Genomic DNA, 60,948 nt, shown 5'->3' with positions numbered 1-60,948 from the left:
TTTTCTTACATTATCTGCATTTTTTACGAAAAACTTAATCTTCTCTTATTATTATCTCGAAAAATAAATATGAACTTTTCCCTTTATTTTACTAGCTGCTTATTGACAACAATAGCATAGAAGAACTGCAGCTGTCATTACACTACACTTTCCCACATTTGCTAATACCAATTTTCACATACTGCATTGGCTTGAGACGGCCACTCCGTGCTCTGCCGCAATTCTACAAACTCGCGATAAAAATAAATTTCAATAATCGTTTGCTCGAATTTCAAAGTGAAGAATGCGTACCGTTTCGAGACCAGCAGATACTGAACCTTAACGCCAGTATTCTACAAGATTTCATATTTACTACCAATGAGTTACACATGCCGCGATATACAATTTTCATAACCGCATCCAAAACTATCCCTTCGCACTTCTTTTGATGCCTTCCGCTCCAAAACAAAATCTCCTTATGTAAAAACATATTCTCCAAATCAAAAAGTTAAATTCTGACATTTTCACTTTTAATCTGAACGTGCGCACTTTGACGTGTACTTTTAAAGACTTAGTGCCACACCTTCCATTAAACCGCAATACTACAAAATTCCACAAAAACTTAATTTCCAAGCCACCTTAGCGCTGGCTAAATCCGCTACTTATACTAACTGATCTAGTTCTTTAAACGGATATCGATCTGGGTTTCAACCCCTGTACTACGATTCGCTACTGATTTTAACTTTACTCGGAATCATGTTGCAATATTCAAATCCTTTTTATTCACTAATTCAAAAATTTACCGACATCTTTTGTGCAAAAACTATTTTGTGCATAAAAACTTAAATTTCTTTAACCGCCTTGTACTGGTTAGATCCATATTTGTACCAAATGGCTGATTCAAACGACAATATATGGAATTTCCTGCGTTTTAGCCATGACACTACGGCTAACCACACCTGCACTCAAAATCAGAATCATACTGCAAAATAGCATGTCCGCTATTTATGGAAAAACTATCCTACATTACTACTCATTTCGATATTTCACAAAAGGAAAGGATAAATCCTAAATTTTCATTTATCGCTGCTTTTCTTGAGAGGCCAACGCTATGTTCAACGGAAATCTGCCAAACACTCATTTCACTACGTTTTCTCGCAAAATTATAATTTTAAGTCGCCGAAGCGCCGACTTAATCTGCCATTCGAGTTTACTTGAGCTGTTAGAGCATTACTTGAATGAATTTGAAATGCTTATAACCATTTCACTGTATTTATTTTTTTTTTTTTCACCGTATTTACTCCTATTATTTGAAATCAACCGAATTATGCTGCTACGGTTTCATAAAAACTATGCCGTGATTCTAAAAATTTGTTTAAATTTGCAAATTCATACGCAAACAACCAGGATATTCTTTGTCCGTACTTTGCATCTATCACCGTCCACACTGGACCAATATACTACGAAATTTCAGTAAAAGAAGATTATCTTAGCCAGCCTGCTGCTGACCACTACCGTTCTTATGTTGCCTATAATGAGCACTCTGAACGACATGCAGTACTTCGTTAGCCTTTACGCTACAATTTCTCACAACACTGAATTCTGATTTCCATATACCGCGAATCAACAATACATTATACATCTTAGACTTCTTAATTTCTGATTAAAATATTACCCGTATGTCAGATACAAAAATATACGACATATTCGACAAAAATTATTTTTAAATTCATCATTGCTCTGACTTCATACAGCTCTATTAACCGTTAATTAAGCATAATGCTGACAACATTGTGGAAGTGCTCTTAAGCCATTGCACTACTGTTAACCACGCTTTCCCATAATAAAAATTTTCACACTGCTATACACTACATCGAATTTCTCCATTTTAAAGCACTGCCTACTGATTATACAACTATAGGCGCTTATAACAGGCGAATTGCAGCTCCTACGTACACGCCGCTTCACTACGTTATTTCCTGTCTACTGAGATTAACAACACTTATACTGCAATGTACAGTTTCCTCAACTCGTACCCCATTTTTGCTTAAAAATATGCCCAGGGAGTTTACTTTCAAACTTTTCAATTTCTTCTCTCATATTAGGCCAATAATATTTTTTAACTTCAAACAGACACTTGAATATTGTCATATCTGGACCGAATTCTTTCTCATAATTAACCCGTTTATTCGTAGCTAACATAAGCTTCTCGCGCCATTGAAAAGGAATAAAAATATGCGAATTATGCCGCTCACTACCTGGCGTTTTATGACGAACAAGTTCATTGTTTTCCACTAACAGCGAATTAATTTCCGCACGTACTGCCTCAGAATCTACATTCTTCGGATTCTTATAAAAATTACGCCATGACTGAATATCTACACACCTCTGTTGTTGTTCCAACCAAAAAGCTTTACTGTCCCATTCCGCATTAGACGGAAAGTAAAATTCATCACCGTCATTCGTCTTCGGTCTAGTCCATTTAGGCAAACTATTAGATTTTCCTGACCGCTTACTTTTCACTTTGGATTCGTCATTTTTAACAACTTCTATACACTGAGCTTCCGCTTTCTTAGATTCCTCTTGCGGTGTTACGTATTTACCACGCAACTCTACCGGTACTTCCACATAACCTGTTACATTTACTGGTACTACAGACTCTACCACTACTTTCTGTTGTGCTGCTACAGGACTAACTTCCGGTTCAACCCGCTTATGTGCGACCGTAGATTTCTCAACGGTACATGCATCAACATGCTGTACTTGACTGCCGCTACTAACTACTCCATCAAAAATAATTTCAGGACTGGCATTAACTGCAACTGCTTGCTTCGGCAAATAACAATAAAAATCCTCATTAGTTAATTTCCTAATATCATCCGCTACTTTATGTATTCCCTTACTATCTCTAACAATACAAACTGACTTCCCATTATTACAAAAAGCATTTGACGTCTTAATGCAAATACTATTAGCACCATTTCTTTCATTAAAAATATTAACTGCGTTACACTCACATGCCTGTAACTTTTTACAAACAACATCGTGAAAATCATCTTCATTATAGTTTTCGCCTTCTGAATAAATTTCTTCAACCGGAATAACATTTCCCAAATAAAAATTTTCAGATAAATCTACTGATTCGTCCGAATTATTCACAACAATTATACCGCAATAACCATTTTCATCAAACTTAACAATACCGTCACAAAACAATAATAGACCGCAATTTTTACCTTCATACTCGAAATTCTGCTCCAATAATCCGCCCTTAATTAATTCTGCTAATTCACTTCCGAATTTATTAATACGAGCACGTATAACTCCCCTATTTCTCGGCTGAATTTCAATCGGATATTGAGGTACTAACCCTAATTTACTAAAATCAGCTAACCGTTTCATAGTTGCCGTATTAATTTCTACTGCTTTCTGACTTTGAATTACCGGTACTGAAACAACTTCCTTAACTGCCTGTACTGCCGGGATCGGCACAGTTTCCACGACCTTTTGCTTTCCTAAAACTACTATATTTAGTTCTGATTCGGGTACACTCTCGAACATGCCTTCGATACTAATATCGACTTGCTGCGTACTGTTCTGAATTTCGGGAACACCACTAACCTTCTCTGTTTCCGAACTAACAACCTTCCTTGATTCCATAGTGGCTACCTGACACTCTCGCTTCGGTAAGTCTTTTATCCTATGCGATAATTTCCGCCAATCGTCAGTTAGACTTACTGACCCGTTACTCCTCTGAACAATAACCGCTGGAGTTCCAAAAGTAGAATCCGACACCAAATGCTTAGACTCGAGTTTACTGACCATTTCCTCCGTATCTCGGTCAATATTATCGACACCTACTTTCCTATTAACGAGTTTTTTCGCCCAACACTCGCAAGCTTTTGCAATAGTACAAACTGCGTCATGAAATTTATCGTTGAATTTATCCGAATCAACCGCATAAATTTCGTCAATAGGATCTAATTCACCTAGAAATAGATTACTGCCAATTTGCACAGTTTTATCCGACAGATTCATCACAGGAATACGCAGACATCCATTTTCATTAACATCAATCACACCGTCAAACAGAAGCAAATTGCCAAACCGTTTACCTTCATACTCAAAATTTTGCTCAACCAAACCGTTTCTCACCAATTCAGCAATTTCAGATTCAGACTTATTTATACGTGCACGAATCACTCCTTTAGACCGAGGTTTAATATCAACCGCAAATTGAGGAAAAACTTCCATAGTGCAAAAATCAACTGCCGGTTTATTCTGCTTCGTTGCCGCTTCATTCACAAGACGTGCCGTTTCACTGCTCACCGCAGGTACTTCTTTGTTCAACTCAAATATAGGCTCATTCCGAAAAGCAGACTCATTCCGAGGAACAGACCCATTCCGAAAATTTCTCTTCTCAACATTCGACTGTCTAACGTTTTGCTTAACATTCGACTGAACAGGTGGAACTGACCACTCATCATCATCTGCCGGTGCTATTCCTGAAAATGTCACTTTCTTACCGTTTTTCTTAGGCTTCGTCGGCTTATCGCTCTTCTTATATGCCGCATCTACTCTATTCCGCTTAATCGGATCCAACAGACTACTCGGTAACGGATCACGTATTACTCCTGGTCTATTTACCTGAATAGGACCGTCAAAATCCACTCGAGAAATAGCTCTCGCCATAGCACGCTGGTCTTCCGCTGAGACTGGTGCCTTACCAAGGTCAACATCGTAACTGCCTTCAGCCGGTACAAATTTTCCATTGACGAAATCTCCAGTTTCTCCTTGCAATACCGCGAACTTATTCGTGTATTTCGGATCGACCCAAGTTGCCACTTCATCTTTCGACAAATCTGACTGCAAGTACTCATTACTTGCCGGATCTGGATGTCTCGGAGGACGTGTATCCCGATGCTCAGGATAACAGAACTTGCAATTAGACTCGACATGATCAATTTCAACTAGCATATTCGGCCAATAGAATTTTTCAACCAAAAGACGATAAGTCGTAGTATCTTTCAAAATTTTCTCATGCTTAACCGCCGCATGTACTGCCAAAATTAGTTTGACACGCCAATGATACGGTACAAAAATACGTGGTTTAGCGCCTCGCGCCTCATTCTTATGACACAAAACTCCATCGTAAATCGTAAACCAATTAATCTCCTCCTTAATGAAATTTGTATCTGCCTTCTGAGGATTTAAATGCAAATGATACCAACACTTAGCGTCACCCTGCGCTCGCTGCTGTGCTCGCCAAAACGTGACCTTATTGAAATCCGCAAGACTCGGTTTCATCTCACGCGTTTCCGGATCAAGTCTCGGAATCATCCAACGTTTCCAATCAGAATCAACTTTATACTGTGCACTTTTAACAGGCACTCTCTTACCGTTATTCTGTTCAACTGGAACTACGTTCAATTTCTTACCCGCAATCGTCAAAGATTTACCATTATTAACCGCTTTATCGCCACTAACCGCTGGCTGATTAATACCTTTCTCCATCAAATGCTGATTACGTTTGACCATATTCGAATCAGGAAAAGTACGTCGCTGCACAATACTCTTATTCTGAGAATTATTCTGAAGGGTTTGGGCGGGTGGGACCGCATGAGTACGCACATTCTCAACATTACCGCGTACATTCTCACGCATACTTTCACCCCCGCAAACTTGCTTAATACTGCTATCGGCTGGGAAAGAATTACCCCCGCAAACTTGCTGAGACACACCCCCGCAAACTTGCTGTCCACCTGAGTTAGTAATACTGAAAACTTCTTCCTCAAAAATTCTGCCATTATTTTGTCCGCGAAAATTCTGATTACTCACGCTTACCGGTTCACCAAGTAATTTATCGTATCGCTTACGTACGTCCGCTAATTCTGCATCCCTTACACTACGATTTACTGCCGTATCGTTCGTAACTTCTCTCTGCTGGGCGGTGGATTGAGATACACCCCCGCAAACTTGCTTACCGCCACCTGCTTGCCGATTATTACTCAACTGAGATTCCGAATTATCTACATCTGCATAACAGATCGAATCTGACACTCTCGGCCATTTTCTCACCGCATAATCCATCTCCATCTGACAAATATCGACTGGTGCACCGATGTACACATTATGCGCTGTCTTATACGGAAGAAATTCTGCATACGGCGCGAAACCCAACATGTTTGCCTGCATTAAAGCCGGAATCGACTTACCATAATACGTATGCACTGGAGCTAACTCTACGAAATTATGCTCTCTGACAATCTCATCCATATCGCAAGTCTTCCTTAACGCATTCTCATGAAGTTTTGCTAACGAATTCTGACGAATCATACGCCAAGTCATAGAACTGAAGTCCAAAATAAAAGGCTTCGTGACGAAAAAGTCCATTCCCAAAATAATATGATCACGATCGCAATTTGTGCTTACCAAACACGTGTGCTCAAATGCCGTACCAAATTCATGAATAGTAATTAAAGTCGACAGAGGTTCAACTGCGTGCTGACCATTATGTGCCGTATTTACCAACACACTCTTAACATGACTCGGACATTGAAAAATATGCAAATCTAACTTCTTCGCTAACCGAAAGGGAATTATCGAAATACTCGAACCTGTATCGATCATGACCTTAACCTGTTTGTAATTCACGTCAATCGTACAATACCACGCCTGCGCGTCTAACGTCGGCTTATGAATTACCAATTCTGACGCTGGATACTTCGACATGTCAATAACTTCCGTCGTATTACACTGCGCTGGTTTCTTCTGCCATATATACTCAAATTCAATCACATTTACCTGCGCGCCATAACGTCGCAACATTTCTATGGTAGGTTCAATCAGACGAGGATACGCTAAGGGTCGCTGACATGCTGACGCCGCATGCAAATCATGACACTTATAGCAAATTTCCCTACCATTCGACAATCTCCACTTGTCTCTCTGAATTTGACTCTCATTAAACTGACCATTATTCTGCTGCTGATCATTTCGAATATCATTCGAAAAATTTCCGCCGTTATTTCCGAAATTACTACCACTGTTACCGAAATTATTATTACCGTTAAACCGAGGACGAAAATTTCCATTATTTCCATTAAAACCGCCGTGATTAAAATTATTACCATTCTGAAATCTCGGTCTAAAATTATTCTGTCCGCGAAAATTATTCATAGGCGCCATTTGCCTAAAATTACCCTGATTCTGAAAATTCTGTGAGTTCATCATATTCTGATTATTCTGCAAAGGCTGAAAATTCTGAACTGGCTGACCGCTATTTACCGGAGCCATCGCCATACTACCTGGCTGTTGCGCTATCTGAACAAAAGACTGCTGATCTGACATCTGCACTGGATTCGACATCTGAACTGGATTCGACATCTGTACTGGAGCATACACTGGTTGCTGTACTGAAGACGACACAGGCTGCTGCAAAACTACCGGATTCTGATAAACTGGTGGAACCATTTGAACAGGCTGACCACTCCAGTTACCGCCGTTACTGTTTCCAAAATTACCATACTGACGTGCATAATTTCCACGCCCTGAATACTGACCACGGAAGGAATTACCTCTCGCTAAATAATTAATTAGAATTTCTTTCTTATAAAAATTTTCCCAATCGCGGTTTGGTTTATCGCGAAGTAAACCTTGGAACCATAATACTGCGTTACCTTTCAATGCACCAACAACTTGTCTGCACGTATCATTATCACTCCATCCGTTCGACAATCGACACTGGTCAACTTGCGTGAGCCAATGTTCGATCGAACCTGACTTCCGCTTACCTTCATACGGTTGTAATTTCATCACATTACTCGGCTTACTGGAATTTGCATTCTTCATCGCCTCCGCCATAATTTTGATCACACCAAGCCAGTCTGGATTCGCATTCTGCTGTGCAGCCAAACCACCTGCCGGCGCTGCATTCACGTCTTCCATGTCGACATTACCGTCATCATCGATACCGTTATTTACCGGTATTTCAACATTAATTAAGGGAACATGCCCTACGTTAACCGCCTGCGTATGCCGCCTATCTTGCGACTGATGCCTAACACGAGACGCTGCCGAACGAGGCTGATCTGATCTCGGTTCGTTTAACTGACCACTGTCATTATGCGAAACTGAGGGAACTCGGAGAGAGTTTTCACCCCCGCAAACTTGATTGCTGCTGCTACCGCCTAAATTTCCTGCGTGAAACTGACTACTTTCGCTGCCGTGATTACTCACATTCGCGTTACTGCTCATTGGCACAAAACCCTGAGACTGACCTGACATCTGTGCAATATTACTGTAAGCCGGTGGCTGATTAAAAGCCAAATTACCCGTACCTACACGAACTTCAGGTTCAAAATTCCACTCTCTTTCGTGTGAAAACTGATTGCCTTTCAATTCTTCTGCTTCAACTCGCAATTTTTCCATACGCTGCATTAAATCAAGAATTTCGGAATCTTTACCGTGAATTCTGACACCAACTGAATGAATTAATTTCTCTTTCTCTTCAAGCGTTGCATTAAGCTTACGCTCTCTGCTCAGAGCTGACTTCAAATCTTTTTCCGCAACAATTTTCGCATTACATTCCAATTTACAATTAACTTTCAACTGCTCAATTTCCAAAAGCAATTTCTTCTCATTTTCTTTGAAAACAGCTAGAGCCTGCAAATTACTTGAACCAAGCGATTTTGACGCTTCTGCCTTCACTTTCTGCAAATGTTCATTTGCTGACCGCAACTGAGCACTAAGCTCCTGATTTTCCAAAATTAATTTCGATGACTGAGAATCTTCCTCCTCAAGATCGCGAATACGTTTTTCATTCACCTGACACTTACTCGAAAGTGCACGAACATTTTTCTCATGTTCTGCATTACTTGCCTGAACTGCCGTTAACTGCTGCCTTAAAGCCGAAATATCACCGTGTAATTTATTTTTCAGTTTATCGTCTTTAGACAAAATTTCATTCAACCGATTAATTTCATCGCTATTTTGCAATTGCCTAAGACACAATGCAACATAATTTTTCGTACACCGGATCATAGTACCCAATGAATCACGAGTGACTGCTAATGCCTCTTGCTCCGATTTTGAAGCTTTCAACTTAGCGTCAACCTCACTTACTTCTTGCGCAAATTCCTGATTTAAAGGATCAAAATCATTTTCAAAAATGAAATGCCGCAAATCTGACTGAAGGGGATGCAAAAGATTATTCACATTTTCATCGAAAGGAATATCTTCATCCAACAATAACTTTTCACAGTTAAACGCCGTATTATTTTCATCGTCTGAATTTTCAGAAAAAGGAGTTCCTTCTCTCATCGTAATATTACCAAGGAAATTACTGCCAACCGTATTATTATTCTGATCATTGCTCATAGTAAACACGCGTTCATCGCTTACTTGAGCCGCTGCACTACGTTCTCTCGCCATATTGGACGGAGTCACAAAATTCCCTACCACTGCTGAATTCAATTTTTCAACCGCATTTCCAACTACTTCTGCATTCTGCACACTTACTGACTGCCCTACTGAGTGTGGATTTACCAGTTGCGACATCACCGATCTCCTCGGATCCACCACTTGATCTGGATTTACCACTGACGGAGTTACCTGTTTCCCAGGATTAACCGTACCGACTGACTGACTTGAAATCAACTGCATACTGGACAGAGTCATGCCATTTTTCTGTGCACTCGAAGCCGAACTATCTTCCAAGTCCAACAACGACTCACTTACCGCATTCCCAGAATTTCAATAATTACCGAGGCGTTTAACTGCCCATCTGACATAACTATGGTATCCGAGATTTCTTACCAGTACCTGACTCCTTTCTTTGCTGCACTTCTTCGTACGCAGTGACATTCAAAGTCGCCCATTCTTTGCTGCTTTAAACTCTGCTTCTGACATATTCAAATAAGCTGACGGGATAGACCGTTCGTGCGAGAACCAAGTGCTATAGTAACTCGAGCTCTTACCAACGTTGAATTTTGTCTTCCCAGTCAACCCATTGTTGACTGCATACGCGCTCTTTTTCTCCGGAGGTTCTAACCCTACTGCCCTATACATTACAGGAACTTTCTTCGAAACTGAAACGAGTATCGAACCCGCTTTCAACCGCTTTCGGAAACTGAAATATCTGATTCAACTTTTCTCAAACCCGCTTTCAACCGCTTTCGACTGCAATCTATCTGATTCATCTTTTCTCAATGGCCAAAAGCCATCTCGTTTCACAGTTAAATCTGCTAATTCTGACATTTTGTTTGCAATGCAACCGCGACTAACCTTACCAATTACAACTGGATTCAGAAAGTGAAAGTTACACTGTTCCCGTTGATTGACGAATCAACCAACTCGTATGACCCACGGTTCTTGACAGAAATGCACGTACGCTACTCAAAGCTGTGACTCCTGACAACACCGTTTCGTTAGGACGACGCTGACTCAATACCAACCTCCGCGGTACTGAAACAACACGTCCGAAAATCTCGTTGTTACAGCACGCACTCAAGCATGCGTAACCAACTCGTATGAATCTCGTTGCTACAACACGCACTCAAGCATGTGTAAGCAACTCGTATTTACAGCTGACCTTTAAGGTTTCAACTGCGAATCGTATTTAACCGCTAGTTACAACACTGTGACTGATTTCCAGTTAACAGTGACACTGCGTTTCACAACAAGAGACAGCTATATCTGCTCTGTTGATTACCGAAAATTTTCAAAAATCGTAGTACGATGGCTACTCCGCTAACTCGGATACGCCATATTTACCAAAATTCGACATTTTTACGAAGATTCAATATTAAAGAACGGCTAAAAATACACTGCGAATTTTCGCACGTTTGACTTACAATTCCACTCAGCTAATCCTGCTGGTTCTGCCGTTCAAATTCACGTAGTCGTTCTGGCTTGCCCGGTTCAGAAAAGAAAAATAAAAAATGAAAGGAAATTTTGACCTCGAATGGTCTTACGGTGCTTTTTCAATCATAGACACGTAAAGTGCCGCATACACGAACAGTTTTCAAGTGCCTATACTGTTCTCAGTCCGTATTGTCACCCAAAATATATATCGCTAAGTGCGAATCAATCTATACATCAATCAAACCGGGGGACTCGGTTACCCTAGGTCAGAACTGGAACGCAGACCTCCTGCACCACACTAGTGGCTCCTAACGGACTTTCTTAAATGTGGGCTCTCTCGAGTTGACCACCAACCATCCTGCACCATCAATTTAATTGTACTATCAAATTAAATTAAACTTTCTGCTCCATCGGGAAAGTTTGAACCACGGTGGGCGCCATGTCGTGCAATAAGGAAAAAATAAAATAAAAGACGTGCGGTGGAAATATGCACTTCCCAGACCACGACCAGTCGGGGGAATAGAGCGACTCTTAATCTCAACTTCTTATGTATTTCATGGAGCGAAAGGTTAAGGATGTTGATGTACAAGTATGAGATGATATGCAGGGATGAAGAAGAGGATCCGGAACTCGAAAGCCTGCTGAAAGAGAAGACACGAAAGGGAACACAAGGGATGCGTGAAGTTATACGTTACCTGTCCGACGCTAGATGGTAGCTGAAGCGTATGAGTATGACAAATCCATCAACCTGGCGCTACAGGGCATGAAGATCGAAGGGACCGAAAGGTCACGGCAAACAAGTGGGATCAAGTGGGTAGCCTGTTACGTCACGAGACTATCCGAAGATGATAATGCACGTCGACGAAGTAGAGGAATGACCCCTGACAATAGGTGAAAGGTCACCCAGAGGTCAGTTTGAACAGCCTCACTTGGAAAGAGAAGACCAGAGCAAAAGCCTGAAGTTAATCAGATCGAGTAACAAGACTCTACTTTTGTTGGGATTACAACTCTTGACATTTGTGTGGGCGACGAGCGCCTTATATAGCCCTGGGCACCGCAAGTGCTGGCTCTTCGTACGCGCAGGTACGGGTCTGAGAACAATAGGGATTTACATCTAACCAATAAGAGACATCTGAGGACACGTGGACTAATCACACCGCTGCATCACTACACGTGGACTAATGAGAACATCAGGTCAACTAATACACTAGAACAATAGGTTGAGCTACGTCATCGAAGCGCGGTCACGTCGAAATGGCAAGTCGCGGTCAAAGTTCTCTGCTGGGGATTTCTGAGAAGTCGAAGTAGAGACTCGGGGTCAGGACTCGCGTAGAAGATGTAGTAAAGCCTAAGCCTTAGTTGTAAGGGTAGAAGTAGAAGTAGTAAAGTAGTACCGATGTGTACTAGTGTGAGGAGGACGCCAGTACACGTCAGGGCGGCTGCCAGGTGACAAATGCGCGTTTTTTACGGTTTTTGTCAGTTTTCTCAGCATATCCTTTTCTCTTCTATTTCTAGCCCTTCACGTTTGGGTTTCTAAATTCAGTATGATCTGTTAAAATATCAGAAAGCTTTAGAGGAGAAAGGAACTGAGAATATCTTTAAAAACGGATAAGAAAATCTGTGGGCCTGTGGTAAGCAATAGCACAGCAGTGCATTCTGTATGCGACAGTGATAACGTAGTCGACCGTTGCAGAGTCGCTTCCCAGTCCTTCTACCTATAGTAAGTTCTTGGTACAGTATATATTGATGCGAACTGCGAGAACAGGGAAGAGCTGCATTACCAGTTCATGCTAAACGTCCAGAGTGACCTTAGTACAAACTTCTAAGTATTTTGATTTCTTCGCTCAGCAACTCGGAACTGAGAGCAATTCAGATCGCCATTAAAAAAGTTATCGTAGAGGGACTTAAATTTAATCGGTAATCGGTAAATTTCGTAGTAATCGGTAAATGGAATACTACGCTAGCCCCGCCTCCAGTCTTCTGATTGGCTGCATATTTCCCACCTGACAGTGGATTACGCATAATGATTGGCTTACCGGGGAAACATGGCTACCAATCTGAATCTGCTTCCTCTGTACCTCTAGACTGTAGGTGCTTATGGTTAGCGTAACTGCTCTTCAGATATTCCACTTTTTCAGTGCCACAGTTCGTTTTGCGAACGAACAAATTATTCTTGCAGTTGAATCCAGTCAGAATTTTACCGAAGTTGTAGTACTTTCGTGACTTCCTGCTGTGCGTAATCCATTGTGTTCATCTGCCAGTTCGACGGTGAGTATTCTAACTACATGTCCGTTCACTTACACTTTTACTGCATTTCTGTTTCCTGGAGATTGGAGCTAATTTTAAATTCTGCAGTAATTCTCTGCCATGCCACTGTTACCCCCAACGAAGACCCCAGCAGTGAATCTGCTGTACAAGATCCCTACGGATCAGTTCGTCTGCGGAGCAATTAACACCAGCAAGCAGATACCGTATACGGCTGATATTAGCGTCGATGCGGATCCCACCTATCCCGATATCCCAGCATCCGTCTGGACAGTCACGATGTTGGTGACTGAAAACAGCGCAGCCGTTACTGCTACGGTGTGTCCCAAAGAGCCATCAGCAAATGTGAAGTCTTCCAACGCGATTTCGGTAGAATGCCGAGTACGGTGCGTTTGTAGAATTATGCCACTTGTCTCTCTACTCTGTACTTTATCTTCTGGGCTTTTGCTGGACAGATATTAACATACTTTTTATGGTTAGCCATATAGAAAGTTCGTACAGGTTACTTGAGTGTCCACTCAGTGTTTTGCTCCCCAGATGGTAAATTAAACCTATATCATCCATTTTTATGTAGATTAGGTCCTGCAATATTTGGTTGTTTAAAATAGGGCTTCCGCGGACGGACCATGTGACATACGCATCGAAGAAACTGGATGGCGCCTTCCTACTGCCTCAGGAACTAACCTAATGGAGCTCGTCACCTCCACGTACTCGAGCGGATATACCCACTATGCACTGAAGAGAGGAGTGGTGGTCTTTGTTAATCTTACGTTCTACGTGGCCAAAAAGGCTGAGGACGCTATCGCCCATAGACAGGATATGAAGCAGTTGCTGGATTCCCGTATGCTGACCGATTTCAAACTGGTTTGCGGGGGTAAAGATATCGCGGTGCATCGTGCCATCGTGGCCGCGCAGTCGCCGGTGTTTGCTGCCATGTTCCAGAACGATATGGAGGAGAAGAACACCGGACAGTGTGAGATCAACGATATCTCCCCGGATGTACTGGAGGCCATGATTCAGTTTGCATACACCCGCTCGCCGCTGGAAGCAAACGACATGCTGACCGATCTGTGGATGGCGGCGGAGAAGTACGATATGGTGGATTTGCGTGCGGAATGCGAGACGATGATGGCTGCTTCGCTGACGAAAGATAACGTTGTTCAGCGTCTGTGCTTTGCGGAAAACCATGATCTAAAGAAACTGCGAACCAGTGCCCTGGCGTTCATTGGTCGACATGTGGAGGAGATCGAGTAAATAGTTTGGCGTTTCATGGAATGGTTTCAGTTTACAGCAATCCTTACCTTTGTGTTGAGAAGACTGTTGTGCTGCTTATCGTTGGGATTTTTATTTTAAGTGGTGATTTTAGTCTTATGGTTTTCTGGGTAAACGCATCTACTAATTTTTTTGTGAATGATCGTTTGGAAAGTTGACCTGATTATCTTCCATATTTCCGTCTATTTCTTTTGAGAGTATGTCGCTCAATGCGTTTGACCACGGAAACCCTTGTCAGGTGTACTGTAGTTTACCTTGATCAGGTTTTACCGGCTGTTAATTGTAAGTGAAACCGTTGTTTAATTACAAAACAAAAAAAAATTTCTGTTGCGGGAACCACCATACTCTACTTACCAGTTAGTTTAAAGATATCTGCATGTGTACTTACAGCTTAGGACAAAATGGTCGCATACCCAACATCTCCACATTCAGTACGAATGCAGCGCAGTGCACTGTAGGACTGAGTTCAAAATATCCGTTTCGTACAAGTGCACTGCACCGCTTGCGTACAGAATGCTGGGTATGGGGCTATATATGCGACCATTTAGTCCTACATTGTACTATGTACTTACTTACCTTACCAGTTAGATCAAAATTGTGGGACATCTCACGTGTGATTGATTTGTGTGAGTACGTTTGGCTATTACTTACTCTACTTTAGCATTGGTACGAGCATACAGTACGATACTTCCGTTCATCTGACGTTTTAGTGCCAGAGTGTTATCATTGTCCGTTCCTTGTGAAAAGAAAGTTTAAGTAACCGGGATCGGCTGAGAGCTTCCGTTGATTTATGGGATTTGAAATTGTATTGTTGTACGTTTCAATCCACACTCAATTTACATACATTTAATGCATGTTCAACTTATTTCCTCAGCTGCCGGCAACTAATTTCGCACTTATTAAATCAATCTCAAATTCAATACGATGCTGCCTGTTTTATAAGTACTCGTAGTCGTACCGACTCGTACGTTACAGAATAAAATTCGAATCAAATTATTCCGTGCTCCAAGAATTTTGAAAATGCTGTCAGGAAAAACCTTCAGCAAGAAACACCAAATCCAATCAAATTCCGCTAATCAGATTACAGCAAAATCTTTGGACTAGCGCCACGAAAAACCCATCTGCTTAACTGCCTTAACAATTAAAGACATAAAAATGTCACAAGAAAGAAAAAACCGAACAAATTCGACTGTAAAAAGTATAAACCACTTTACAATGCACAGAGAATCATTTTTCTCCAGAAAAAAACTCCCTCATCGATGAGCATTATCCCTAGGCACGTTGGCGTAGTATCCCGCCTCCTCCGGATGTGCATAGCCCTCGAACCCCGAGAGACTCCCGTAATCCACATTCCCCGGCGGTCCATAACCACCGACATGCTCGCCGTTGAGGCGCGCTGTCTGCGGGGATGCGGCGTCGTCCGAGTCGCCGGAATCCATGTACTCATCGTCGAAATCATCGGCGCCGCCCATGCCCAGGTCCTCGTCGAAGGTGCCGTTGAGGTTCATCCGGTGCTCCACCGGGGAGTCGGCGTGCCCGTCGGATCCGCTGGGCAGATCGGGCGAATTCAGGCAGGTCTGGATGAGCGCCTTCCCGGCCTCGCTGGTGATCATCGGCTGCAGTTTGCGGGTGGCGAAGGTGTACACGTGGCCGGTCTCCGAGGCGACCAGCAGCATCACCTCCGTCCCGGTTAGTGTGGAGAGTTCATACGCCTGTACAATACGGTACGTTTACAGTTTAAATGAGGAAATTCCGTGCTGCGGATGAACATGCTGCACGAAAAATGCTAACAGCTATGGCGAAAATACCACTCTAGAAAAAGTAGCACCCCGTAATTCGTCTTGAATCCTGCACACGCAATTTTTGAAAAGGAAATACATATTACAAACTAACATTTTCACATGTAAAGAACAAAATTAACTGCATCTTAACTAAGTAATATCATATTGTACGGGCTAGTAAATCATACAGGCCCACCATAACAAGCCCACCAATACAAGATGGCATCAGTGGAGGCAACACACTACGAATATCTACGATCTGTGTACGAACTACGAAATAATACGCATTACGCAATATAAAAATAATTTAATTTTATGTACTGAGAAAATTAATTACTGCGCAGTTAACTTTAACGTAGCTTTTAAAAGAGCAAACCAAAACCGGCTACTCAAGGCGCACTATCCCTAATTCACTACTGCGAAGCTTGAATTTATGCAAGGAAGATTAAAAAAAGAATGTTATAACAATATAGATACTATAACATGCGCGCGATGTATGTAGTACTTACTAAGTACTAACTACAGTCTGTACTAATGTAAATAAGCACTTTTTAATTTTATTTTATCAGGTTAGCTCCTAACGCAAGAAGGCAGAAACAAGAAAGCACTGCTACAAGCGCTGGATTGGTAAAATCTTCTTCAATGGAAATCACAACACACACCACCTTCGCAATACTCTACCCAAGCCTAATCGAGCATTCCGATCATAAACCTACATCCGCAATCATAAAAAGCAGCGACCACGCAAACTCACCTTCTTCATCAGTCCCGCTTTCCGTTTACTGAACGTGGTATACCGCCGCAGTTTATTATCAATAAACTCCATCTTGATCTTCACCCGGCCCTTGGTCTTCTTCCCGTGCGCCGTCTTCAGTTTCCCCTGGGTGCTGCCTACCTGCAGCGTGGGGGCGGTGGACGCCGTCAGCTGGATCCCCGGCAGACCCTCCGGAATCCCCAGGCGCTCGAGGTGGGGGTTCGGCAGGGCGATGCCTGTGACGGAGGGCAGGGGCACCCGCATGAGGGAGCCCCCAGGGGCCGAGGGGAACGCGGCGGACCCCGCGGACGACACGGCGGCGCTGCTGTGGGTACCCGGGGCTTTATTAGAGGATTTCTTGGCCGGATGGGCCGGCGAGGAACTGGACATGGTGAGGCTGGGTGTGGAGATCAGACTGGCATTAAGGAGAACGCGGGGGGGAAATCGGCGGGGGTGGAGACGACCGTGCTGACGTTGAGTGCACTGGTTTGGCGCAGTGATTATGTTTCAACGATCGCACGGTGTGTTATACCGCCTCCGTGGTGTGGCACAGATCGAGCGCTCCAGATTGAAATAAATCTGTAAGATGGATTCATAATTTAGGGGAAGAGATCTAAAAAATCGCTTACGAGAAGAAGCGCCATCATGACTGACAAGTTGGTTTATCAGCGTTTATGCTAATCATTGCCAATGCGAATGACATCAATGAAATTCAACACGCGGATTAATTTTTCTGCATGTTGACAGGGGTAACAGGGAAATACGCCGTACGCGCCATGTGTTATCGCGCAGCCCGCATTTCGAATTCAGTTCAACCGTTCCTTATCGGGTTTAGTGCCGGAAACGGCAGTTAAGACAAACATTCCCATCCTGATAAGAAATATAAATTGTTGTGTTCTCATGACGATTTACCGTGCCGATTTATTTTTATAAACACTGCACCAAACTTGCGTATGTAAGCAAGGGTGGCTCACGTACATCGGCTATATACGTATATTATTATTTCCACAAATATACATAGACTCAAAACTTTCATAGTTTCGTTCCGGTAAATTAGCAACAAAACGAATTTTTATCATTATAAATTTGAGTTGAGCTATAATTGCACTACTTACAGCCCGAAAACGTCAGTTCTTGGTGCAGCAAAAATTCTCGACGAAAGGTGACCGAAAAAGTTTTTACCGTACCGACCGTACAAAATTTATAATTAGTCGTTGTTAAGTTACCAAAAACTGTATGCTTGAAGTTTTTATGATCAATGGGTTTTTAATTACTTAATTAGGAACGAATTCTTATTGGATTACGCATATATTTTCTTCTACCACGAGAAGAGTGAACGCATCGTTGACGCGTCTGCCGCCTCCGGAGACGAATATTAATGACATGGTAGTGTAGGAGATAAACACACTCACCGGCTGAAATGGTACAAAACGTCCCATTATAAAGTTACCAGTTTTCAAAAGCGCTATCAATATAATTTTATGACTCAAGTGGCGCGGGGCCACAAGGCTGAATAGAAATGGGTTAACGATGAACTCGTCCGAGCTGACAATATAACAATTATTTCATTTATGGAATGGATATGAAAGTTTTCGGCAGACTGCCGATCGGCAGTGAACGGGTAATTTGTTATCTTGATAAGGATCAAGATGTGCCAAACTCTGCCAACCTGACTGCCTCATGGGCACGCGAACCGCGCTGTCAGGTTATTGGGTGAACTTCCTTGAATTCTTGAATTCGTGATAAAAAAATGTGCATTACGTTTCTACAAACTGTTAACAACAACCAGTGTTTCTACCATTAGACATTCGACAGTAATATTTCTGCTTAAATTATAAGGCTCCCAAAAACGAAACTCCTAATTTCTTCGGCCACTGCACTACCAATCTCCTATATACCCATAACTGTAACGCAATGTACGCGTCCTGCTTCTGATTTTATATGCTGCAACAACTATAAGTAGATAAATGTACGCAATATGCAATTATGCATAAGAAACTGGCAATATTAACGCAAAATGCGCCGGTTAATCAGATTGCTAGCACTGACGAATGCCACTACTCAGAATGCGCTGTCAGGGCTTCTGCTTTGTTGTCATGCATAATTTTTGGTTTTGCTATTGCGGAATGATTCACATGGCGCACAATGTACATCTGTCGTGTCAGTCTGGAATTACGGCGTTTCGAATTAATTACAGGAAAGTGGGAACCTATGAAGGCATAGTACTTAAACAGCCGTCTGTTAAACCTCGCATGTCACGTTATCTAGCATATCTAACAAAGGTCAAGCAAATGCAACGTTATTTTCTCTCAAATCCTCAGCGCTCAACAAAACAGCCCAGAACTGCACTTTCTCCACTCTTATTACGGATGACATTAAATGCTTGAGTTTTGTTAAAAATTGTATGACAGCTCGACAGCAATTAATTTACGAAAAAGGCACAAGCACTTGTGCAGACTACTGACATATTACCTGAGTTTTAACCAATTTTCTTTTTACAGTACATACTGTACAAAGAAAATTGGTAAAATGTGAATTCATTTGTCGAAAATTAAGCTCAGAGCCTAACCATAACCCTTAGATTTCGACTTTCACGACTGTAGAGCAGTAATCAAGTCAGTCAAAATCCTGGTGACCTTTTAAGTGTGGAAAGTAAATACACCCACATGTGTGCATCGTCAATATTGGCACAGACGTTTGTGATGCTAATCAAAATTAAGCTGTACACTTGCAAAAAAAACCGTCTCAAGTTCCCTAGAAATCGTACAGTAACTTAGAAAACAAAGTCAGTAGATTCGTAATACTTACAGAGTAGTCTTAAAAAGCAATATCAACTAGGTATCGGTCACGGGAGCAGTATTACTTACTTTTTACGAACAATAAGCAGTTTACTATTTGAAAAGCGAAAAGATACATTTGCCTCATTTCGCCCTTTACACTCTACAGCTTGTCAAAGACCATTCAACCAACATCAACGGAAAACAGTGGCAATTGTCCACACGGACAATCTCTGCGCAAACATGGCCACTACACGACAATGCGACAAGATAGCCTACCTTTTTGCCGCCGAACGCCGCTCAGCATGCCACACTCAATGCGCCAGCACGATACAGCAGACAAGCGACGCAAAAATCCCGTTCTACCTCTTTTATATCAGAATCATGTTTGCCCATCGGATGATAATCAAGAGTGGGCCGGATTAAATCAATTCGCAACAGGTTGCCAGAATGCGCCGAGTAAACACTTGCCGTGCTACGCCGGCTGAGTTAGGACTACTTCCTTTACGGCGAAGTGTGTATTCAGCAGCCCGAATGAGCAAAAATTATTTCAGATGGGCTCCGATCAAATAACACAAGGAACACAAAAACTCATTGGAAAAACTAACATTTTTCGGTAAGTAGGCAGTTTCGTTACGTTCGGATTGAATGGTGACAATCCGTACGTACAATGCCGCGCGGTAATACTGAATGGGCCAATGGGATTTCGAGTGGGTATTCGGTTGAATGCGATAAAAAGCGTTGTATCAACAGGGTGTTGATCCGTCTGCGCCTGATTAGTCTAGTGCGGCCACTTAGGCAGTCAATGGAGTGTGTTGATCCGCAAATTGACCAATCTGTTGACTGAAGTGCAATTGCTCACCGTTTTCAAATATGGGATTTTGGACGATTGTGGAGATAACACAGCAATGTTCGGTAATTTTCCCGGGTTGTCACGTTCTGTGGCCAAAGAAATATGCAAATAAGCACCGGTCCAGGGTCGATGCCGGAATACCGTCTACAAAAGAGACATGCTTTATCAGGATCTAGCAAACGTTGCAAAAATAATTTTAATACCGTTCTAATTAGTGTTGCAGTTTATCACTAATATCCAATATCCATTACCAAGAAAGATACCGTTTAAGAAATTTTCCAGCACTTTCTTAATGCAAGCATGCAGAAAACAAAATTATCAAAAGAAACTTTGTAGAAAAACCAGAAACAAGTTACAGACTGATAGTAAAATATTTTTTTCTGGTTTTGCCTTAATCTGAAAGCAACAACAAGTAAGTTAATAAGCTGTTATAGCTTGTAGTAACTCACTAGTAAGTACCGGTAGTACCTTGGTATCTCTACTTCAGTCTTCGGTTAAACGTTAAATCCACTCGAGTATCTTCTTAAAAACTTACATAAATGATTTAAGATATACAGTACCAAGATAATCCATAGGCAACCTTCTCATAAAAAACTTATACAGAGCTGCAAGATATTTCTACCAGTTTCGGATGAACAAAAACCCCCGCATTATTAGAAAAGCTGGTTTGCCCCAACTAGCAATTACAGCCAAAAATTTAGCAACAACCGAAGCAGGCAGAATATCAAATGCGATGCACTCTCATCTGAAACACATGAATCATCGAACGAATTCTGCTCACTTGTAATAATTAATTCTGCCGCCAGACCATTGTCATCGCTCCACAATGCGTCATGGTTTTAACCAGATAAATAATTTTGACCAAAACTGTTGCAAGAGTATTAAGATTTTTACCCTGTAAAAAGCGCCGACAAAATAAGCGGCGCACGCGCAAAACGAAAATCTCCAGCTTCCAATGACCAGCGCGGAATTCCGTTAGAAAATTAATGGAGAAGAATTCTCAATCAGGTTAGCCTTAGGTCAGAATGTTAAACAGCTGAAACTCTCAATTTGCAGTCAAAGGAATCGGTGGAAAAACGCTGCATCTTAATGATTCGACCATTCCACCGTGCATTTACGTACACACGTCCCAAATATGCCGCAGCGGAAAAACCAGCCGGAAATGGTGATTGGCTGCTTTATTTGGCATTGCATGCATATATAGCACTTAATACCATATAATTCATGTATGTGGCCACGTAGCCAGCTTTTTTTCGCTTTCCGTTAATACGACACTGTGGTTTGGCTTCTGTTTGAATTTAATTTTCCGCCTCACAAGACGCCGGTCCGCCGCGTGCACTGTGTGTATGATTAACGGCAGTTTAAGGGCGGGATTATAATTTCCAAATATGTCTTGTCCTTTTATGGAAGTTCCGTCATTAAAAACTTCTACCCTTACTGGAACGTGAACTGTCTTAACGCGGCAGCGCATAATGTACCGATATTAAATATAGCCGCTGGTATTACACATATGGTGCTAATTTGATCTGCTGCGCGGTTTATATATTCCTGCATGATGCTGGCAATCTCTCTTCAGCATCACACGGCGCGGCGATCGCGATCTGCAACCACGCTGGGAACTATTTTTACTGTTTGGCCTAATAAATTGTTGGACGCCTTCGCTTCCAATTTGCATCCTTAAATGCTTGAGCATGTGTTCGGTACAATGTAATGCTGCGTTATTACAGCTTCACGTCACAAGTGATTAACGCCTCGCGCAATAGCCGGTGACCTTTTGGAAATTTAAGTATAATGCTACTAAACCGCTGAGAAACATTTCACTTACATAAGTTTAGCAATAAAGTAAAATATTTTTATCTTGAAATGATAAATTCAGGCGACATATGCATGCTGTTACGAAAGATTGCTTGAAATAAAACATTTTATGCTCGATTTTATGACGTTTGAATTTACACATAAATATTGAAAGTACATACCCTTTATTGCTTAATGACTCCGCACTAAATCGGTTACATATTATGCGTTAGATTTTTTTGCAGCTTTGGTACAGTTAAGCACAAATTTGCTTCGTTATACATAACAGACAAAAATATTTTCGCGCATGATTTATATATGTGAAGACTGAAGTATACACCCACAGCCCCTATAATACCGGTTTAATTTATGCATGCGATATTATAAACCCAGTTGACAGTTATCGAGATTATAGCAATTCGACTTCTGCAGTTGGAAATAACACTATTTTTAATCTGACCCTTTCAGAAGGTGCACGGTTATGTGAAAAAAGCAATTATCGGCGTTTAGAATTATTATTAACTGCAACCGCGCCGAACAAAATAGTTCGGACGCCGTACGCGCGAAGAAATTCGGCAAAGCCTTTTATTACGGCACAAGAATAACAAGTAAATCACATATCCATCAAATTCAAGTAGGCAATGAAACCTGCTTCACTTTACCGGTTTCTGCGATATGAATTCTCTTTCATACACGGCAACACCACTCGCCATCCGTCCAGTTGTCCGAGTCAACAGCGTGTATTATATGCCGCCTCCTTTAATGATTACATTTTGCCTGCAATACCTAATCGCTTTTTCAATCTCAAACAGCGTTTGACATTTTTCTTTGATTAATATTCCAAGCTTTTAAGGCCTCCATTATTTTCCAAAATATACAACGTGACTGCTGTCAAGGCGCTCACCGGTCACTTTGCATCACGTCAACTGCAACGAATCGCCTGCCATGGTTTTTACGAACCGGAAATGGTGAGCCGGAGTAGTCGTTTATTGCGTTGCTTTGTAGTTTACATCTGCAACGGCATTGAAAAGATTCCGATTTGACAATAAAACCCACTATAACACACCGTAACCCTCAAAAATCAACAAGCATGAAACAATCATCCGCGGCAGATACACCCCAATCACAACAAGAAAAACTCTTCTATACTGTCCTGCTCGGGAATCGTGCCCATAACGCATATCGCATTCCCGCGCTGTATCTGTATAGACAAACGCTGCCGAAAAAACTCTTTGGCGCGTTTCTGGCCAGTGGCAGATATTAGGCAGCTTCCAACCTTGTCCACAAGTTTCTTAGTGCCACCGTCTACTGTGAATCTCAAACGCCGCCGCAACAAAATCGTATCGTGGCATCAGCCAGTTGTGCTTCGATAACTTTCGGCTTGCCCCTTTCGGCTTGCGGCTTTGTAGTTTGTGTTGCCTAAATTGCTCGGCAAACAGCGGAACTAACACAATCGTGCAAACAACTTTTACAAGCACAAAAATAAAAACCATAGAAGACTTTTAAAATACACCATAGAAGCACTTTTGTTTGCTAAATAATTCCGATCACGATGATAAGATAACAGTGATAATCCGTGCGGAAATCGCAGTCCATTCAATCTGCATATCCGAACAGAAAACTGTGCATCTGCGCTCGAATGCTACTACCGGAAATCGATAACAATGGTCGGAGCGCATGAAATATAAACTTCGCGCTAGGACGATACATGGCGGATAAGCTGTCCGGCCATTCTTAAATGACATTTTTCTGACTCACAACGCTTCGGTTCAGTGACACACACACGCCTGCAGCTAGCGTATTTGTTAAATTTGCAAAGTGCGCCTATCATCAACCATATCGTCAGCGATCATCTCCTCCATTTAAAAAAACCCCTTGCATGTTTCCTACACCGTCAGCATTCTGCCAACTCCTCCACTTTGTCCCGTGCGTAATCATTACCATTGCAGCGTGATATTTATCATCTGTCCAGAAATCCTCCCCTTGCACCGCGGCCATGGCGCAGAATAAGAAGAGCGCCCCGGAGGAGGTGCACAAGGTGATTATGGTGGGCGCTGGGGGTGTGGGGAAGTCGGCCATCACGCTGCAGTTTATGTACGATGAGGTGGGTACGGTTTGATTGCAATGTTATCCCTGATGTGTTGCTGATATTCTGCACTGGTGCGGCTAGTTCGTGGAGGACTATGAGCCGACCAAAGCGGACTCGTACCGCAAGAAGGTGGTGCTGGAGTCCAAGGAGGTCTCCGTGGATATTCTGGACACGGCGGGCCAGGAGGACTACGCGGCCATCCGGGATAATTACTTTCGCAGTGGGGAAGGGTTTATGTGTGTATTCGCCCTGACGGATACGGATTCATTCGCGGCGCTCGATGAATTAAAGTAAGTTGCGAGACTGTATAATCTTTGGTCTTTGCTCATTTGGCTGCGTGCAAGCTAGATTTCACTGATTTGACTGTTTTGCAACTTTGTTGTTTTTTCGGCGGAAGTATGTACCAAGCATGTAAAGCGATTTTTTAAATACGGAGCGTGTTAAGCTTTAATTGAGGAAAGTAGTTCGGAAGTCGTCGAAAGTCGCTTTCTTAAAATATTTTGCCCGTTTTTGACGACGATAAAATTAATGAATTGGTTATTTGGAATTTTTTTTGTAATCCATGTGCGAGTATGTATTTACAGTTTATCCCGTTAAAATTATATAATTGTTTTTACGTTTTTAATTTATTGGTTTCGTTGTCTGAATTCTGAGTTTTCGTCGAGTTTGTCAGAAATTTGTGCTTTTTTAAACGTAGGGTGGCTACAAAATTCCATAGAAGTACAGTACGAGTACCATTACTGTACAGTGCTACTGTAAAGTGTAAACATACATGATACGCACTCGTATTACGTAGATTGTTGGCATTTTTTTCTTTACATGTTGTAATTACTGTGCTTTGTGACGGCAGAGACCAGATTTTTCGCGTGAAAAACATGCCTAAAATCCCCATGATTCTCGTCGGGAATAAAGTGGATCTAGAAGCTCAGAGGAAGGTGTCCATAACGACACTGCAGGAGAAAGCGCGATTGTGGAATGTTCCTTACATTGAGACGTCAGCCAAAACCAAATTCAACGTCGATAAGGTAAGTTCTGGAATAATTTATTTTGGATTGTCTGTGTGATTGAAGTCCTTGGCCAGCAGGAATATACGTCTGTTTCTCTATGCTTTGTGAATAAGTTGTCATTTGATTATGTTTTGCCCAAAATTTGCAATTTTGTGATTGGTACCGGAAGTTGTCGTTATCAGTTGACTCTTATCTGAATGTTACATGCTGATCATTTAACGTTTTGTGCCGCCAGACAGTTTTGAACTTTGAATGTCCTTGAAATGGTATACTGTATTGCCTCATTGTTTTTGCAATTTTGAATCTATGGTTACGAGTAGTTTTTAGTTTTGATTTTCGGGTTTTTGACGCATGCTTGCGGTAATTTTGCAGTAATTTCCATCGCTACTAGCGCTTTTCTGCTGTGTACGAATTATGCCGTAATGGTTTTTCAGGAATTGCATCGGCTTACGCCAATCGAATTTTCTGTAAGATAAAACGTTTTGTAGGCGTTTTACGAGTTGCTGCGTGAAATAAAGCGATGGAAGGAAGGCGAGACGGCCACAACGAAGAAGCCAGACCGGAGAAAGAAGAAGAAATGTTGCATTTTGTAATTATATATTGTGCGCGGATTTATTCCTTATTTTTTATAGTGTCTTCGTTTTATTTCGTCGGGGTCAGTACGCGTATGCGGTTGTTTTTCTTTTTTTAACCAAATTGTCCTGTCGCAGTCGCTTGATGATCGTCGCTTCTCATCAGTAGTGGCCACTTAATCCCGATTTGCTCGGCTGCGTAGTTTTCCATAGAATTTAGAGGCGTTTCTCTGTGATTTGTTCCGCATAGTAATTGGACTGTACCTGAGCGCGTTCGGCATCTATGTATGTTATTATCTTGCTGCGCGATGCTCTTGCTTTCCGCTTGAAAACCTGACAGGTTTTTTGCGTAGTTTTCATCCAAGCTCGATGTTTTTTACCGATTTTTTAATAAATAATACGCTGTCAAATGTGCAGTAGCTTCATGTTTAATCGCTTTGATAGTCGATAGATTGAAAATATTAGTGCATACTGGGATTGGTTTACTTATTTATTCGCAGTAAAACAGGAAAGGAACGAAGAAAGTGAGAAGAAACTGCTGTGTTAGAACAGTTGAATGGCTCGAGCTACTGAATAATCTGGCTGCAGTTTATCTTAATGATACTTTTGTCGCTTAACTAACAAACGAGCATTTGCACGGGATAGTCATGCGAAGGCTTTTGCAATTGTTCCTCATTTCTAAGAGAAAACGGTAATAAATTCATCCGTTATTATCGCGTACCGCGAAAAAATTTTCGAGATTTATACACAGCATGAAAATGCCCTTAATAAATTAAGAATTCCATAGCTTTTTACCACCATGCCACCGCTAAAAGCCTAAACCCATCCTAAACCGACGTCGCTTTCGAAAATCACCACCGATATCACTCTTTTTCGTCACCGGAATCCGTAATAGTATGATACACACGACTGCCGAATATCTTGCTTCCCACGCGAACCTGAGAGCTGCCCATTTCGATGGCGTGTTCAAAATCCTCGGACATGCCCATGCTCAACTCCAGTTCACTGGGATCCACTCGTAAATGTTCACACAGCGCCTGATGACACGCAAAGAGGCTCTGAAACAGAAACTTTTATACCACACAGCACGCATACACATGCATAATACACAATATAGATATGAGATACATTAATAATCATCAGAATAGTTAAATCTAAGCATACGAGAAATACATTAAATTTTGGTAAAATATTATTAACAAGTAAAAGTAATCGATTTATGTACAAGATGTAATTTTTCAGAAATTTTGCTTCCAGCATCGCCAACCAACAGCCACAAATACGAATTAAATAAAAAAACGAATTAACTGCTGTAAATGCAGAAGGGTCTGCAACTATTCGATTCTGCAAATCAGTGATTTGCGCTTTAACCACAAAAAGACAAAAAAAACGCAAAAATACGACTGACCAAATCATGCACTTATTGGTCGAAAGCGGCACTATTAATCATTTTCGCCCTGGTACAGACTGCAACAAACGTAAGGGAATCGTGTACCGAGCATACGTACAACAAAATCGGGATTGGGTCGGATGTTGGTGCTATGCTCGATTGCACCGATCGTCATAAGGCCTTTTAACTTCAAGCCGGGACAGCGGGCATTTATGTGATCAGCAATGGAAACAACCTGATCAGGATGGATACCATGCTTATCTGGAAATTGGAATAACACACAATACAATTAGAATTTATCGTTAGAAGCACCTAAGCACTTGTAAACGATGTAACGGGATGATATTCCAAGGAAAAACTATGGAAAAGATAGGTAAAAGAATTACACTAATTTTGTATTCGTTTATCAATGCTATTGTTTTTAATTCTCAGTGGTAGGATTATCAGAGGCTGAAAGCACTACTGAGAACAGAAGCCATCACACGTAGCAAACGTCTGGAAGACTGGAATACACTGCAGGCAGCGGATTTGCAAATTTACATAGTTCCATTAATGATGAAGATTGTAATACTTGAACTTTACGGTGCTCACTTGGTTCTTTGCTGGTATTAATTTCCAACATGACATCCAGTTTCCGGTCTAACTGCCGTTTTTCCCAGCCACTATTAAGAGCATCGGCAAGTTTCACGCTGTCGACTGTATCTACTACGGTCAGACTGGGAGCACCTGGAAAAAACGCATACTCGTAGTAATCAATAAGCAAAACATCAACAACAATACAATTATACAAATATACAATCTGTTATTCTTTCAACAGCATACGCCACCACCAGTATAATACGGCGGCACATTAGAATTTACATGTTTAGTTATTTACTACAGTCAACTTTCACGAGTAGGCAGAAAAGTACTGTCCTCATAATATTTTGTCACGCTACAGTGCAGCCGTATGCGGGTACATGCAAAATTATTAATAAAATTAAATAGTGAGTTCGTTGATATTTCGCACAGATGTAATAAAACGTAGAGTAAAGGCATGTACATGATGTACTGGTATGTAGCCGCTACCGCTGTACGGTTGTACCGTTTAGTAAACTGTTAAACAGCATCTCCAGACGCCGTCACGTAGACTGATTCAAATTATAATAATTTTTAAAAATTCCCGAACCACAAAAGATTTTTTTTTTCAAAACTGATTTTCTATCGAAGTATCAGTATGCTTATCTGTATTCGGTCTCTTACCTATTAACTTTGTGACTTTGTTTCTCTGTAAATGACCAATAAAATGCCATCGTATATCGGGACATTTGGAAAGGATCTATAAAAACAAGCAGTCATACAGTGAAAACCCCACCGAAGAAAGTTATAATTCGACAACTAAACACTGTTACGCTATAAAAAATCAAAAACCACGTCTCCAATATGCGCCGGAAATTCAACTGTGAAATACAGTAAATGATTCAAATTAATCGTAAACCGTTCCAATTCCGATTCCTAACCTGCTCATCGGAGGCCTTCTGTATCAGCTCCTGGACCTGTTACGAAAACGCGAAATTTTCGACAGTGCTTAAAATGAACGATGAATTCGAAAAGTGCTAAAACATCACAAATCGCAAAAAGCAAACTGCCGAACATAATACGGCTCAACTTGTTACTACAGGCAAGCAAACTTTTGACTTTTAAAGTACAGAGTATTAGAGTAGACTCTTACTGCTTACATAGTTTTCTCCGAAGTCTTTTTGTCCTGCCTGGTATGCTTCCACAATCATTTCCACGGGTTTGGTTTTGCTAACAGCAATGAGCAGCGGCTCTTTAAATCCCTGCAATGCCGCAGAGGTGCCTTATAGAGAATAAGAAACGCGACGATGAAATCGTTGTTGTACGGCGTACCTGCTTTCTGGTGGCACATGCATTCTTCATCAACTGCCGGATATTATTCAACGACGCAACGATATCCACTGTCTCCGTCGCCATTCTCCGCAGCATGAATGCAGTATGAAATCACCAAAAACATCTGCAACGCAGCATATAGTGGCGACAGTCGGAATGCAATGAATTTCCAGATTTTAAAACTACAAAATTATCTTTAGAACATAGAATTTTAAAAGCGAAATGCTTGAGTCGATTGATCAGCTGTAAAACTGCTTACCATTTCCGCTAACCATTTCCATTACCAAACGGATTGGTATTTGGATTCTGGAACCGCTTCTAAACAGGCTTTTTCCGTGAATAAGTAACTTGCAGTATAATCAAAAATTATTAGATGAAAAAATTAATTTTCTGACTAATTTTTGCTTTTTAATGCGTTTTAAAATTTTTCTTAATTTAATTTCTCAACATTCCGTCATTCCAATTTCCATGCAGGTCTTGTCAAATGGACTTGGAACTAGATGCTCTCGTTTTCCACCGGAAATGGCATCACTTCTCACGATGAAAGCTGCAAAGCAGCAGACGATTTCTGCCCGTCCGCTGCACTTGGATGAAAAATCCATCAAAATCAAAGCAGCAATTTGTAATTGGAGTATGATTGGCACACCAGCCCAAACAGACCAAGCCACTGCTGCGTATGATCGATCCACCTTCATCTTTGGCATAGAAAGTGTCAGATTATCCCTTAAAGGAGCGAGAAAATGAATCCATCCGTGGCATTGACGACAGGCAGCCTGCATCCTTCTAACAGCTTCCACAACACGCAGGCCTTCGCGTCTCCCGTATGTTATCAAATTATTGCTTATCGTGGCTGCGTGCTGTGCGACAAATTGCCACTGTCCCGTGTTTACTCTAGTCCTTGATCCTTATCCGTAATGGCACTGTCTTGACCGTGATATTGTGTGTTTGAAGATGACGGAGGAGACCATTGAGAAGACATCACAGCGCATTCAGTCCAGTATTCGCGATGTCGGAATTATCGCGCGGGAACTGCTCAAGGGATCGCGCTCGGAGGAGGTAAACATAAAACAGGAAACGGGTCACAGACCGTTAAAGTTGTGGGTGTCGGTGGCATTGCGCAGTTCCAGTTCTGTTTCATGTGACCGTGCCAGTACGACTGACGAAGTTGCAATAATTATTTATTATAAATTTCGCCTGTTTGGCGCTTGCAGCATATCATATGAATTTTCAATTCCTGCTTTATATCATGCATTCATGCTTGCATTTAGGTAGTAAGCAAGTTACGTATTTAGCCATTCTGTTCTTGTAGCAATGTAGTTGTAGTCTTGTAGATACCAGTGTATGTTTGATTAACTTGTAAGTTGTTTTAATTTTCAGTATTTGATACCGTATCAGGTTATTTTCATGAATAGCTATCTATGAGAAAAAGTTTTGAAAACCGTGAAAAAATCTGGGTAATTGCCTGATTTTTTTAAAATGTGCTTTAAACGTTTTCGGTTATAATTTTTCGACGGTGTCTGGTTAATAATTTTAGCAATGCCCGTTATCTGTGGGTAGTTTGTGTGAACATGTTACCGGGGTTTTGTTTTGTAAATTGAACCACGGTTTTGATCGTGAATTATTGTAGCAATTTTCGTTTCATACATAATGTCAGCAGGATTTGCCAGTCGTTGGATTAATTTTCCGCTGTTTTATGGGTGCTTGTGAAGATTCTCTGTCGTATCTTCGGCAGTGTTAGTGCATTTTAATTAGGACAAAGTACTTATTCATTTGAACCAAATATGTACATTTTACACTTGTACCAATCCCTAGAATTACCGCCTCCTTTTCTATTTAAAACTTTATCAATCCAACTATAAAACTAATAAAAGGGATACTTTTCAAGTTCATGGTTATATATGCTGAGGATTTTGTTTCTTTGCAGGTGCTGATGACGACAGCCAAACAGTTCGCCGGTATGGAACAAAATATTGAAAGTTGTGCTCTGGTACGTAATTTTAAACTACATTAAGTTAGTACTAGTTTTCTTGTTAGTAGGTGTTAATTGTTTGAAACTTCAGCAGAATCGTAATTCATAACCATAGTATCGAATTTCACGCAAAGAGATATCTTTCTTGTATGTATTGGCATTTGGCGGTGTATTGCACACGTAAATGTATTGTACATATTTGATATTCCTCTATTTTGCAAGGGATACTTCTAGAGAAGATGCTGGAGTTTGTCTTTGCATAACTATTGTGCATTTGTGCAAGATCATTACATGTATCAAGTTGCTCAGGTGATCCGTTGTTTTTTAGAGTGTCTCAAAAATTGAGCTGATCTCCCAGCAGCTGGCGCTTCAGTAAGTCATATGCTACGGAAAATATAGATATAAAAAATCTCAGACTGTTTCGTTTCTAACGATCTAACATTTCTAACGATTGTTTACTTTTGCAGTCAGGAATGTATTGAACAAGCGTAAGTGTGGAGTTTCCATGTTAGATTACATTGCGGCGACTAGGCTTCAGTGGCTTTCGAAGATTTTATGAAGCATTTAGCACTGGGTTGATGCAGTGGTTGTGTCAACCGGCTATTGAATCAGGCTGTTTATTTGCTGTGTAGATTAGCTAACGTGGAAGATGTGGAATGGAAATTGTCCAACATTATCGGCGCTCCGTCGGCGAACATTCCCTCCGCCTCGTCGTCGGCCACAGAATCCGTGATCGCACCTGCGACTGATCCCAATACATCCTTCGATAGCGGCTCCACCATCACCGAGATCTCAGAACGGACGGCACCGTTAGAGTAGCGACATTTTTGATTGCTCAATCACTGTTTTTTTAAATTCCAACTCACTGTGTCAGCTTCGGAAAATTTGTTCGTTCTTTTTATGTTTTGGATGTGCAAGCTGCTTTGTCCGATTATGGGCATTCGGCGTAGTGTTGTGATTTTTATGTTTATTCTTACCTGCACAGTGAACACTGCGCAGTAATGTATTATGCATGTGTAACCGAACAGTTAAGTCTGTGTTAAATATGTTTTGCTGCAGCGTAATCATAAAGTATTCAGTCAAATTCTGGTTTTGTTAACTTCCGTCTGTCCAGCAGTAGGGAATATATGGCGCACTGTTTAGTAAGTTGCTGTTCATACGTACAGAGTCAAACACCGCCTTCAAAGAATCCTTTCGGACATTCTGGCTGACGGCGGTTGTGATACGGTTTCCGCATCAATAAAATACGGTAAATTGTAATTTGTAGAATATCTGCTTATGACTCTTTAGTTCAGAGCGTGACGCTTACATTTACCGATAACTTTTACATTGTTACTGAATTTTGTATTTACAGAATTATAAACATAGAAATTCTCGACTCCTTGTTAAGCTGTTAGCAAATGTGTTTATCTGTAGAGACGGCCGTGTCACTTTTCTATATGTGCTCCTTTTCATTTATTATTGTCCAATGCGTTGTACAAGGCGGTTCTCCCGCTGCAAAGGTCATTATTATTACCTTATTATTTATTTACCTCTCCAGAAAAACGCAGTCATTATGAACTCTACTGCAGCAACCAATTAGAACGATAAACCATTAAGATACACATATACATACTAGGAAAATGCACCGAACTGTGCATTGGTAGACCGGAGCGCAGCTCTTATTAGGGTTAAAGACTGAAAGTGTCTGTAACGGCTAATTTTGGAAAAGTTTGTTTTTGAATGTGCAGAACAGAAAATAACATAGCAGATTTAGTGTGGTAGCATGTCCGAATGTGCATGTGTTACCGACCAAAACTTTCGGACGTCAAAGACATCCGGTGGACGTTTAGTCGGTAAACCGACAAAAACGTATGTGGCCAAAAGCACGTCACCCAAAAGTGGTCCGTAACTGGCAGAGGGTATAGAATTTTGCTCCGTGCCCTGAATGTCACACAATGCTGGAACCCGTTAGCCAAAATACCTACCAGGTTAGAGCATGGAAAGCATGATTTCTGGGCAATCCACCCATCCAATTTCTGAACTTTTAAAACCACAGCAAGCGTGTGGCTAGCGTTGCACCTGAAATTCAGCTCAAAGGCAGAAAGAGATATTTAGAGTGGGAGCGTTGAAATTTTGGCTGATAAGGGAGGCGTGATCTCGAGTGTTAGAATAGGCGTCCGGTATGAGGGCGGTTGTGCACCCCAATCTATCGACGTACTGTACATATGTTTTCTATACAGGCTGCCGTTCAATTTACTAATGCAGTTAGGTCACCATTGTCGGATAGGTAGTTACCATTACACTTCGACAATTATTTGGCTCAGATAGACAATTCCCTTGTACATCCCGGTAATAAATTCCCTCATATCAAAGCTTAAGCTAAATCGGCCAAACTTTTTCATATTATGTTCTTGTAATTTAGCTTGTTACCGCCTCGGTAACACCAATACACTGACGGCATTTAGAAAGCCGCAGATTAACCTGAAAAATCAGCTTACTATCTGAAATGTGCCGGATCTGGGTATCACCATTAGGGCCAAGGGTTGCCAGTGCCACTTTGGTGTTGTTGGCATGGGGTATACAGCAGCAAAACATTTTTCCGAGACAGGGAATGGGAGTGCGATTTTTGCCGGTCACATGCATACACACGGGCATGCCGCGAGGCAAATGCTTGCAGCGAGGCGCAGAGGCCGTTGTGCGGTTGTTCACTTTTTCAGCCGACCGCATTTTGGAGAAAAATTGCAGAATTTCGACTGTATGCAAAAATCAGGTACTGGTGTTGCGAAGGCCTTGGCAGGCTGGCGGCAGTCTTTGGTAGTTTTAGAAAACATTGGGGACGGATCTGTGGTTGCAGTAGCTAAAATATGCTGTGATGGATTGCCAGTAGCCACTCGATCATCACAGCAGACATGTCCGCTTTTGGGTTTAAAAAAGCTTTGTTTTTACGCATTCGTTTTCGTCGTATTCATGACCTATGGCGTAGTTCGATGCTTCTCAATACAACAGTGTATATACATAAACAGCGTACATCCACTCTTAATCCGTATTCGCCAGGGACATCATCAAGCAAAACTATTACGTCATTTTTTATTTCCGCGTATGACGTCATCGTTACTTCTGTAACAAACAGACAGACAGACACGTTTTCATTTCGCCTGAATTAGAGGACCTTCGCTGCGCTCCGATCGATGATCGGCTTAATTTGAATATTTTCATTCACAATCAATTATAACAGTTCCCTGTGTAAATTTACGCAAAACTGTCGAACCGCTGACATACGAGTACATACTTAGGTTCCATATTTACCACATGTGCAGTTTTGCCACACTTGGCTGAGCCTCAACCGAATCGGCACTGGTCCAAGATGTTTTCATACACTGCACATCTTTTGGCGTTTCCGGTGCGGTATCATGTATTACCCTTTTCTGTCGGTGCAGCAGATGGCGCCTCCCCGGGAAACTACCATCCGCCATTAACAAAAGTCGGCCAAAATCGTTCGTCCGGTATTCCCCACGCTTTTACCGTCGCATCGGTAAGGTGCTCGGGGAACGCTTTTAACCAGCGAATTGCGTCCATTTTTTGACGTATAGTCCACTTTGGCCACTTAGTTGGCACCGAATTCGGTAGACGGCGAAAACTCCTATATTTCTCTGGGTACGGTGCAAACCATTGAAACGGCTTAGCTTCGTCCATTCTGTCATGCGATTTCGCATCCCTCGGTTTTGCCTCGACTGAAATGGCATTCGTCCATGATGTTTCCACACGCTGCGCATCTTTTGGGGTTCCAGACGCGATATTATCTTTTCTTTTGGTTCAGCAGATGGCGCCTGCCCAGGCATCTGCCAAATGCCATTAACAAAAACCGGCCAAAATCTTTCGTCCGGCATTTCCCACGCTTTGACCTCATTATCCGTCAACTGCTCGGGAAACGCTTTTAACCAGCGAACCGCTTCTACTTTCATCCTCATATTCCAGTTTGGCCATGCAGTTGTAGGCGATAGACGGCGAAAATTCTTATACTGTTCTGGGTGCGGTTAACACCATTGAAAAGGCTTCACTTCCTTCAACCAGTCTAGCTTGTTTCGCTTCCTCTGTCTCTTCTTTCGCCTTTTAGAAACTACTGGAGTATCACTTGGTCCGTGTTGCAGTGCGCTCACAGTTTCCTTATGCTACAAAAGAAAGCTACGGTATATCACTCTGAGGCATCAGGTCAGTGCAACAACACTTTTAGAATATAAAGATGACCGGCCTAATTAACTTTCTCAACAGCAAAATGTCCCCTCACGCAAACTAAACTGGAAAACTGATACCTGCAGTACACGCCGAACTGCTTAAATAATAAATAGGCGCAATTTTTCATCCTACCTGAAATTCGTCAATTTCCTGATTTGCAGCGGTGTCAGATGATGTGGCATCATTCCAAGTTGATCTTACACCGTTTGCAGCTCTCAGAGCTTCATACGCAGGTTTATTTTCTCGTGCCGGTTGAACAGATTGCGGCTGCCGGGGACACTGCCGAATTCCATCAATAAACATCTGCCAAAACTGTTCGTCCGGCATTGCCCATTCTTTGAGCGTTTCTTCCGTAAAGTGTTCCGGGTATGCTTTCAACCAGCGAACTGCATCTACTTTCTCTTTAATTTGCCACTCTTTCCATGTTGCTCTTGGCCGGTTAAGACGTTGACAGATTTCCGGGTATTTAAACTGCCCAGGGTAAAACTCAAACTCCTCATTAACTGACTTTCCGCGATTCTTTTTTCTTTTCTTAGGAACCCCCATTATTTGTTGGCAGAATTCGATCTCGCTAATCTTTTCGGGCAGATCTTGACTGGGCATTTCGGTGTCATTTAGTTCACAATTGAGCGTCTCGGCGTGCAATGTGTGTGCCCCTTCCTGGACATCGGCATCGTTAGCGAAACCATCTGCTGACATTTGGTCCCCATCAAGTTCAGAATCGCATAGATTCTTTATGACGAGAAGTTCGTTAAACTGGTGAGAACCGTCCTTCTCTAAATCCCTTCCCGGTTGTCGGTCCTTGAGGAGCCTGCTAAAAAATGTTGTTCTGTTATGTACAGGAAGACTGGTTTCCAGGCTTTGCTTTTCGGAAACTAAGAAAGGTCGACTTGCGTTTTGCCCCACTTCCGGCATCCATTTTGGTTCTGGCTTGCATTCCGGCTTTGGAAAATAGGAATTTTCTTGTGTCGCTTCTTGCTGCGGATCCCGATTAGTAGTCACATTCTCCCATCCAAATCGAGGACACCAAGGTGACGTTTCTCTCTTGAGCTGCTCTTGGGTACACAAGCCCGTTCCATCCGCGTAGTTCTGGCTTTCAGATCCTCCACTTTGTGGTATTCTCTCCGCGACAGACTGTGGTGCAGAAGAAACACCCGCTTCGGCTAGCTCTGAATAGTTGGGCGGTGTGCAAGCTTGGAACATCATAATATATTATTATCTTGCATTTCCTGATCACCGCTCCTGACGCACTATTTACTAGTAATAGATACAATTAAAATTTCAGACCTAAACTTATAAAAGTTATGCACACTGCACACAAAGCAGTAGTGCTACGGCGAACTAGGTACATCACGCAAAAAAGTGCGCCTCATGTGCTCTAGCGACTGAGTCTACCCGTATTAGCGTCAAGAGCCTGCAGCTGTACTCGTGCAGTAATACTACGGTAGTAATACTTGTATAAAATAATTATCATATTGTAGGAGTAATGAGAATCAATTGCAATTTGTGTTTCAGCAGCGTTGTCACATACATGGTGCAGATCAGGTTTTCAAACTTGTCTTTGAGTAGATTGAATGAGGTTCACGTCGTCGATTAAGATGAGTGAAATGTGCGCGATCGCAGGGTGCTTATGAAAGTTCTAGAAGTATTGTATATACAGTAATTATATGAGAATACGTAATCAAGAAAAGAGCGAATGCAACCGTCGAAACCTTACGGTTGCCAATGTTGTGCATAACAACAGAACTGTCCAGCTGCAAATTCCCGTTCCGGCAGCACCGTCCGCGAGGAATTCGAATTCCGATCACTGTATTGTATTATAACACATAAAAGATGGGTACGAGTAGACTTTTTTTGGAAAAGTCGGTGGTGTTGCCGGCTTAACGGCAGCCTGTCGGGCTGATAGTCGATCCGTTGTTGCCGGTTGCATGGGAAATGTGTATTTTTGTTCCACAGAACTTAATGTACATGTTTCGTGTTTCTGTACAATTTGTAAATTGTACAGCACCATGTCTCCGCTGCAACATTGCAACATGGTATACAATGATACTTTAAAAAGTGTGACCTTCATCATCGACATCTGTTAATCCAGAACGCTAGCTGCGAAGGCACACAAAAGACTTTATAGCGAAGAGAACAGCGAGAACTTTACATGCGAAGTATATGTTACAACCGGTGACGAATTTTGACGAAATGCTTTGTTATTTGTCGGTCGACTGCCTTGATTTTGTTGCTGTGTAACTCCCTGCCATTTCTTTATCCGACAGTTTGAGTAAAATTTCGAAAAATGACCAATTGTCCAGTTACATAAATGAACATTGATTGAACGCTAAATCACGCAGGTACAGGTACATTGTCCAGTTATAAGACGTATTGTGCAGCAACGAGCATATTCACTACTGCATCCTACGTGGCTACGTTTATATTTTGATAATCTTTACTTTTAGAAGTTGCTTATGCTACAGGCTTAAATTTGAACCGTACGCTTTAATGTAAAGATAGGCCTTAAACAATGTTTTTCTTATTTCTGTCTAGAAGTATAATATACAAAGATATTATATACAGAGGTATATACAAAGAAATGCTCACAGGGCTTTTTGTATTATATCTTAGCCCTTTGTATTATATCTTAGCCCATATCTCTTTGTATTATATCTTTTTGTATTATATCTTATCTTATTATATCTTAGCCCTTTGAGTACTGGGTAGAGATATGGCTGTAAGTACTGTATGATGCGGTGTGTAATTATACTGCGCAATTAATTGTAAATAAATGAGTACGCAAATAAGTATTTGTAAGGCACTGCAAGTCTGTGCGAGTGTGAGTAGTGGTGTCAGTGCTTAGTGTGAATGCAAGAAATTGATGCCGATCAACTGCTGGCAATCACACAAATGCCTGAAAATGGAACAACTGTGGGAATTCTTATACCAGTCCCTATGCAGAGTGTTATCGTGATCTCTCCTTGGACTTGAACCTAGAATCTGCCAGTGGCAGTGTTATCAGCGCCAGTGGCATTAATTCTGAAAGGAAATTACCGGTGCACGCCGCTTGATTGATAGAAGTAGAGACTGTACAAGTAGAAGTACTCTGTAGAAGTGCACGTAGAGACTGATGAAACGTGAAAACGTGAAAATCTGTGCGCTGAAAACGTGATTTAATCATGTGCTGTGGTTATGTTGCTGGTCAAGTATAGTGGACTTTACAAAGGTGGTAACGCAGAGAGCTCTTGTCTCTGATTAATTTCCAGGTACGAATAAAAACATTTACCCGAAGATGAAATACTGGAGCACTCGATCTCACCAGAAAACCTTCACGTTTGAAGAGGCCTTACTGCTGGGTTACGCTCCGGATGGCGGACTGTTCATGCCAACGCACATTCCTTCCGTTGACTTTACGACATGGATGACATTGTCATACCCGGAAATCGTGCTGGAGATATGCAAGATCTTCATCGACCCAACAGAAATACCCCATGACAAGCTTCGAGGTAAACAAGTAATCTTGAAAGGGTAATTGCATTTGTGAAGCAATCACAGACTCGATCTGCTACTTCTGCCCTTGTGCATCGTACATATGTCAGATGCTTGAAGTACCTGTTTGCTGTAGAAATAATTTTAAGCCAACTGCAATCCGACCTGGTTGCGACGAAGCGGTTAAGCGATGACTGCAGCGTACTGGAGTTGTTCCACGGTAGTACGCTGGCCTTTAAAGACTTGGCCATGTCTTGCACCGCACGCTTCCTGGACTATTTCCTGCAGAAGCGGCAGCGGCATTTGAACATCATTGTCTCCACGTCCGGCGACACCGGAGCTGCGGCGATCCAGGCTATTCGCGGCAGTCCGCACATGGACGTTTTTGTTATGTATCCGCTGGGTCGGGTGACAGAAATCCAGGAACTGCAGATGACGACGATGGCCGCAACTGCCGAGAATGTGCATCTGTTCGGACGTAAGTGAGAAACCACTTACCCTTTAGCCGTTTTTCCAATTCACGATAAGTTCTGATGGCTGGGAACTATGAGCATAATTCCCTACTATTGTACGTCATCATACGCGCACGCACACAGAGCAATATTAATAATTTTCAAAGTGTATGAGATATTTGCTCTATTTGTATTTATAAAGTATCGTATAAGGTAGACTATGGATTATCGCCGTTTTTAACTCGATTCACGTTCCTTCGTAGCTATAGAATAATTATTAATAAATTTGCTAGGAGTAATTTTGTGTAGTTACCGGCACAAGCGATGATGGCGACGAAGTTATGAAAGCGTTGTTTGCTGATAAAGAGTTCGCGGAGCGGAACGATTTGTCAAACGTGAACTCCATCAACTGGTCACGAATCCTTATACAAATCGCGCCTTATTTCTACGCGTATTTCCAGTCAGGTGCCAAACCGGGACAAGTTGTAGAGATCGCTGTACCGACTGGTGCAGCTGGGAATTTGATCGGTAGGATAATAGTGGAATACGTCTGTACCTTTGACATAAATACATAAAAACTTTTTCTTATGTAATTAAAATTTAAATTCGAGTATATGGCTGCTTTTTTGATCGACCTGAACACTGTGCGTGCGTCTAGGTGGCTGTATTGCTCGCGCCATGGGACTTCCGGTACGTTTGGTCGCCTGTACCAACGATAACGATGTGATTCATCAGATGATTCAAACTGGTGTACTGATGACCGGGAGTGTTAAGCAGACCTTGGCATCTGCGATGGACATCCAGGTATATTGATAAGTTAAATATAAATACATATACTTGAAGTATTGATAAATAAGGGCTTTTCTGCATTGCGGATGGACAATTCGATTTCGTATACATAATATGTACTTTCATTTCTACACGTAGACTTCCACTATTTTAGAGCGAAGGTTGTTTTAGCTAAGAGAAGGAGCGAAAGTTGGTTGTTTAGTCAGTTTGATTTCGCGGTTTTTGATTAATTTTTATTTGCATGTTCTATTAATGTTGAGGAAATCGTTTTGTGGCCTAATGGCCCTATAATCGGACAGCGACCATCAGCGCATATCGTTAAGCAGGATTGTGGAGTGTAACCGTGTAACTCGAGGATTTTCTTGTAATATCTACAATACTAACATGATGAATACATCTACATGCGTATATTGTAGATTTGGTTAAAACTGGGGTTTTACTTGCACAGTGTAATTCGACTATGAAAATCAGATCCGTGCACTACAATTTAATAAGAACAATTATGTACGTACGTATTATTAATAAGAACAATTATGTAGGTATGTACACCATATTCTGCGCTCAGCGGGTGCAGCATGTTTTGCATTGTTGTTTTCGCCATTCATGCTAATACCGTATTTCCAGTTTTGGATATTGCTTTTACTAGCCCACCTTCTGCATTTTGTTTAATTAACGCCGTTTTTGACTTTTGATTTCTGACCGCCTAGATGCCTTACAACATTGAACGAATACTGCACGTGCTGTCGAACGGGGATACCGCCCTTTCCAAAGAGTTCGCTAATGCTGTGGATGGTGGGAAAGCTTTGCGCTTGGGAGACACTCTGCATACTAAGGCAAGAAAATGCCCCGTAATATTCTCCATTTTGATGCAATAATTTTAACAATCTGCAGGTTAAAGAAACTTTCCATAGCCACACTTCATCGAACGCAGGCATCAAGCAGACGATTAAAACCGTTTTCGAGCAGCATCAGTACGTCGTGTGTCCTCACACTGCGACGGCCTTGCATTATTATTCAGCAAACCAATCGAACAGCCGCAAGTCAGCCGCGTGCGTCTGCATTGCCACAGCGTCGCCCGACAAATTTACGGAAGTACTGGATGAGGCGGGGATTAAGAATACCGGCGCGGCTAAGTCGTTGTTGAATGAACTTCGAGTTTCTCCTCAGAAAGTGTTGCGACTAGAAAATCGTGACGAATGGGTTGCGGTGCTACGAAAAAGCATCGAGGACCACCGAAAATTAAAATCCAGGATGATCTGATTCAGAACTGAAAGTATGGTCTGTTCACCTACAGATATCAGTCAACATGGCGTGACCTTACCGAAGTCTGCTTTTTTAACGGATTTGACCTTAAAGCTTCCTACATAGCTAATTTTGGGCTTACATCGTGTTTTGTGCATTTATTTCGCTGAGGTTGTTACGGCAGTTAAATTTTAATAAAAACTTGAACAACTTTCCTGTAGACAGTAATTATTATAAAGTGGAACAGCACTGGTATTATTAAGCGTTTGTTTAGTGCTGTTCGGCCTTCTGTCACAGATATAAACAGTCATAACTAAACAAACAGACGAGCGAAAACAAGTTACGAACACTGTCATGCCGGCATGACGTTAGAAAAACTTGAAAAAGCAGAAACTGAAAACAGAAAAGCGTCAGAAAACCGTTAAAGCTTGAAAAGCTTGAGAAAAGCGGAAATCCCAGGTCGGCCTTTGCTGGTTGATTCAAGCAGCTGGATTTGCTACTCGTCCCAGAAAGAGAACAGTTCCGGTTTCATCGTGCTGAATAGCGAATAAGAAGGGATGATCGGCTTTGAAAACGCGCTGAAGATCGTCAGGAAAAATCGTTAAGGAAACCGGCACCACTTTCAAACCGGTGGCTGCTGCTGCTTCTGTTCCTTTTTCGTCCACCTCTGTATAGGTAACAAATAAAATAAATGTAAAACCTAGATGATGGCACAGAGACCGCAAGCTGCTTAATGTATGTAGAAATTTTTGTGAACCAAAAATCTCTGACGTACGAGCAGCCCCAGTGAATAATTTGCACGTACATACTAGCCAACAACCGTACAGTGTATAAAAACCCAAATTAGTACATACAAACTGTATAGAGCCTATATTATAAAGAGTATAAAAATATTTGTTCGTTAGTTCAAACATACTTACAGTATGATTAGAAATTACAGTCATATCGTACATGTTCACTACAGCATCCTTGTAAGTCGTAATGAGTATTACAGTACAGTACTAGTACTGCAAATACAGTATTTTAATGATCGAATGTTAGCCGTAAGGCTTAATTTATTACCAATGAACGCCTTATGAACCACTTCGCCGACATTCAGCCGCTGATCGGCCATCCCGCTGAAATCAGCATTCGATTGGAATGCATCCTTGACGCCCATCTTTTTCAGCGTCTCGATCAGCTGATAATCGGTCTCGATTCTGAATTTGGGCAGGGTAATGTCCACTTCATAGTTTTGGTATTTGGTCTTGTCAAACACCGACGCGGTCAGCTTCTTCTCAAGATCAGCCAATCCGTCCCTCTTATTGGGCAGAATTATCAGCATACTGGCACTATTGCCCGCGTAAGACTTCTTAAGAACAGTGGCAGCTAGTTCAGGAAACTCCGCATAATTCACATCCTGATCCACCTTTTTCATAAAGCGAGTCTTCAATCTGTTCCCGTTGGCAGTGAAGAAGTCGCCTTCCTGCGTGTTTTCGTTGTTAAAATGGTCTTCCCATTCAGCTTTGAAGTAAATCGCACTGACCAGCGCCAGTTTGACATCGCTGGACATTTCGGAAAATAAATTCTTGATGCGGTTATTAGTGACGCTCTCCACCCATTGGTTGATCTGGTTTTTAGCTCCGCCCGGATTGCCCGCAAAGTCAACCTGGCCGAAGGTCGTGTTGTACGATGTCTTCAACGTCGAATCGAAATCCTTCTGAATCTTCAGTCCTTTCTGAAGGTACACGCGATTGGCCAACGCGAGATACGCAGTTGTGCGCTTCCATTGGTCGTCCGGGGAGGCGGCTGTACTCGATGGCTTGGCGCCCTGCGTGTGTATGTCCAGTTTGCCGAATAAGTCCTTGAAGCTCTTGTCGATCTTACTGGCATCTCCAAGGTTTTTCAATTTCGTGGCCGTTAGAAGCTGATCCCTCGTCGCCCCTTTGGCTCCCACGTTGAGCATGGAAAGGGCTGCCAAAATGCTGAATGGCGAAAAGAACACATTCTCACCCGATGGGATGGCGTTAGCTGAGACCAAATTGCTGTATAAATTCAGGGCAAACTGCTGATTTGCCAGAGCGATGCTGCTGGTGACCATGATTTTTCCGGTAGCCTGAATTACTGTAATTAGCCCCACCGTAGTTCCAGTAATTTGGCTGTGTTAAATTCTGAAGCGAACTTGAACCGTGGCTTGCTGTCGTTGAGTTATGTGTGTGTCTGGGGCATAAATAACTACTTCCAAACCTGTTTGATTTTATCGTTTACGTACAATGCACAGTACATGCCTGGAAAAACGTGTATAAATGAAGGTGGAACGCCTTACTTGTTGATTGCAAAGGGTAATAAAAGATTAATAATTATGTACAGTCTGTACGTACTCGCTCAGTGCATCTTAATGGTAAGTCCCAGTGCTCTCAACATATTTAAACCGGTTCAGAAACTGAAGTCTTACAATTAGATATGCCTCGCGAAGTGTTTATTGTACAGTTGTATTGTACTTTGATACGCGCCCCGAGCAGTGTTGCACTGGCATACTGTGCTATATGTTGTTCCTAACTGTAGTCTAAACTAGTCGGTTTAGTCTAAACCACCTATTATAATACCATAAAATACTCTGCTCAGTACATATTTTATATTTTACCATAAAATTATAAGATTACAAAGAGAAATATTGCTTATGAAGATACTGCTATATATGGGCCATATCCGAGATTGGTCCTTTCAGATTAGGCAAACGATTCGTTCTCTTGTATGTACAATACTGAGCAAACGATGCGTTTAATTAAGGTAATCAACTGCAAGTGGTAACTGTGCAGTTACAAACTTACTTCGCAGTTTATTTATTTTCGGGCATCTGTCCCCGACTTTTACTTATACACTTCAAAATTCAAATATCACAACCGACAGAACTCACAGATGCGAAACTCACAGACATCATAGTATCAGTATCACAAACATTGTGTATAACTACTGAAATTACTCTTGTAGTGCCAATCCGTATATAAATTTATCAGCTTCTGTTGAATGTTGCGGTTAACCTTGGGAAATACGACTTCATATGGGTTGATGTTAATTCCGAAATACCAGCCTTCCCAATTCGGATCATTGTACGAACAGTTGAACCGCATCATTCCCACCCGATATGCATTCATCAGCACGTCGACGTCAAACCCCGCTTTCCACACTGCGTTAGTAAGACGTATTTCTCCCTTTTGAATAGCTTCTTGATGGTTCTCAAAGCATTTTAAGGTAGGCAGGATGATCTTCAAACCAACACGATCCGTCGCTAGCATCATTGACTGAACATGTCGTTTCGGAATGCAGCAAAAGGTCGTACCCACCAACTTGACCTTTCCAGCCAGCCGTGAAAAAAATATATCGCTCCAACAGTTTTGCGACCAGAACGGTAAAAAGGGTCCACGAACACTGGCATTCAGTAGGATGAAGCGAGAATAGTTTTTGTACAACTCATTGTGAGTTAAGACTTCTTTGTAAGCTCCTAAGTCTTGACAGGTATTATTGCGCAAAATAACTTTGATGTTGGGCTTTGCAGGAATAGGTGGCATGTAGCTGCCCTTGAATCCGCCCTGGATGATGAAGACAAAATCGGCCTGATTGTGCAGGCCGTGCCGGAGGAAAAACTCCAAATTGATACGTGCGTTCGGGGTGTCTTTAAAGGCAAACACAATCAGACTTGGGATATTACTTCCCGGTGATAGCACAGCCCTTTTCGCAACAGGCTGGCTATGATACAGCAGCGATTTACTGATCAAAAACAGTGGATGATGACGCAACAAGTCCGACAGATTCTTCCTAAACTGGAGTGATGCTACCAAAATTAGCGTTGCCAGTGCTATAAAAAGCTTGACCCTCTGGATAACAGTTAGCATTTTCACCGGACCTTAAACGTTGTGCCTCGCGTATATTTACAACAAAACCCTTTTCAGAAAACGATCAGAGTACTCGAACGAAACTGAAAGCAAGCTGATGGAGCAGAATATTGCGTCAACAAGTGGCGAAAACTCAGTAGAGATTTGCAACTAGCCTAGCCTAAACTAACCTTTACCATGCGCTACTGTACAGTCGATGGTATCCAAGTATGACAAAAAATAAAAGTTTTCGATCTTTTTTCGCAAAGCAAAGCTTCCGCTTCTATATATAAACAAATTTTATGAGCAAAGGGTCGCAGGCTTGTAGCGCGACAGCATAATTATCACTTACGTAACCGTATGTTTAACGTCAGAAGTCGTGCGTAACACCGAAAAGATGTAGAACAAAGTTTGTTATACAAGTTTCGATTCGATGAGCGAAAGGTTTTTACCGTTTAGGCGCTAACCTGGGCAGTTACAATCTACTAAATTACACAATAATTATATGTAAGTACTAATTACGACTGGCCTGCCTATATTTTCCATGCATATATGAGTGCAGCACAAAAAGGTTTCTACGCACACATCGACGACCTACCCGTAGAGTAACAGGCAAGTGAGCTATGAAAAACGAGCGACTAAACCACGAGCGATTAAAATGCTAAGCCAAGAAAGCTGTTGATCACCCAACTTTTATTTCGCTCTGCTAATGGAAGAAGAAGAAATCAAGAAATTTCGCAAATTTTATTGATCGGCCAACTTCTTGACAATTCGGAACAACTCCTGTGAATAATCGCTCAAGTTTTTAATCTCCGAATTGCGTACCGCACTTGGTTGTAAGTGTTTTCATTTTACTTACTAACCCCTTATAGGACAAAACAAAAAAAAGCTGTATAATTTGCGCCAAAAACAGTGTTTGTAAGATTATTCGCCTTTACTCGTTCACCTAAAGTAGTGCAGCCATCTCTATGCCGGACTGGGATTGGACACGCGTCCGATGAACAAGATAGCGCCGGTTTCGCGGTGCTGGATGGCGAACAAAAAAGGATGGTCAGCTTTGAACACTTTCTTCATATCGTCCGGGAACTCTATTGCCGACAACAGCACCATTTTCATGCCGGTTGCAGCAGCCGCTTCGGTTCCTTTCTCATTGACCTCTGCAACATCATATAACCATACAATTAGCAAAAAATCGTAATTTCATTTTCTACAGCCTCCGCCTTACGTTTCTTAATTTTATATTGAAGTGAACCACTTTCAAACATTTTTGTCAATTGCATGTTCTTAAACGAGTCTTCTTGGTGTACATACCGACAAATGTTTTATGAACCACTTCTGATATCTTCAGCGGTGGTTGCGTGGAAATCCCGCTGAAATCGGCATTATCCTGGAAGGCATCCACAATACCGATTTGTTTCAAAGCAGCGTTGAGATTAAAATCACTCTCGATCTTAAATCTCGGCAAGGAAATCTCCACTTCCGCCCTCTGGTACTTGCTGATATCAAAGTGGTCGGGGCTGAGATTCTTCTCCAGCGCGGCCAGCCCGTCCTTCTTATTGGGCAGAATGAACAGCATGTGGACAGCTCCGTGGGCGTACGGCTTAATTAAGCCGGTAGCATCCACATCCGCCAATTTGGCGAATTTTGCTTCGTCATCAGTCTGCTTCATACACGGTACATTTTTGAAGGTGTTCCCCTCCCCGAAAAAATCCCCGTTCACGGTGCTCTCTTTCTGGAAATGGTCCTCCCATTCGGCTTTGAAATAAATCGCACTGACCAGCGCCAATTTCACGCTTGGTTCAATCTGGCTGAAGAGATTCTGAATGCGATGATTGGCGACACTCTCAACCCACTGGTTGACGTCGCGTGTCGCCTGCTGTGCATTGCCCGCAAAATCCGCCTCACCTGCAGTTGGAATTGAAACTCAAATTGAAATTAAAACAGTTTTAGGTCGTTTTGGTAATGATCTGAAATGAATTTAAACGATGAAAACAGAATGAAATCTCACAAAATACTTTTTGTAAAGCTTTTGGTTCCGAGTACTTTTTTCTGTTACGGCACAAATTTTATTTTATTTAAAATTTATTTATTTATTTATTTAGATGTTATTTAAAATTTTAAATATTAACCAAGCCTTACCGAACGTGGTCTGATAGAAATTTTTTAGCACATCTCCAAATTCCTGCTTGACACTGAAACCCTTCTGCAGATACACGCGATTGGCGATGGCTAAATACGGCGTCTGGCGTGTCCATTCGTTGGGGGGTATGGCAGGGGCGGTTGAGGGGGTGGTATGGACTGCCAGGCGGGTAAAAAACGACATGAAGGCACTGTCGATAAAGGTGTCGTTCATCTTGTCTAGATGGGTGGCCTTGAGGATCTGCTGCTTGGTTTTGCCCTTGGCACCGACATTGACCATCGACAGTGCAGCCATGACGCTGAACGGCGAGAGGAAACCGTTTTCATTGCGGGGTTTACTGGCAATTAAATTCCCGTACAGATCCAGGGAGAACTGGTTGTTGGCCAGGGAGAATGGGGCGATGACAGCGGCAGCCATTGCGTCGGTGTCTGGTATAACTGGTGTGCTCATAATGCTGCCGGTGTATTTACTTATATACGAGTACTTCTATTCGGTGGAAAAGCAAAAGTTTGATTTTTTCAGGTGATAAAAATTAATGATCGGCCAAAGTGCAAATGCCACTCTACTGCACGATGCACTGGTTCGTCGTATACTCGTATGCATCCTGAAGCTTGTTTATTCTTTAAACGTAGTGTGCCTTAGCTTTGGTACTCGTACAAGTTGTTGAGGCCCGACTCATTATTGATTGGTATTGAACAGTACAGTGGACTTCAAAATTTTGTTACATTCGGTCCGGGACCGAATGACCAATAAAAATAAATGGCCGGGACCAAATGACCAATGAAAAGGAACGTGCAAGACTTTGAACACCTGCACCTTGCGCATTTCTCAACTAAACCATCAACCGATATATCAAACGAAAGAGAAAAGAATTTCGAAAATTTTGATACCAAACAGGTCATCCTTTATGAGATCTAAGAGAAAATCAAGCCATTTTAAGTTTGTCGTAGACAAAGCATACGATTTCCGTGTGAAAACTGAAACCAAACCGTGGATTCAAATCCTATGCTATGTCTACGAGAAACTTTAGATGCGTCGATTTTCTCTTAGATCTCATAAAACACAGCTTGTTTAGTATCAAAATTCTTGAAATTTTTTTCTTATTCGTTTGAGATATCGTTCGATGGTTTCCGTTGGGAGATGCGCAAAATGTCAGCGTTAATGTCAGCAGGCCGATGGCCAGTTCAAAATTTGGCTGTTCAAGTACAGAAAAGTCCTTGATTGCGCGCGTTTTGTGATTACATAAGTGTAACAAAATTTTGAAGTCCACTGTATCTGCACATGTTGATGCACGTACGATGAGGCGATGAGCCATCACTAACCGGCTTTTCCACCGGCTTTGTCAGTAAACATGTCACTTGGACGGAAGCGTATGGATAAATCGGAAAAATGAGCTGCATAGAAAGTAACTGGCAGACGTCGCAAGTTTTTTATTTAAAAAATGATCAAAACATAATGTTATGTGCATCTCAAATTCCAGACGTTCAATTTCCAGACCGTGCTCCAGTAAGTGTGGCATTTTCCGGCTGCACAAGAGTGTTGCATGTACAATACGTACAGTAGCGCGAAGATACTAAAGTGAGTATTAAGTAACTAATTTTTCAATATGGAAAACAAATGTATAAATGTGATTATGAGAAACCTAGTAAAGTTATTCGCCATCAAGTTTTCGAACAGGAACGCATTAACTCGGAATCCGGCGATCTATTTGCGCAATGACCATAACCGTATAGAATGCGCTGTCTTCAAATGCTGGTACAATTGTTTTATGCAATACATTTTATGGATTTCTTATCACCTACTCGTAGATGCCTTGCAACATTGAACGGATACTGCACGTGCTGTCGAACCGCGATACTGCCTTTCCCAGGAGTTCGCTAGTGCTGCGGAAGGTGGGAAACCTTTACGCTTGGCAGATACTCTGCCTACCAAGGCAAGAAAATACGTCTTAGTATTCTGTATTTTTGTGCAATAATTTAACGATTCCTGCAGGTTAAACAGACGTTCCATAGCCACACTTCATCGAACGCAGACATTCAGCAGGCGATTAAAACCGTTTTCGAGCAGCATCAGTATCTCGTGTGTCCTCACACTGTGACGGCCTTGCATTATTATTCAGCAAACCAATCGAACAACCCAGAGCCTAAAATCTTCAAAATCTATGTGAGCACACTTAATTTCGCAAAGAGGGGGGTATTGATTATTTGCTATGTATTCTCATACTTACTGACATAGCCACGACGCACGAGTGTGTATGCAGATAGAATTCGCGTTGGTAAATTCACAGAAAATTTTAGGGACATGCGTATCTAGTAAAACTGACAGTTATTGCAAAAAAAGTGAGCTGTGAAAAGGCGAAGTTGTTCGTTTTTTGTGCAAATGGTTTGTCAGTACTACAATGGATTTTTCGTGAATGCTTTGAGTCTGCATTAAAGCCTCGCGCGAAGCTAAGCCGACGGTGCTTTTGACAAGAAAATACAAGAAATCCAATAAATTTACGTTCTTTTTCAGAAATATTTCGGTTTGTCAAATTTGTTGAATAGATGTATATAATATATAAAACTAGCGAAGGTTTTGTGTTGCGATTCGTTTTATCCCGTACTCTAAACATGGCAGGGGCCAGGCTGCATTGATGACCTTACGGTTGACATTCAGCAATGGTGTCCGTTTTGGACCAGGCGAACGGGTCTTTGATAAAGAGGAAGTAAACTAAAACAACCTCGAGCTTGATCGTTAAGATATTCTAATGGTTGACTGACATTCCAAGTGCTGCGACTAGCAGCTGTAAAACTATCGACAGGTAGATATCTGTATATATGAGCCACTACCCACCACGTTTAAACGTTATCATTTATACAGTAGACACTGGGCAAGTTTTAAAGTAACCATACTTCTGGCTATAACTCAAATGCACTACTGTGCATTTGTTGAACTTTTTAATAATGCTGTTTCGTAGGATGAATCCAACAGCGGAAATGAGAAAAAAGTAGATTAGCAATTTCGAAAAATGTAGTAATTAAGGTGGCTATAACAAGATCCCTATAGTTTCCATTACGCAGGTGGCATTCCCTCTTAAACTCTCTCTGTAAATGAACACATTGTTGCTGGAGCAACCCTTAGAATACCGCATGTCTGGCAGAAGGTCGTTCTCTGAGATGACTACAAGATCATCCCGTGAAAGTTGAAGCATACGATACTTGTCCAGGAAATGACACAGTCACCGCGAGCAAATGCGCGGCTTGCGTAAATTTTAGATTTTCCACCCGACCCTGCCAACTGGAGGTCAACTAAGACAACGTAACCATTTCTCTGGGTTTGCTGATTAAAGATTGCTTTCAGTATTATACGACCCTATGCACGCTACAAACTGCGTACGAAAACATTTACTGTATAAGTGCTAACGGAAACAGCGCGGGTGATGTTACTACGGTCAACAAGACCACTATTGTGCACGAAAGTTCTGCAGCGAAAGAAGTGTGATTACTATGTATAAGACATGCCCACTGCCACATCTCCCACTGAAATTTAACGTTGCACGCATTGGCTTGTAGCTTTTTCTTGTTTGTTGCGAAATTTTGTTCCCTCAAAAGTAAAAATCAATTTAGAAGCCGGTTAATTACACAGAAGGGGGGAGTATTGACAGTTTTTAAGCACAAGTTCCAATCTATGTCAGCACACGCACCTTTATGTGAGCACATTTTGTGCTATGTGAGCACAAGTTTTTAGGCCCTGGAACAACCGCAAGTCAGCCGCCTGCGTCTGCATTGCCACAGCGTCGCCCGACAAATTTACGAAAGTACTGGATGAGGCGGGGATTAAGAATACCGGCGCGGCTAAGTCGTTGTTGAATGAACTTCGAGTTTCTCCTCACGGTCAGGAAGTGTTGCGACTAGAAAATCGTGACGAATGGGTTGCGGTGCTGCGAGAAAGCATCGAAGACCACGGAAAATAAAAATCCAGGATGATCTGGTTTAGAACTGGAAGTATGGTCTGTTAACCTACAGATGTATCAGTCAAAAGGGAGTGACCTCACTGAAGTCTAGAAGGATACAAGTATGGTTTTTAGCGGAATCGACCTTCAAGCTTCTTACATTACTAATTTATGATTAACATTGTATTTTGTATTTTGCTTTATTTTGTACTTAGTAAAACTGTTTACGCTGGGCTGGTTGCGCCTGTTAGATGTTAAACAACTACGTAAACCAGCGCCGAAGTAAATCAGCCGTTCACCCGTCGACAGTACAGTACTAGAGTAGGAAATAATAAAACGTAGAACAGCAGTGACTAGAACAGCGTCTGTTTAGTGCTGTTCAACCTGCTTTAACAGAATGATATAATTACATAAACAGTCATGACTAATAATTAAACAAACAGGCGTATCTATACGCGAACAAAAACTAGTTACAAACACTGTCATGCCGGCATGACGTTAGAAAAACTTGAAAAAGCAGAAACTGAAAACAGAAAAGCGTTAGAAAAGCGTTAAAGCTTGAAAAGCTTGAGAAAAGCGCAAATCCCAGGTCGGCCTTTGCTGGTTGATTCAAGCAGCTGGATTTGCTACTCGTCCTAGAAAGAGAACAGTTCGGTTTCATCGTGCTGAATAGCGAATAAGAAGGGATGATCGGCTTTGAAAACGCGTTGAAGATCTTCAGGAAAAATCGTTAAGGAAACCGGCACCACTTTCAAACCGGTAGCTGCTGCTGCTTCTGTTCCTTTTTCGTCCACCTCTGTGTAGATAATATTTAAATTAAATGCAAAACCTATTCTAGGTGATGGCATAGAGACCGTAAGTTGCTGGAGTGTATGTAGAAATTTTTGTGAACAAACAACGAAAATCTCTGATGTACGAGCAGCCCCGATGAATAATTTGAACAAACAATCAAAATCTCTGATTCACGTGCACCCCAGTTATTTTGTACGTACTAGCAAACAATCGTATAAAACTACACCAAAGTACGGTACATACAAATTGTATAGAGCAATATAAAATGCAGTACTCGTATAAAATTTATATACGGTACAAAATATACAGTTGCACTAAAATTTGTACATGTACAGTATCGTATGAAATTTGTTCAGTACAACTCGTATACAGTATAAAATTTATTCAGTACAACTGTACGTGAACTAAAAGTACGGTTATAAACTACAGCCACAGCGTGCATGTTCACCACAAGATCCTTGTAAGTCGTAATGAGTACTATAAGTATGTTGAGTAGTGAGTTGCAGTACGTTGACGAACGTTAGCCGTAGACCCGTAAGGCTTGATTTTTCACATATGGCACAGATTGTTTAGGCGGAAAAACGGCAACGTTAATCTGAGCACGTACCTAACGGAACTCTACGGAACAAGACGGAACCTAATGGAACTCTATGGAACTTGACGGAACTGTACGGAACTCTATGGAACAGTTCGGAACTTGACGGAACTGTACGGAACTCTATGGAACAGTACGGAACCTGACGGAACCTAATGAAACTTAACGGAATTTGACGGAACCTAATGGAATTAACGGAACTTAAATTTCTTAGGTTTTTTCAGTATCTTTAATTCTCTCAGATTTCCTTGGTTTTTTAGGTTTTCAGTCTACTTAGCGTTCTTAGGTTTTGTTAGGGTTTTTTGGAATTTGTAAGTTCTCAAGTTTTCATAGTCTTCTTAGCTTTTTTAGGTTTTCTTTGTTTTCTTAGGTTTTTAAGGTTTTCTTAGGTTTTCTTAGGTTTTTTAGGTTTCTTAGGTTTTCTTAGGTTTTCTTAGTCTTATCAGGTTTCTTTGACTTTCTTAAATTTTTTAAAAATTTAGCTTTTTTAGGTTTTGAAGTGTTTATAGTTTTCTTAGCCTTTTATGTTTCTTAGGTTCCTTAGGTTTTTGGCTACCGATCACTTCGGCCGTTTTCATTTCGGCCGTGTTCACTTCGGCCAAACTTTTTCGGCCGCCGTTCATTTCGGCCAAAGCTCACTTTGGCCGCAGCTCATTTCGGCCGAAGATTACTTTGGTCTAATTTGGGCAAGGAAACGTTACTTTTGATGAAACTACGACTAAATGGAACCATAGCTTTTCGAATAACCTACGAATAAACTAATTTTAACTTAAGAATAACCGAAGAATAACCAAAGAAAACCGAAGAAATCTAAGAATAACCTAACAAAACCTAACAAAACTAAAAAAACCATTAGAAAACCTAAGAAACCTAAAAAAAACCTAAGAAATCTAAGAAACCTAAAAAAACCTAAGAACCTTAAGAAACCTAAGAAACCTAAGAAGTCTAAGAATACATAAGAACCCTAAGAAACCTAAGAAATCTCAAAAATCTAAGAAACTTGAGAAACCTAAGAAACCTAAAGAAAATACCTGGAAAACTTAAAAACCTTTTGAAAACCGAAGCAAGATAGCAAAAAAATTAGGAAAACTTGGGAAACCGAAGATGGCCAAATGTCCTATGCATTAAATGAGCGGCGGCCGAAATGAAAGTGCTGAAGTGAGCCTTGGCGAAAATGAACGTTGGCCGAAATGAACGCACGTATGCGGCCGAAATGTAACGCGGCCGAAGTGATCGTGGACGCGCCCAGTTCCGTAGAGTTCCATTAGGTTCCGTAGATTTCCATTAGGTTCCGTTAGGTTCCGTAGAGTTCCATCAAGTTCCATACAGTTCCTTAGAGTTCCATTAGGTTCCGTAGAGTTCCATCAAGTTCCATCCAGTTCCGTAGAGTTCCATTAGGTTCCGTCAGGTTCCGTAGAGTTCCATTAGGTTCCGTCAGGTTCCGTACGGTTCCATTGAGTTCCATGAGGTTCCATTAGGTTCCGTAGAATTCCATTGGGTTCCGTCAAGTTCCGTCGGGTTCCATACAGTTCTGTAGAGTTCTAATAGGTTCCGTCAGGTTCCGTCAAGTTCCTTCAGGTTCCGTACAGTTTCGTCAGTTACAGTAACTATAAACTGTCGCGTATTTTCAACCTAAACAATCAGTGCCATATCTCTGATTTTTCACCAATAAACGCTTTATGAACCGCTTCGCCGACATTCAGCCGCTGATCGGCCATCCCGCTGAAATTAGCATTCGACTGGAATGCATCCTGGACGACCATCTAAAGAAACCTAAGTCGTACTCGTGCTTACAATAATTAGATGTGCCTTGCGAAGTATTTATTATTCAGTTGTATTGTACTCGTACTTTGATACGCGTCGCGAGCAGTGTTACTTAACGTACTGTGCAATATGCTGATTGTTGTTCTTAACTGTAACTAAACCTATTGTTTTACCGTAAAATACTTTTTGCTTCGGTACATGCTCTACATTTTATACTACAAAAATTATATGCTTATAATAAGAAATATTGTTTCTGAAGTTTTTATGTGTTCCTGAAATATTGTTTAAACAGTACAGAAATTTCTGTACTGCTACATATGGGCCATGTTAGAGATCTGTTCTTCCAGTTGAAACGATTGATTCTCTACGAGTATGTAGTGTGTACAATATTGAGACATATAGTGTGAGATGGGTGTATATATCTGTATTTAGGGTATAAATCACCTGAAGGTTGTAACTGTGCAGTTACAAACTTGCTTTATATAACGGGCAACGGAACCGGCTGATACTGCTCGAAATATTGCTAACCCAACGACTGAAGATACCGCAGGAAATACAACGCTATATATACTGAACCGCTCGTACTGGAATAGGAAATACAAGAGGCGGGACAACCAAGCACATACTCGTACATACTAATACATGAGACAGGAATCCCCGTTACACTCCCTCTTACCAAACTGAAAACAGAATGTTTTCAGGAAAAATAAACAAAAACATATACAAAAGAAAATTCAAAGCGTGCAAAAACATTAGAGAAATCACGATCAGATTTTTTTGGGAGTACAAAACGTAGACTTAGTTCGAAAATATTAATAATAAAATAATAGGTAAATAAGGCAAATATGATCCGAATTCCGAAGCGTTCCACGTAGGACGATAGTTGCTGTATCCGTCCGGTTCCACGTACGACGTTAATTGTTGTATCCGTCCGACGATCCATCCGACGTTAAAGAATGACCACTTAGTCCACGCAGACATGCGACATCGGGGTTCATAATGGTCTTGGGAAAGGAAGTGTAATATCGATGTCCACGACGTCAGTACACCAGCTGAAAATCATTACAAACTTCTGGTTCTGAAAAACTTGAACGCACATTGACGCAACCCTACTTATATTTACAAATGTTTTTATAATTTTCAGTTAACGCGCTAATTTAATTTAACGATTCAGTTGTTGAAAATTGCCGCAAATACAAATCAAATATTCCAGAAACGCCACCTTCAAAATAAACCTTGCGCCAATCTTTCGGTCAATGAAGTGTATAACATTGTATGGCGTAATAGTGAGACAATGACGCATGAATGGACAATGACTGGAGCGAGATAAGACAATGCGCATGAGATGGGGGAGACAAAGGCACGAGAGCAATACTGCGTAAAGCGAGCGCATTACAATGGGGTGAATCCGAGTGATGAGTGGCAAGACAGTAGTGCAGACAGGATGATAGGAGTAAGAGAGAACCGGTGCTCTCTGTTTGTATGAAGTGATGCGACGGATATGCATGGATACATGAGAACGGGTGAGGCGTGAACAAGAAAAAAGATAGAGCGGGGAGAGAATCGGGCCAAAGTTACTTTCCTAATAAAATCGAGAAGTGCTTTATCGGGCCAAATGGAAAATGATTATCCAGCGAATGCAATGATCTTCCCTGTTCTGGCTATACAGAATTGCTGAGAATAGTACGACCGGCTGAAAAAGATAATCGACTGGCAAAACCAAGATTAAAAAAAGGAAAATAGGTGACAAGATGTGACACATGTTTGGCCGCTAATAAAATTATAATAAGAAATAACAAAAGAGTGACAAGAAATAACAAAAGACGCATACTGTTAATATTACGGAAGTGGCAGTACTATCTGTTAAGATTGCTGTTCTTCAGTTACTGAAAAAGGTGTACGCTTTTACGCTATGACTTATAAATTAACGAAACAAGTACAAAAAAACGTTGAAAAGCACGTTGATAATTACTTATATTGCCGCCATCTGCAGTTTTATGAAAAGTTATTTGCAGACTCAAAGTCAAGTCCAAAACAATATCAGCAGAACAACAAACAATGCATGACTTCAGAACAAAAATTTTGTTATACCCGTACTAAGGAAGGGACACCCCTTTTTCCTTACCGCAATATGCGCATAAAATATATACATACGAATTTTTATTATACTTTTTAAATTGGAACTAAATGAAATACTTACACTCAGAAGCGCTATGCAGCAGTTGTTGTGATAGTCTACCAACAGGCGAGCTCGGTTGCGTAATCAAAATCCCAACAGCTGTTTACTGTTCTGAATGATGCGATCGTTTGTTTTTCGAGTCACACGACTTGCTGACATGTTACGCATTTAATTATTAGGATCTCGAGGGCTTTATTACTGTAATCAGACCAACAGGGACTGTTTATAGGCGCACCTGGATGACAACACAATTACAATAGAAACAGAGGGCACGGACAAGGGCAGGCGTTTATAGCCGTGGCCCGTCTATATGATCGAAAAAATAGATTACGACGCAACAAAACAAGGATGGGCGTTTATAGCACGCACCCGTATATGTGCGAATATAAATAGATTTGCTCGTGCAAAGCCCTTTTCCATAAATTTTTAGTGATCTTCTTAATTTCGTAGATCTACTTTAATTTTATTTTGCGTAATTAGCGTGATTCGATTTAACACAAATACTTACTTGAGCTGCCGTGGTATACAGTGGTGATCAAGCTGCGTCTTCTGTTCGGCGGAATTATTTTTTACATTAAAGCGCGCGTAATTGTTACCATACACTTTGCACAATCTCAAAATCGAACCAATCAGTTATATTTTTACAGTCGATGCGAACATTCATAATTGTCTGTACCCAAAATCAATGCGCATATTGCCGTAGCATAAGATAACCGTACCAGTAAATGGGAATTTCGAATAATAATATTTATGTTTTTGTGCCAAGTATGCCGTCATGTGTTGTGCGCGCTGATATTAAGATTTATGATCGTATTTTCGTTGAAATCGAAGAGTTGAAATTTATTTTTAACTTTAAATGATGGTACATCTGGATTTGATGATTTTATTGAAAATTTTATAATTTAAGTTGACATTAACGACCTCTGACTGCGCAAAAAGAAGACGACAACATCTGGCATTTTATGTCATTAGCCGAACCAGCGGCGGAAAATTAATGATAGATAAGATTTAAGCTGTGCTGCGCATATGCGAAAACAATTTAAATATATCCCAAATCGATTTCTGCACATTACATTGACATTAACCATTACCGTTACCATCGCGAGGCTTTTCACATCTGGCCATCATCAAACAAATCTAATATTTCAGCGAATCAGCGCTGTCAACCTCAAACATTTTCTCACTCATCTGCCCTTTTCTCAATAACAATAAATACTGCTGCAGCCTTCAAAAACAACGGGCAGGCATCACTAATAAAAACCAATATTCAAATACCAACAAAAAGTTTAAGAGCACATAAGTTTACAATACCGAAACAAATTTTCACGTACGAATGACAATTAGACCAGAAAAGTTAAATCTGCCATCTCGAATACGCCGATTGTGCACTGCCGGTGTCCTCAGATTCTGCAGACCTGAACTGTTGCGCCTGAAATGTTGATTTACCGGGTATGTTAAAAGCCAGTTGCTGCGTCGTTGGCGGATGCTGTGCTACACCGAATGACATCAGATAACGATCTTCAGAATCTTGTTGTGCCTGTGCATACTGTGCCTGCGTAGAGTGGCCACCTCCAAACGGGCAAGCATACGAAAGATGATCATAGTTACCGCAATTAGAAAATCCATTAACCTGGCCTGGCGCATCTGTGAGTCGAAGGGTTAACCGGTTCGCATTACCCGTTAAGTAATTCTGAGAAGATCGTAACTGCCCTCTGATTCGTTATTCTCCTGTAAACACTTTATTTGTTCAGCAAGATGCTTCAGTCTTTCATCCAAACCTTTCATCAGGTTATGAGCGACAATCTCTATCTGATTAGAGCTGGGCGCTGTCGGTTGGCTGTATAGCGACAAAAGATTTGACTGATCTGCAACATTATTGGACGCCTGATATGACGAATTTTGATTCTGCATCGCGAGCTTGTATTGTTGTTTAACGGACACATCACGTAAACGATTGAAAAAATCGGCTACGGTTCTGGGGCTGTTAGTCACGAATGCCGGTTTAAATTCAAGGGGCAAGGCTTCGAAGAGACGAACTGTTTTTTCTGCTTCGGTAGCTGCGGGGTTACTGGCTTCCACGTAATCAAGGACACGATGGACAAAAGTACGAGGATCTGTAAATGCTAGTGCACGGCAACCTTCATTCATGAGATCGAGTTCAAAACGGGTTTTTCCAAAAGCTGTTAAAAAATGGGATCGAAGGTCTGGCCATGTGATACCTACTGGTTCTGCGGTATACCAGCTAAGAGCGTTGTTCCTCAAACAGAGCGCAAAATGTTGGATTCTGTTAGCTGGTGTGAAGTTATTAGCAACGGCCATCGTCTCAAACTGTGTTAAAAAGTCCTGAGCGTCTTCGTAAGAAAAACCACCAAACTTCGGCAAATCACCCAATTCGAGAGATGTTATACGGGTAACTGCAGCGGCATTTTGATTATTCAAAAAATTTAATAAATTCTGATGTGCAGTAGCGTTATTCTGCAGGCTTTGCTGTAAAGCTGCATTCTGCTGAGCGGCAGCGGCATTAACGGTGTTAAGAATATTCTGCAGTGCTTGCGGGTCTAGAGCCATGATATTGACTTGCTGGTAATTAGTAATTATTAATTATTGCAAACAGCCTGCCAACTGCGGAAAGTTGACTATACGATCGTTAATTAAATTTTTTTGAAAAATGGCGCGTTAATACGGAATTCGAAAATAGTATTAGGATCGGTAACAGTTAAGATTGTTCTTTTTGGGAAAAAAAATTGGACGTGATACATAAGGACTTACCTGTTGAAACAGGGAGGCGGAGGGGTAGCGGTGGTAAAGGCTAAAGGCACTGTTCAACAGAGAGGCGGAGGGGTAGCGGTGGTAAAAGTTAAAGGGCACTGAAACTGTCGACTTAAAAAAATTCCGTTCTCGGTATGCGACTCCAAGTATAACGGGCAACGGAACCGGCTGATACTGCTCGAAATATTGCTAACCCAACGACTGAAGATACCGCAGGAAATACAACGCTATATATACTGAACCGCTCGTACAGGAATAGGAAATACAAGAGGCGGGACAACCAAGCACATACTCGTACATACTAATACATGAGACAGGAATCCCCCGTTACATTTATTACTGGTAGCATAGATTTAATTCTTTTCGGGCATCTGGCCCCGACTTTTACTTACATAATAATTATATACTACCAACTTCAAGTATCACAACCGGCAGAACTCACAGATACGAAACTCACAGACTTCATAGTATCACAAACATTGTGTATAACTACTGAAATTACTCTTGTAGTGCCAATCCGTATATAAATTTATCAGCTTCTGTTGAACGTTACGGTTAACCTTGGGAAATACGACTTCATATGGGTTGATGTTAATTCCGAAATACCAGCCTTCCCAATTCGGATCATTGTACGAACAGTTGAATTGTATCATTCCCACCCGGTATGCATTCATCAGCACGTCGACGTCAAACCCCGCTTTCCACACTGCGCTAGTAAGACGAATTTCACCCTTTTGAATAGCTTCTTGGTGGTTCTTAAAGCATTTTAAGATAGGTAGAATGATTTTCAAACCAACACGATCCGTCACCAGCACCATCGACTGAACATGTCGTACCGGAATACAGCTAAAGGTCGTACCCACCAACTTGACCTTTCCAACCAGCCGTGAGAAAAATATATCGCTCCAACAGTTTTGCGACCAGAACGGTAAAAAAGGTCCACGGACACTGGCATTTAGTAGGATGAAGCGAGAATAGTTTTTGTACAGTTCATTGTGAGTCAAGACTTCTTTGTAAGCTCCTAAGTCTTGACAGGTATTACTGCGCAAAATAACTTTGATGTTGGGCTTTGCAGGAATGGGTGGCATGTAGCTGCCGTTGAATCCGCCTTGGATGATGAAGACAAAATCGGCTTGATTGTGCAGGCCATGCCGGAGGAAAAACTCCAGATTAATACGTGCGTTCGGAGTGTCTTTAAAGGCAAATACAATCAGACTATGCACATTACTTTCCGGTGATAGCACAGCCTTTTTCGCAACAGACTGGCCATAATGCGTCTGCGATTTAGTGATGAAAAACAGTGGATGATGACGCAGCAAGTCCGATATATTTTGCCTAAAGGGGAATGCTGCCACCAGAATTAGCGTTGCGACTGTTGTAAAAGGTTTGAGCCTCTGGATGACTGTCAGCATTTTCACTGGACGTAAAACGTTCTGATTAGTAACAGTGTATATACAGTATCTACAACTAAGCGTTTCAGAAAACTATCACAGTACCCGAAAA

General features: G+C 41.5%; 9 protein-coding genes across 18 annotated transcripts; 4 read left to right on the top strand and 5 right to left on the bottom strand.

The window, feature by feature from the left end:
* Positions 1 to 12,807: 12,807 nt before the first annotated feature.
* LOC129597201 (uncharacterized) lies at positions 12,808 to 14,680 on the top strand. The gene is made up of 4 exons (XM_055494668.1): positions 12,808 to 12,929; positions 13,022 to 13,110; positions 13,198 to 13,493; positions 13,716 to 14,680. The coding sequence occupies exons 3-4, from the start codon at positions 13,210 to 13,212 to the stop codon at positions 14,359 to 14,361; spliced, it is 930 nt and encodes a 309-aa protein (XP_055350643.1). The 5' UTR covers positions 12,808 to 12,929; positions 13,022 to 13,110; positions 13,198 to 13,209; the 3' UTR covers positions 14,362 to 14,680.
* A 619-nt stretch (positions 14,681 to 15,299) lies between these two features.
* LOC129597164 (serum response factor homolog) lies at positions 15,300 to 23,610 on the bottom strand. Of its 7 annotated transcripts, none has more exons than XM_055494618.1 (5): positions 23,243 to 23,610; positions 23,001 to 23,124; positions 19,971 to 20,688; positions 16,915 to 17,493; positions 15,300 to 16,091 (listed from the first exon to the last, which is right to left on the bottom strand). In XM_055494618.1, the coding sequence occupies exons 4-5, from the start codon at positions 17,302 to 17,304 to the stop codon at positions 15,633 to 15,635; spliced, it is 849 nt and encodes a 282-aa protein (XP_055350593.1). In that variant the 5' UTR covers positions 17,305 to 17,493; positions 19,971 to 20,688; positions 23,001 to 23,124; positions 23,243 to 23,610; the 3' UTR covers positions 15,300 to 15,632. The 7 variants fall into 7 exon arrangements, with proteins under 7 accessions (XP_055350593.1, XP_055350592.1, XP_055350591.1 ...); XM_055494617.1 differs by having other exon boundaries at positions 23,001 to 23,115; XM_055494616.1 differs by lacking the exons at positions 23,001 to 23,124; positions 23,243 to 23,610 and adding an exon at positions 21,326 to 21,816.
* Positions 23,611 to 24,140: 530 nt separating this feature from the next.
* LOC129597169 (ras-related protein Ral-a-like) lies at positions 24,141 to 26,527 on the top strand. Its single transcript, XM_055494626.1, has 4 exons — positions 24,141 to 24,442; positions 24,509 to 24,717; positions 25,278 to 25,452; positions 25,923 to 26,527. The coding sequence occupies exons 1-4, from the start codon at positions 24,335 to 24,337 to the stop codon at positions 26,025 to 26,027; spliced, it is 597 nt and encodes a 198-aa protein (XP_055350601.1). The 5' UTR covers positions 24,141 to 24,334; the 3' UTR covers positions 26,028 to 26,527.
* LOC129597168 (pyridoxal phosphate homeostasis protein-like) lies at positions 26,485 to 30,470 on the bottom strand. 2 transcript variants are annotated; one of them, XM_055494625.1, is made up of 8 exons: positions 29,546 to 30,470; positions 29,287 to 29,410; positions 29,115 to 29,216; positions 28,896 to 28,931; positions 28,639 to 28,714; positions 27,988 to 28,122; positions 27,515 to 27,657; positions 26,485 to 27,064 (listed from the first exon to the last, which is right to left on the bottom strand). In XM_055494625.1, the coding sequence occupies exons 2-8, from the start codon at positions 29,380 to 29,382 to the stop codon at positions 26,870 to 26,872; spliced, it is 783 nt and encodes a 260-aa protein (XP_055350600.1). In that variant the 5' UTR covers positions 29,383 to 29,410; positions 29,546 to 30,470; the 3' UTR covers positions 26,485 to 26,869. The 2 variants fall into 2 exon arrangements, with proteins under 2 accessions (XP_055350600.1, XP_055350599.1); XM_055494624.1 differs by lacking the exon at positions 29,546 to 30,470 and having other exon boundaries at positions 26,487 to 27,064; positions 29,287 to 29,490.
* On the top strand, positions 29,848 to 32,334 carry LOC129597170 (BLOC-1-related complex subunit 7-like). Its single transcript, XM_055494627.1, has 6 exons — positions 29,848 to 30,107; positions 30,238 to 30,342; positions 31,211 to 31,273; positions 31,584 to 31,627; positions 31,723 to 31,743; positions 31,888 to 32,334. The coding sequence occupies exons 1-6, from the start codon at positions 30,027 to 30,029 to the stop codon at positions 32,072 to 32,074; spliced, it is 501 nt and encodes a 166-aa protein (XP_055350602.1). The 5' UTR covers positions 29,848 to 30,026; the 3' UTR covers positions 32,075 to 32,334.
* Positions 32,335 to 34,436: 2,102 nt separating this feature from the next.
* Positions 34,437 to 36,824, bottom strand: LOC129597183 (uncharacterized). The gene is made up of 2 exons (XM_055494649.1): positions 35,603 to 36,824; positions 34,437 to 35,406 (listed from the first exon to the last, which is right to left on the bottom strand). Exons 1-2 carry the CDS (start codon positions 36,674 to 36,676, stop codon positions 35,272 to 35,274), a joined length of 1,209 nt encoding a protein of 402 aa, XP_055350624.1. The 5' UTR covers positions 36,677 to 36,824; the 3' UTR covers positions 34,437 to 35,271.
* Positions 36,825 to 38,280: 1,456 nt separating this feature from the next.
* Positions 38,281 to 41,665, top strand: LOC129597159 (threonine synthase-like 2). 3 transcript variants are annotated; one of them, XM_055494608.1, is made up of 7 exons: positions 38,281 to 38,532; positions 38,719 to 38,958; positions 39,078 to 39,419; positions 39,703 to 39,921; positions 40,052 to 40,197; positions 40,890 to 41,015; positions 41,074 to 41,665. In XM_055494608.1, exons 2-7 carry the CDS (start codon positions 38,745 to 38,747, stop codon positions 41,440 to 41,442), a joined length of 1,416 nt encoding a protein of 471 aa, XP_055350583.1. In that variant the 5' UTR covers positions 38,281 to 38,532; positions 38,719 to 38,744; the 3' UTR covers positions 41,443 to 41,665. The 3 variants fall into 3 exon arrangements, with proteins under 3 accessions (XP_055350583.1, XP_055350584.1, XP_055350582.1); XM_055494609.1 differs by having other exon boundaries at positions 38,281 to 38,718; positions 38,794 to 38,958; XM_055494607.1 differs by having other exon boundaries at positions 38,281 to 38,958; positions 41,074 to 41,663.
* LOC129597160 (serpin B4-like) lies at positions 41,568 to 43,664 on the bottom strand. Its single transcript, XM_055494610.1, has 2 exons — positions 42,487 to 43,664; positions 41,568 to 42,091 (listed from the first exon to the last, which is right to left on the bottom strand). Exons 1-2 carry the CDS (start codon positions 43,502 to 43,504, stop codon positions 41,904 to 41,906), a joined length of 1,206 nt encoding a protein of 401 aa, XP_055350585.1. The 5' UTR covers positions 43,505 to 43,664; the 3' UTR covers positions 41,568 to 41,903.
* A 2,336-nt stretch (positions 43,665 to 46,000) lies between these two features.
* Positions 46,001 to 47,986, bottom strand: LOC129597184 (serpin B4-like). The gene is made up of 3 exons (XM_055494650.1): positions 47,415 to 47,986; positions 46,587 to 47,180; positions 46,001 to 46,432 (listed from the first exon to the last, which is right to left on the bottom strand). Exons 1-3 carry the CDS (start codon positions 47,863 to 47,865, stop codon positions 46,242 to 46,244), a joined length of 1,236 nt encoding a protein of 411 aa, XP_055350625.1. The 5' UTR covers positions 47,866 to 47,986; the 3' UTR covers positions 46,001 to 46,241.
* Between the last annotated feature and the right edge of the window lie 12,962 nt (positions 47,987 to 60,948).

This window comes from Paramacrobiotus metropolitanus, unplaced genomic scaffold, assembly GCF_019649055.1.
Source record: "Paramacrobiotus metropolitanus isolate TYO unplaced genomic scaffold, Prichtersi_v1.0 Parri_scaffold0000101, whole genome shotgun sequence".
NCBI classification, from domain to species: domain Eukaryota; kingdom Metazoa; phylum Tardigrada; class Eutardigrada; order Parachela; family Macrobiotidae; genus Paramacrobiotus; species Paramacrobiotus metropolitanus.
This window is presented reverse-complemented; position numbering and strand designations above follow the sequence as displayed.

Excerpts from the sequence above, each read along its gene's own strand:
- LOC129597183 (XM_055494649.1), bottom strand. The coding sequence starts at position 36,676 with ATGATGTTCCAAGCTTGCACACCGCCCAACTATTCAGAGCTAGCCGAA. Across the intron at positions 35,407-35,602 it reads AGGAAATTGACGAATTTCAG|CATAAGGAAACTGTGAGCGC; the intron begins GTAGGATGAAAA and ends TTTCTTTTGTAG.
- LOC129597164 (XM_055494618.1), bottom strand. The coding sequence starts at position 17,304 with ATGTCCAGTTCCTCGCCGGCCCATCCGGCCAAGAAATCCTCTAATAAA. Across the intron at positions 16,092-16,914 it reads AAGCGGGACTGATGAAGAAG|GCGTATGAACTCTCCACACT; the intron begins GTGAGTTTGCGT and ends CGTATTGTACAG.
- LOC129597168 (XM_055494625.1), bottom strand. The coding sequence starts at position 29,382 with ATGCTGCGGAGAATGGCGACGGAGACAGTGGATATCGTTGCGTCGTTG. Across the intron at positions 27,658-27,987 it reads TAATACCAGCAAAGAACCAA|ATAAGCATGGTATCCATCCT; the intron begins GTGAGCACCGTA and ends TCCAATTTCCAG. Across the intron at positions 27,065-27,514 it reads GACCCAATCCCGATTTTGTT|AGCCTCTTTGCGTGTCATCA; the intron begins GTACGTATGCTC and ends TTTCTGTTTCAG.
- LOC129597201 (XM_055494668.1), top strand. The coding sequence starts at position 13,210 with ATGCCACTGTTACCCCCAACGAAGACCCCAGCAGTGAATCTGCTGTAC. Across the intron at positions 13,494-13,715 it reads TCGGTAGAATGCCGAGTACG|GGCTTCCGCGGACGGACCAT; the intron begins GTGCGTTTGTAG and ends TGTTTAAAATAG.
- LOC129597160 (XM_055494610.1), bottom strand. The coding sequence starts at position 43,504 with ATGGTCACCAGCAGCATCGCTCTGGCAAATCAGCAGTTTGCCCTGAAT. Across the intron at positions 42,092-42,486 it reads GGTTCATAAGGCGTTCATTG|AGGTGGACGAAAAAGGAACA; the intron begins GTAATAAATTAA and ends TTACCTATACAG.
- LOC129597169 (XM_055494626.1), top strand. The coding sequence starts at position 24,335 with ATGGCGCAGAATAAGAAGAGCGCCCCGGAGGAGGTGCACAAGGTGATT. Across the intron at positions 24,443-24,508 it reads TGCAGTTTATGTACGATGAG|TTCGTGGAGGACTATGAGCC; the intron begins GTGGGTACGGTT and ends TGGTGCGGCTAG. Across the intron at positions 25,453-25,922 it reads CCAAATTCAACGTCGATAAG|GCGTTTTACGAGTTGCTGCG; the intron begins GTAAGTTCTGGA and ends AACGTTTTGTAG.
- LOC129597170 (XM_055494627.1), top strand. The coding sequence starts at position 30,027 with ATGAATCCATCCGTGGCATTGACGACAGGCAGCCTGCATCCTTCTAAC. Across the intron at positions 30,108-30,237 it reads CGCAGGCCTTCGCGTCTCCC|ATGACGGAGGAGACCATTGA; the intron begins GTATGTTATCAA and ends GTGTGTTTGAAG. Across the intron at positions 30,343-31,210 it reads AGGGATCGCGCTCGGAGGAG|GTGCTGATGACGACAGCCAA; the intron begins GTAAACATAAAA and ends GTTTCTTTGCAG.
- LOC129597184 (XM_055494650.1), bottom strand. The coding sequence starts at position 47,865 with ATGAGCACACCAGTTATACCAGACACCGACGCAATGGCTGCCGCTGTC. Across the intron at positions 47,181-47,414 it reads TTTCTATCAGACCACGTTCG|GTGAGGCGGATTTTGCGGGC; the intron begins GTAAGGCTTGGT and ends TTCCAACTGCAG. Across the intron at positions 46,433-46,586 it reads GGTTCATAAAACATTTGTCG|AGGTCAATGAGAAAGGAACC; the intron begins GTATGTACACCA and ends ATGATGTTGCAG.
- LOC129597159 (XM_055494608.1), top strand. The coding sequence starts at position 38,745 with ATGAAATACTGGAGCACTCGATCTCACCAGAAAACCTTCACGTTTGAA. Across the intron at positions 39,420-39,702 it reads GAATGTGCATCTGTTCGGAC|TTACCGGCACAAGCGATGAT; the intron begins GTAAGTGAGAAA and ends AATTTTGTGTAG. Across the intron at positions 41,016-41,073 it reads GAGACACTCTGCATACTAAG|GTTAAAGAAACTTTCCATAG; the intron begins GCAAGAAAATGC and ends AACAATCTGCAG.